This window comes from Erythranthe guttata, chromosome 4 (assembly GCF_056151865.1).
Source record: "Erythranthe guttata isolate IM_541 chromosome 4, IM_541, whole genome shotgun sequence".
Taxonomy (NCBI): domain Eukaryota; kingdom Viridiplantae; phylum Streptophyta; class Magnoliopsida; order Lamiales; family Phrymaceae; genus Erythranthe; species Erythranthe guttata.
Window position 1 is genome coordinate 15,134,317 of NC_142536.1, and position 52,118 is coordinate 15,186,434.

The 52,118-nt window shown below is 32.1% G+C and overlaps 6 protein-coding genes, 1 long non-coding RNA gene, 3 other non-coding genes and 1 pseudogene across 10 annotated transcripts; 4 read left to right on the forward strand and 7 right to left on the reverse strand.

Moving 5' to 3' along the window:
- Positions 1-3,205: 3,205 nt before the first annotated feature.
- Positions 3,206-7,115, forward strand: LOC105972478 (putative late blight resistance protein homolog R1A-3). Its single transcript, XM_012997440.2, has one exon. The coding sequence runs from the start codon at positions 4,037-4,039 to the stop codon at positions 7,019-7,021; it is 2,985 nt and encodes a 994-aa protein (XP_012852894.2). The 5' UTR covers positions 3,206-4,036; the 3' UTR covers positions 7,022-7,115.
- Positions 7,116-7,755: 640 nt separating this feature from the next.
- LOC105972506 (putative late blight resistance protein homolog R1B-16) lies at positions 7,756-10,406 on the reverse strand (annotated as a pseudogene).
- Positions 10,407-11,854: 1,448 nt separating this feature from the next.
- LOC105972537 (NAC domain-containing protein 100) lies at positions 11,855-13,806 on the reverse strand. The gene is made up of 3 exons (XM_012997497.2): positions 13,369-13,806; positions 12,983-13,260; positions 11,855-12,821 (listed from the first exon to the last, which is right to left on the reverse strand). The coding sequence occupies exons 1-3, from the start codon at positions 13,526-13,528 to the stop codon at positions 12,357-12,359; spliced, it is 903 nt and encodes a 300-aa protein (XP_012852951.2). The 5' UTR covers positions 13,529-13,806; the 3' UTR covers positions 11,855-12,356.
- Positions 13,807-17,436: 3,630 nt separating this feature from the next.
- TRNAI-AAU (transfer RNA isoleucine (anticodon AAU)) lies at positions 17,437-17,510 on the reverse strand. The gene has a single exon. It is a non-coding gene; the product is annotated as a tRNA-Ile (tRNA).
- A 315-nt stretch (positions 17,511-17,825) lies between these two features.
- Positions 17,826-21,078, forward strand: PNSB4 (NDH dependent flow 6). The gene is made up of 6 exons (XM_012997553.2): positions 17,826-18,057; positions 18,163-18,207; positions 18,991-19,150; positions 19,835-19,890; positions 20,005-20,076; positions 20,803-21,078. The coding sequence occupies exons 1-6, from the start codon at positions 17,956-17,958 to the stop codon at positions 20,932-20,934; spliced, it is 567 nt and encodes a 188-aa protein (XP_012853007.2). The 5' UTR covers positions 17,826-17,955; the 3' UTR covers positions 20,935-21,078.
- Positions 21,079-28,991: 7,913 nt separating this feature from the next.
- LOC105972597 (thioredoxin-like 1-2, chloroplastic) lies at positions 28,992-30,629 on the forward strand. Its single transcript, XM_012997561.2, has 4 exons — positions 28,992-29,508; positions 29,622-29,804; positions 29,909-30,073; positions 30,163-30,629. Exons 1-4 carry the CDS (start codon positions 29,311-29,313, stop codon positions 30,415-30,417), a joined length of 801 nt encoding a protein of 266 aa, XP_012853015.2. The 5' UTR covers positions 28,992-29,310; the 3' UTR covers positions 30,418-30,629.
- Positions 30,630-38,428: 7,799 nt separating this feature from the next.
- On the reverse strand, positions 38,429-39,704 carry LOC148771236 (uncharacterized). The gene is made up of 2 exons (XR_016030880.1): positions 39,451-39,704; positions 38,429-39,171 (listed from the first exon to the last, which is right to left on the reverse strand). It is a non-coding gene; the product is annotated as an uncharacterized LOC148771236 (long non-coding RNA).
- LOC148771237 (small nucleolar RNA R44/J54/Z268 family) lies at positions 39,087-39,178 on the reverse strand. Its single transcript, XR_016031085.1, has one exon. It is a non-coding gene; the product is annotated as a small nucleolar RNA R44/J54/Z268 family (small nucleolar RNA).
- Positions 39,258-39,326, reverse strand: LOC148771238 (small nucleolar RNA Z267). Its single transcript, XR_016031078.1, has one exon. It is a non-coding gene; the product is annotated as a small nucleolar RNA Z267 (small nucleolar RNA).
- Positions 39,705-41,765: 2,061 nt separating the features above from the next.
- LHCA4 (light-harvesting chlorophyll-protein complex I subunit A4) lies at positions 41,766-44,232 on the forward strand. Its single transcript, XM_012997519.2, has 4 exons — positions 41,766-42,215; positions 42,784-43,199; positions 43,530-43,967; positions 44,192-44,232. The coding sequence occupies exons 1-3, from the start codon at positions 42,010-42,012 to the stop codon at positions 43,661-43,663; spliced, it is 756 nt and encodes a 251-aa protein (XP_012852973.2). The 5' UTR covers positions 41,766-42,009; the 3' UTR covers positions 43,664-43,967; positions 44,192-44,232.
- Positions 44,233-44,945: 713 nt separating this feature from the next.
- Positions 44,946-45,521, reverse strand: LOC148771239 (Calcium-binding EF-hand family protein). The gene has a single exon (XM_088817553.1). It carries the CDS (start codon positions 45,519-45,521, stop codon positions 44,946-44,948), a length of 576 nt encoding a protein of 191 aa, XP_088673679.1.
- Positions 45,522-52,118: the final 6,597 nt, after the last annotated feature.

Consider the following 52,118-nt stretch of genomic DNA (forward strand, 5'->3'; position numbering starts at 1 on the left):
TGTAGGGTACATTTGTATCCGAACCACATTAAATTGTTGTGTTCTTTATTCTGCTTTTCGTAGATTTATTACTGTGACAACACAACAATTCTGTTACGTCACCTAATGTCGTAACATGTAGTCTGTCTCAACATATGAGTGGACTTTGATAGGCATTCAAAATTCAACAATTGGCATCAGAGCGGGTCACTAGATATACTTAGTGTCTGATTTTGGGTTTTGATTTGTTTGCTTTGCTTATTGGATGACGTGTGTTCACAAGGAAGGTTGAGACGGAAGTCTGTCACGGCATTCACCCAATTCCGCTGCGTTGTAACGTGCCCCGTGATGGGACACTCTGATAGAAGACCAAGACGGGTGAAGAAAAGTGATATATTTGTTGTAGGGGGAGTAAATCTCATATGCAGGGGGAGTTCTTGTTAAACATGGATTCTAACCAATCTATGCCAAAGGGGGAGATTGTTGGCACCAAATTTCCGTTAGTGAAGATTGAAGAAATCCGCCATACGTGGAAATTAAAGATTGGCAAAGATTTGTTTTCCATGTTTATTTTGGAATTAATTAGAGTCCTATTCTTATAATATTTTTATTAGGACTTAGATTTATTTCCATGTATTGTATTCTAGTTAGGTATCTTTTGTATTTATCTAGAATAGAAGTAGAAATCGACTAGGATTCTATTACCTAGTTAATCGATTTCTTAGGGCTCAAGTTAGGTTTAGGGTGGTGGATTTCGTGCCTATATAAGGCCCTCAACCTCATATGAGTCCCATGGAGCTTTAATAAGAAAAATCTCAGCATAAAGGCTTTGAAGGGTGCAGCCCGTGCTGCAGCCCTGTCTGCACGGCAGGTGTGGCAACAGAACAGGTTTCTTCTACCAGGCCATAAAGAAGATCGGCGTTTCGGGAGAAGTGCTTAAAAGATCTCGGGAGAGGTCGATCCGCCGTTTGAAGGAAGTTCAACATTGGAGGAAGTCCAAGAGTGCGGAGGAGGAATTACTTTGATTATCAACAAGTTCGAGTCGTGTGCAAGAACGGCGTATCACATAAAGAGGGAGTCTTTAGTGTTTTATTAAGTCCTATTAATGTACACTTAAATCTGAACTAGTTTTGCAAGTCCTCGTGGATGTAGGGTACATTTGTATCCGAACCACATTAAATTGTTGTGTTCTTTATTCTGTTTTTCGTAGATTTATTACTGTGACAACACAACAATTCTGTTACGTCACCTAATGTCGTAACATGTAGTCTGTCTCAACAGATGAGTGGACTTTGATAGGCATTCAAAATTCAACAAGTTTAAATCTTTTGCAATATTTTTCCAGTATTTTTGCGTCATATGAGACGTTCCAAGAAGTCCACCAATCACACTAATCGAAAGAGGAAGTCCTTTGCATTTTTGAACAATCTCCTTTCCAACGTCCTCTAGTTCAAGAGGGCAACCGGCCTCACCAAATGTTTTTTTGCAAAATAGGTCCCAACTTTTATCTTCATCTAGAAAACTCAACTCAAACAACAAGAAGTCGAAGTGAGCTCCGATATACAAAATGTAATTTAATGAATATATACAAAGTGAACTCCGGCGGCAGCCAAAATCTCTACTTTGTATGGATGGATCTGGGTAGGAGAACTATTCATCAATTAAGAATAGCAAAATTAAAATTTAAAAAAAAAAGAAAAAAAACAAAACAAGAGAAATGGACTATTCAGTCAAAGTCTTATCGGCATGTTCAGCGAAACCATCCTGCAAGTGGCAGATGAGCTGTCTAACCTAACCCATCATGAATTATCAAAACAAATTATCTTTTCTCGTAGTTATAATTTTCTTTACCGTATTAGAAAAATGGTTTTTTTACTACGATCATTAACCGTAGCCTATGCATTTGCTACGAATTTACCCCGTAGCATATACGGGCGTGACAAAAGTTTTGCTACGGTAAATGGCCGTACCAAATATTTTTTTGCTACGGTAAATTCTAGTATTTACTACAACTTTAAAATTGTTCCGTAGTAAAAAATATATTTTATTACGGTTTTTCACCGTAGCAAACAAATTTGTACTTTTGTAGTAATAAGTAAGTTTTCTACTAGTGGTTGTCGGAATAAAGCGTAGCCACTGGTGGAATACTCTTGTCGAGTTCTATCTTTTGGTGGTAATTTCGTATGATTTAGATATCTAGAACTATTTATCTTATTATTTTATTGTGTTCGTATATTTGGAATCTTATTTTACCCTTTTAGGTTTAATTTTGATAAGAATAAACCATCGGCTAACTATATAAAATTTAAATTTCACAATTTTATTGTGTAAAATTAGATGAAGTGCTCTGTTGCATTAACACAAGTTCGATAATATGTAGGTTATCTAATATGAAAGTTTAAATATCTTGTAATTGAAAAAAAAGACTTAGAACAAACGAGGATTAAACGAATACAAGGAAATGATGGTGGATTATAAATTTGAAGGGTATTTATGATATTTTATATAAATTCGATAGTTATTTGAGATAATTTGGAAGTGGAAATAACACCACTCTTTTCAAACGGCTTAATCGCACTTTGCACCCCTGAAATGTGGCATTTTGGCACATTGCACCCTTTAAAAAATTAATAGCATTTTGCATTTTCGAAACACAAGAAATCATTTATAATGCAGCCTAAATTGAATATTTAGACTTAACGAGGAAAATTTCATTTTTATTGATTTTTTATTTTCGAAATGCAAAATAACAAATTAAATTATTATTTATTCCAACCCAACATAATTTGAATCATACAAAATGAGAAGAGAAAAAAAAAAAAAAAAAGCATAACGAATTATTTTTTGTAAGTAGTGAAAATATTTGATAAAATCTTTGAAACAAAGTTTAGTTTTCAAATACTTGATACCTAAATAACTGAAGGATATTTTATGTACAATATTTTTTTGTGAATTTTTTTTTTTTTAATATGTTGACGAGATGTATTTTTATTTCTGCACTTCGTAGTTTCGAAAGGATTGATGAATAAAAAAAATTGATTTCACATTTGGCATCCTAAAAAATACCACTAAAAATATGAAATTATTTTCATTTGCTTTAAGAATTCATTTGAGTGCATTATGCATGATTCATTGTATTTCGATGATGCAAAGTGCTATTTATTTTTTTCGAGGGTGCAATGTGCTAAAACGCTATATTTCCATGGCGCAAAGTGCGATTAAGGCCTTTTTCAAAACTCTGTTTTTCGTAGAGCTTCCTCGAAGACTCTGTTTTACGAAATCCAAAAACACTTGATGCATTAATACATTTCCTGAAAAATATTTTGTGGGCTAGGGCTTTCAAATCTCGCGTCTCGAGGGCTCAAACTCAGTGCAAGCCTGCTGCCCCCTCTTCCGGTGGCGCCGCCTCGCCGGTCCTCCGATCACCATACGACTCCAAAACAGAGTATTTTTGTCCTTTTTTTGTTTATTTTTTTTTTGGTTTTGTTGCGTCTGCCCGAATAGCATCAAATATTTAATAAAGAACAAAACGAGAATGTACTATTCATCAAAAAAATTAAGTCAAAGGAGCTGTCGTAGTTTAAAACCTAACCCATGAATTAACAAAACAAATTAGCTGTCAAGTTGAAGGAAAGTTGTTCTAAATACAAATATTAAATTCTAAAAATGCAGACAATTTGTCGAAGCTGAATGTATTATATTTCCGGAAATTTACAATATTCATCCCTCAACTCTGCACGATTTCACATTTGATCCCTCATGTTTCAATAATTTAATGTTTTTGGTCATTTCTGTCAATTTACCGTTAGTCTGTTAGTTAAGACATTGATGGACACACGCTTGATTCCGTTAGTTGTAACGGAAGTGTTGAATTTTTGAAACACGAGGGACCAAATGTAAAATTGGTGAAAACGTGAGGGCCCGAAAATTGTATTTTTCCCATTATATTTCATAGTAGTTAACGAAAGTCTTCTAATTGAGATTTTGTCAAAACAAATAGTCTACACATCTCATAATATTCCTCATACATTTTCCATACTTGAAGCAAATACTAGAAATGGCAGCTTATGCAGCTCTAGTTTCTCTTACGAATATCATGGATCAGATTCATGATCATCCTCGTCTTCCAATTTCTCTTGACCGTATCCAGTCCGAATCTCTTCTCGAAAAAGTCGGTTTCTTGCTAGATTTCATTGAAACCGATTCGCATGGAGTTATAACCGAAGAAGCACAAGTTTTGGAGAGACAAATTGCATCTGTAGCCTATGCGGCTGAAGATGTAATTGAATCTCATATAGCCTACCAAATTCGAGCTCGTTCGATGTTCTTGCTCGACCTCGGGAAGGTTAGAGAAGACATGGATTCCATCAATAAAAAGATTACGGAGTTTAAAGATGCTCCACGTTATCTTAAGAGTCTCATGGAAATGGATCAAATTTATGAGTATCCTCGTTTTTTGTTGTCCCTTGACAAGAAACAGGCCGAATCTATCATTGAAAAGATCAATTTGATGATAGATGATTCAGACAATGATACCGAGGGAGGTATAAGCAAACGAGTAGAAGTTTTGGAGACACAAATTGCATCTGCAGCATATGTAGCTGAAAATATAATCGAATCTCACGTAGTTGACCAAATTCACGCTCATTTGACTTTCTTTCTCGATCTCGTGACCGTAATAGAAGACATGGATTCCATCAAGAAAAAGGTTATGGAGTTTAAAGAGGAGAGTCGATCCAAAGATCTAAAGCCCACATACTCGATGCCTACTTCTACATCAAGACCTATTACCACCGCCAAGAATACTATGGTTGGATTTGATAAACAGTTGATTCAACTATTGGACTGGCTCACGGGACAGCCATCTAATCGGCGAATCATTCCAGTAGTTGGCATGGGCGGTATTGGTAAGACTACGCTCGCAAAACATACTTATGAACGTTCGCTTATTACACAACATTTCGACGTTTGTGCTTGGGCTACAATATCTCAAACATACAATGCCAAAAAGATTCTTACGCAACTTCTTTCTTGGCAAAGTAAATCTGATAATAATGAAATTGATAGAGAAACGGAGGATGAAATAGGAAGAGGGTTATACCAGCAATTATGGGGTCGGAGATATTTGATTGTAGTTGATGACATATGGAGCATCGAAGCTTGGGATAATATACAACGTTTCTTGCCAGATAACAACAATGGAAGTCGAATTATTATAACTACAAGGATATCAAATTTGTGTGTTCACTTTGACTCTCCCCATCTTGAGTTGACATTTTTGGATGAAGATCAGAGTTGGAAACTTTTTTGTGAAGCGGCATTTGGTCAAGAAGGTAACGTTCCTGAACTAGAGGATATCGGAAAGGAGATTGCTAAAAAATGCAAAGGGCTCCCCCTTTCGATTGTTGTGATTGGTGGACTCCTTCGAAGATCCAATAGAACACGAGAATATTGGAAAGGTATTGCTAAAGATTTAATCTCGATTCTAAATTCAGGAGAGGACGATGATTGCTTGAATATATTATCTTTGAGTTATACTCATTTGCCTGTCCATCTTAAACCATGTCTTCTTTACATGGGATTTTTTGTAGAAGACACGGAGACTCATGTCAACGAAGTGATCAAACTTTGGGTTGCTGAGGGATTTATAAAACTGAATGCAATCCAAAGTTTGGAAGAGACCGCACGAGGTTACTTAAATGATCTCGTTGACAGGAATCTCATTTTAAGACTTAGGTTGGGATCGAATGGAAAAATCAGAAGTTTTAAGATCCACGATCTTATGAGAGACTTATGTCTGAAGTTAGCTCAAAAAGAGAAGTTTGTCTATATGTTGAAAGACGTTCCACGAGACATAGATAGGGCGCGTCGCATTATATTTACTGAAGAAAACTTGGAAGAGGGGTATTACTCTCGAGTCCTTCCTACTTTGCAATCAGCATCACTTGCTCGTACTTTGTTCATAATCGCAGTTGGTCCATTGATGTTTAAACACAGATTGTTGAGAGTACTTAATGTGCTTGACCAATCTATGGAAAAGGAAATCGACTTACCCAAAGATATTTTTGATCAAGTTAACTTGCGGTTTCTTTCTTATGGCGGGTACCCAGGATCAATGGTGAATGATGATCTTCCTTCGTCAATATCTTTACTTTGGAGTTTGCAAACACTAAGTATTCAGGGGGGACTCTTTGCTCCGTCTCAAATTTGGAAGTTGCGACAACTTAGGCATTTGAATATTGTTTCTCTAGACCTTTCGGATCCTTCTCCGGGTGGCCAACAAGACGACTTTGTTTTGCGAAATCTACAGACACTTGGGACTGTAGTAGACTTCGCACTCACCGATGAGGTATGTAAGAGAATCCCCAACATCAGGAAACTGAGCATGTGGTTTTTTGATCGTGAGAAAAGCTCAAATGACTATTGTCTCTACAATCTTTGCTATTTACTTAAACTTGAATCGTTTACCTGCTCAACGCGTTATCTTGATAATTTGTTGCACAACATCATATTCCCGAATTCGCTCAAGAAGTTGTCTTTGGAAAATTGTGGGCTCCATTGGGATGATTTGACAATGATTGGTTCGTTGCCCTATCTTGAAGTTTTGAAGTTGAAACGGGGTTCGGTTAAAGGACGCGAGTGGAATCCAGTCGAGGGGGAATTCCTACGTTTGAAATTCTTGTTGATATACAAATGTGGTATCGTTTATTGGAATGCGGATAGCTCCCATTTTCCGGTCTTGGAGAGCCTTGTTCTTGTAGGATTGGTCGATTTGGATGAGATCCCTTCAGATATTGGAGAAATAACAACGCTTGGAGTCATTAGTTTGTACGGCTGCAGTGAGTCCGCAACCCTTTCTGCAATGAAAATAGCAGAGGAGCAAGAGTGTAATGATAACGAGGGACTTCAAATTCGATTCGAGTTCAAGAATAAGTCACAAGTAGAGAGCTTCCGGGAAAATTTGGAACAATTAGAGGGATTCACAGGCAACAATATTCAAGTCAAGATGAAGTTTTCCAGGAGAAGTACGAACCAACAATGAATCACTATTTTCGTGTAACGTGGTTGATGAATATGGGCCTATTTTGTACTTTCATGAGGTAATTTTTTTTTAATTTATTATCATTATTTGGCTAAATAGCACTTAAACCCCCTGTCGTTACGAACTTTTGCAGATGACCATCTTGTACTCGTATGCACGCGCCGTTAATTTTCACGGAAAAACTAACGGACGATGTTCCTATCAACCACAAGAGGGTTATGTGTTGATACGAGGGGTTTATCAGCAAAAACTTGTAACAACAGGGGTTTAAGTGCTATTTACCCTTATTATATTTTTTGAATTTTTTGCATGTACTGGATCTTTTGTGTTTGTTTTTTTATTCAGTTGGATAGTCAGGAGATCATGTATATTTTGTCTGCAATAATTGATCTTTCGTTGATTGTATAGTTGGACTTGTAATAAAAGAACATGTAATTTTACAATTGAACGTGCCAGCAAAATAACAAACACACACATCTATACATAAGAAAAATAAAAAATATGCCTTAAATTCTTGTCAAGAAGTTTCAGTAACTCCAAATGTAAAAAATGTTCTTGAAATGGTTGGTTTCTTTTCAATTTCAAGATTTAACAAAGCAGAAGAACTTCCATTTTCGAAGCCCTGAAAATTGAGGGATCCCGTTGAGATTCATGGAAGTTGCCTGTAAAATAATCGAAAAATGGGATTAATTTGAATTGATGATCGAATCATGCAATCAATTATCGAATCAACATAATCCCAAGAAAATTAGAGTACTAATTCATTGTTGCTCCAAAGACTTGGCCTGGAAACTAGGAAAACATTGCATTGACTTGAAAATTGTTTACTGTGGACCTTTCTCCACCTGATTGTGCCACCTCTTCCCAGAAGCTATCTACTTGTTCCTTTCTCTCGAAGTCAACTCGAACTCGAAGTCCCTCATTCCCAACATTCTCTTGTTCCTCCGCGATTTTGAAAGCCGAAACAGCTAAAGATTCGCTGCAGCAATTCACATGAACAAATCCAAGCGTTGGTATTTCTCCGATATCTAAAGGGATCTCCTCCAGTTTCTCCATTCCTTTAAGAACAAGTTTCTCCAAAACCGGAAAATTTGAGCTGTCCGCATTTCAATAAACCAGATCACTATAGTGTATTAAGAGGAATTTCAGGCGAAGAAATTCCCCCTCAATAGGATTCCACACGGCTCCTCTAACCGAATCATATTTCAGTTTCAAAACTTCAAGATTCTGTAACGAACCAATCAATGTTAAATCTTCCCAATTAACTCTGCAAAATATTAAAGACAACTTCTTGATCGAACTCGGAAATGTCAGTTTCTGCAACAAATTATTCGATATCGAATACGAGCACGTAAGTGATTCGAGTTTACACAACAGAGAAAGATTGTGGAGACAGTAGTGAATTGTGGGTCCCTCGATATGGAACATTATGTTCAATTTCTTGACATTCGGGATTCTCTTACAAACCTCCTCGCTCCAGGTGAAGTTCATTACAGTCTTGAGCGTCTGTAGATTTCGCAAAATGGGCCCACTTGACGGAGGATCGGGAAGGTATAGCCGATAGATATCCATGTGCCTAAGTTGTCGCATCTCCCAAATTTCAGATGGTGCGAAAATATTCCCTTCGATAATTAGTGTTTGCATATTCCAAAGTAGAGAAATCGATGAAGGAAGTTCACCGTAAATATTTAATTGTGTATTGTAGCCGAGATACCGCAGGTTAACTTGATCGAAAATACATTTCGACAAATATATTTTCTTGGATAAGGAGTTGTCGTAGACATTAAGCACCCTTAACAATTTATTGTTAGACGGCAATGGACCCATATCTTTTCGTATTACCAACGTACGGCCGATTGCAAACCAGATAAGCTTCGAGAGTGATACTCCTCTTCCATAATTCTTTCATTAAATACAATGTGACGCTCCCTTTCTATGTCTCGCGGAGTAGTGTCTTTCATCACACGGATAAACTTGTCTTTCTGAGTTACCTTTAGACACAAGTCTCGCAAAAGATCGTGGATCTTACAAAGTCTAATTCTCACGTTAGATCCCAATTTATATTCCGAAACGAGATTCATGTCAATGAGATCGTTCAAGTAACCTCGTGCCACTTCTTCCAAGTCTTGGAATTTATTTGGTTTTATAAATCCTTCTACTACCCAAAGTTTGATTAGTCGTGAGACACGAATCTCGTGGTCTTCTGGAAAAATTACCATATAAAGAAAACATGGTTTTAGATGGGCGGGCAAATGGGTGTAACTCAAAGATAGTATATTCAAGCAATCTTCGTCCTTTCCCGAATTCAACATTGAGATTATTTTTTTTCCAACACTTTCCCAATATTCTCGCGTTCTGTTGGATCTTCCGAGAAGTCCACCGATCATAACAATCGAAAGGGGAAGTCCTTTGCATTTTCTAACAATCTCCTTTCCGATATCCTCTAGTTCAAGAGGGCAAACTTCTCGACCAAATGCCTTTTCACAAAATAGTTTCCAACTTTTATCCTCATCTAGAAAACTCAACTCAAAGCATGGAGAGTCGAAGTAAATAGCCACGTTTGATATCCTTGTAGTCACAACAATTCGACTTCCATTGTTGTTGTCTGGAAAGAAACGACTTACTTCCTCCCAAGCTTCGACACTCCAAATATCATCAATTACAATCAAATATCTCCGACCCCATAGTATTTTGTGTAACTTTTGTCCTAATAATTGCTCATCAATTTCACCATTGATTTCACTACTTATTAGCCTTGAAAGAAGTTGAACAAAAAGTTCTCTCACATTGTATTCTTGAGATATAGTAACCCAAGTACGAATATCGAAACGGTGGACAATAAGTGAATGCTCGTAAGCATTTTTGGCGAGAGTAGTCTTACCAATGCCGCCCATGCCTACAATTGGAATGACTTGCCGGTCACATCGTTGACCGGTGAGCTTGTCCAAAAGTCGAAGCAACTGCTCGTCAAATCCGACCATAGTATTCTTCTCCGGTGTCGATGTAGTAGTCACCGCCGAACACGTGGGCTGCGTATAATGATCGTCTTTCAATCCTTGATCGAATCAATTTCTTCGAATACCATTTGGAGATCGAGCAATGAAATCGAAGCGGAGTGGATTTGGTCGACTACATGAGATTCGATTACGTCTTCAGCGTCATGAAATGCAGACGCAGTTTGGATCTCCAAAAGTTCTGCTTCTTTGCTTATAACTCCATGAGAGTAATCGGTCTGCATGAAATGTAGGAAGAATCCAATCTTGTGGCTGACAGATTCGATCTGGTTATTGTGGAAAGAAATCGAAAAGAGAGGATGATTTTGGATCTGTTCGATGATAGTTGTGAGAGAGAGTGCAGCTGCATAAGCTACCATTACTTAATTTTGGTACTCCCACTAAAAGATGGAGTAGAAGACTGAGTGTGAGTCAGGGGATAAGAGTTAATATTACTAGGACAAAATGCATTTCGCCCCCTAGAAAATTTTAATTTTTGCACTGTACTCCCTATAAATTAATAAAATAGACTCTCCCCCTTCAAAATTTTGTTGTAGTTGTACTTTGCCCTAAATCACAATTTCCGGCATATTTTTCATCGGGATTCCATTTATCCGTCTATGTCAAGGTCATTTGAGTCATTTTATTATCCCATCCAAATCTTAATATCCTTATTTACAACTCATTTCACTAATTTCAAAAAAAACAAATCAGGGTTGTTTTGTATCCCAAAATGAATTGTTCCTTCTGAGGTCTCAAAATTGTGAGAATTCTCAATTTCTTCCTCAGTTAGCAGCTGTTACGGTGATTCGTCCCTCAAATGACACAAATGCCCTTCAATTGGACAAATTCATGTCAATTCCGATGAAAAAATACGTCGACAATTGTAATTTTAGGGCAAAGTGCAACTGCAATAAAATTTTAAAAGGGAATAATCTATTTTTTTCAATTTGTAAGTGGAAAAGTGCAAAGTTTGAAAATTTCTAGAGGACGAAGTGCATTTTGTCCTTATTACTACAACTGATTGGAGCATTATTTTCTTTCCAAATTCTAAAATTTTTTATTTTCGATTTTTTTTTTGCTCGAAGTTGGAATTTATATGAGATTTTAATTTAAATATGCAAAAATAATTCCCAAAGATCCGATTTTTTTTCTTTTCCAAAAGTGACATTTTGATATAAATATTATTATGTGTTTACATTTTAGGTGCCTAAAAATTTGAAAATTTTCGAATTCGGCCGATTTCAATTTGGAAAGTTTCCAATTATGGAACAAGTTTTTCATTTCAATTTCCAATTTCGGATTTGTTCGAACGGAATTGTAATTAGTTTTTGACTTCAGAAATAAATTCTCAAATGCGCGCCCTTAATTCCCCTCCTTAAATCCTCATACTTCCATACAAAATCTTTTTTTCTCATCTACCCCATTCATTTGATTTCGCCCGTAAGAGGAAAAAATACAGAATTCATCCCTCAAGTTGGCACCAATTTCACATTTGGTTCATCATGTTCAAGAAAACACATGTAGTCCCTCAAGTTTAAAAAGTTCAACACTTTTAGTCATTTCCGTCAATTTTTCGTTAGCACTGATAGAATCAAGCGTGTGCAAGTGACTTCCTTAATAGACGAACATCGAACTAACGGTGAATCGACGGAAATGACCAAAAGTGTTGAATTATTAAAACATGAGGGAGCATATGTGTTTATTGTTAACATAGGGAACCAAATGTGAAATCGGTGCAAACTTGAGGGGTGAAATATGTAATTTTCCGCCCATAATATCAGTTAGTAGCAACTAACTAATTATGGTGAATTCCAAATGCTGCCACAAAAATCACAAATACTGAAATACATATATACATACATACGCAAAGAACTAATAATTACTGTTAACTTTACACAAGTTTCAATCATATATTTACATAATAAAAGACAATAATAAAAATGGGGAAAATTACAATCCCTTAAATTTGCACTGATTTCACATTTGGTCCCATATGTTCACAAAAAAATATTTAGCCCTTTATATTTAAAAAAATCAACACTTTTGGTCCTTTCAAGTTTCAGCCAATTTTCCGTTAGTACCTAACTGAATTAAGCATGTATTCATCACTATCTCACCTGACGAACTAGCGATAAATCGACGAAAATGACCAAAAGTATTAAATTGTTGAAACATAAAAGACCAAATGTATTTTTTTATGAACATGGGGCCAAATGTGAAATTTGTGCAAACTTAAGGGATGCAAACTGGAAGTTTCCCAATAATAAAATGTCTAGATTTTCTACAAATTTTGTTTTCCTTCACAACTTTCAACTATTACTTCCTATCAAGAATTATAATCAACTCCAAGTGTAGTAATATTCTTGAAATGGTTTCTTTTCTATTTCAAGATTTGAAAGAGCAGAAGAACTTTCACTTTGATGGGAACACACACTCACCATTTCTCTCTCTTGATTCATCTTCTCCCCATAACTCGTCATCAAAGCCCGGAAAATCGAGGGATCCTGGAACCTGAAATCCATTCCTGGAAACTGTCCCCTGGAAAATGCGTCGCCTGGAAAATAGTCTACCGGATTCGAAGCGAACGGAAAAACAGGGTTGCTACTCAAACTCCCCTGGAATTTTACAGGATCGACAATGGAACTGGAGAAGCAGGGCACGTTGCCTGGAAAACGATCCGTAAATTGTGTAGTTGTTGAAGTAACCATTTCGTTTCCCGAAGTATCCATTCTTGTTAGCCCCGAAATATGTACTTTTTTACCCCCACAAGTCTTGTGAAATACCCTGCTTATCACCCAGTCATTCTGCACGAGAAAAATTAATTAGGCCCTCGTTTCAATTCCAAGATCATAAAATTAAATTGATCCAGTAGATTAGAATAAGTGCTCATTTTTCGCATAGTTCCAGGTCGGCCCGAAAAGTCGTTGGACTAAATTATTTAATTAATCATATAGATTATTTTAACCTTTGATGAATTTGTGACTTTTTGGAGAGAGAATTTGCCTTCCAATCTGTACTCATGGTTGACCCAATTGGATTTTTCACCTTTTGGAGCTCTACCTTTGTAGAAAACTAGGGTTTTCTTCATCCCGACGATGTTTTTTCCCCGGAAAATCGCTCTGTCTTTTCCGGTTGCTTTCCAATACCCTGCGGCCGTCGCCCTGTTTGTTCGCAGCCCGTTCGGGTATTTCTTGTCCCTAACGCAGAAAAAGTACCACTCTTTTTCCCCTTGTTTTGCTTTCCCTTCATCATTAAACACAAAAAAAAAAAAAAAAAAAAAAAAAAAAAAAAGATAATGAAAAAATTGGATCTTGAAAGTGAAGAAATTAAATATTTGAGCAAATTACTTACAAGGCAATTCCCATGGCTCAACTTTGTTCATGTCAACATCTCCAATGGGTGCAGAAGAGAAATTACAATCAAGAACCTTCTTCAATAAATAATGAGTTATCAGTTCTTCGTCGGTCGGGTGGAATCGGAATCCCGGCGGAAGTGTGATATGTTCATCCATGAATTTCGAAACCAATCACTATTTTCTTTTGATAAAAAAAAATCTGAGTTTTCAAGAAAGTTGTGATCTATGACTTTATGAACTATGAAATAAAAGTGTATGAATGGAAGTAGGAGAAAAACTAAATGAAGATGAGAAACAAAATGGGAACTATGAAGAAAAATTGGGAATGGTATTTGAAAAGGAAAAAATTGCATGTTTTGGGTAAAAGGCCAATAAATACTTGGTTTTTTTGGGGGTGAAAGAAACGTGATACATAAGCTATTGTGGGAGTAGTTACTTGACCAAGTAAGTGCATATATCATTTTCATAAGGATTAGTTTTTGTTGTAAATTCACATTAAAGTCAACTTCAAGACTTGGAAGAAGTTGTAAGTCATTCCCTTATTGGAGTTGTTTGTATAGATGTAAACATCAAGTCTACATACAATATGTGGTAATGGATCAACCATCAAATAATCTAACCATAGTTACCGACTGGAAATAATTGTTTTTTTTCCGCCAGAAACTTAGGACCCGTTTGGCTAAACTTATTTTAAACAGCTGATAAGTTGTTTTGCGAGTTGGTAAGCTGTTACGTCTTATTTTTAGAATTAATTTTTGAAATGTTTGGATAATGATGTTAAAGCTAGTTTTACACGCTATTTAAATAAAAATGTGAGGTAGATGTATTTTTTTAAAAGATCTTATTTACACTCGAGCAGCTTATGTTTTGAATTGTACAAAATTATCAAACACTTTGGAATAGCTTATAAGCTCTTAAACTTCTTATAAGATATTTTTAACATCTTATAAGCTTAATCAAACAACCTCTTGGCTAAGCTTATTTTAAACAGCTGATAAACTCTTATGTCTGATAAGATGTTTTTAGAGCTGATAAGCTGTTACATCTTATTTTTATGATTAATTTTTAGAGTGTTTGGATAATTAGCTTATTTCCTATTTTTACTCATTATAAGATCTTAAATAAAAATGTGGGGTGAACGGTAGTTATTTAAAAAGATCTTATTTGGTCTCCAACAGCTTATTTAAAAAAAAAATTAAGATCTTTTTTTTTTAAATTTACCAAACACTTTGGAAGAGCTTATAAGCTCTAAAACATCTTATAAGCTCCTTTTAACATCTTATAAGCTTAGCCAAACACCCGTTGAACACTTTCGGTCCGTCATATTCACTAGATGACTAAAAGATAACACCATAAACTTCGTATTTAGAAACATATTTAGTTGACGCTATTTAAGAATTGTTAGCAACTAACTTCAAATTCATTTGAATTGCATGTGACAGCATTTTGGATGAAATTAGGGCAAAAATACTCATCCCCGCCCATATACTACGCCGTTTTGTAATATATTTGGCTCAATATTTTTATTTTCTCTATTGTCAGTTTCTTCAAAAAGCTACGCTATTGATTCTTCTATTGGACCTTCAATATACTTCAACATGTGAAGTTTAGAGTTTATTTTGCCATCCTCAGGGACTAAAAATATTGTAAATCGGCTATGTTTGGTAAGCTTTTGGGCTTCTATTTCCATTATATTTTGGAGAAGATGTTTTGGGAGAAGAATTTTAAAATAAAATAAAGTTTGTTTGTGTATTTAGTAGAGACAATTTGTATGGTAGCAAGTCAAATCATGTCTAAAATGTGTTGGAAAAATGTATTTTGAAAGAAGAATTTGAAGCATAAAGTGATTTTAGTTTGTATTTTAGTGAAGACAATTTTCACTCAAATCATGTTTATTATAGAGAGAAACATTTAAATTTTTTATTTGAAAAGTTTTTGAAAACATTTCAGGAAGATAATTTTATTTTGGGGAAATAATGAAAATAATTTGAAAACCTAAACAATCATAGCTTACTTGCGACTAAGTTTAAGTACGAAAAAATTAATTCCTCTCTTATTAATGCATGAATTGTACCTATTTTTGTAAATCACACTTGATAATTATGAAACTGATGCGGGATCACTCGAGATAGTTAATTCAAAGGTCGAACTGGATAATTGTTTAGGAATACGGGTTCGAATGCCACGGATTTTGCGTTGATCTAAGTGTACGATCCTTGTTCGTCTTTTCTGCGAAACTATGTAACACACTTTGTAACACTCCGACACTTAAGTCAAATAATGCCGCGTATTGATAAATATTCAATACTAAAAAGCGATTAAGTCAATAAGGGATCATGCACCTTAAAATGTTAATTATGCTGAAGATTAAATAGATGAAAGCTCACGAAATCCTCTTACTATTAAATCAATGTGGGATGGAATAAAAAAAAACTATTTAATTAAGGAATAAGCTACATAAGAAACCATATTGCATTGTAGATGCTACACGTCACAGAAGACAATTGGCATATATTATCGTCACAATCCATTGCTAATAGTGAGTAGAATGTCTCGCAACGGATGACCTAGTGGTTGGAGCATGTGTCAATTGACTCGGGCTCGAATTCCTTTGTCAACGGTCGTTAGGTGGAGCTTGTCACACATGGTTAGCCTAGTGTAGTTCACGTCTCTCGTATGATTTGCAAGCTATTATACGAAAGTGCATGTTTATCCAGTGAACCTATATGGTTGATTGCAGGTTCCTTCGTTACCAAAAAAAATAAAAAATAATAGTGAGTAGAATCAATATATACATTGCTCATAGTGAGTTGAACTAATATATATTCATTGCTAGCAAGGTCAAATCTATTGATGCAAATTATTTAACTCGTCGGACGAGAACTAGATGTCAACTCGTTTTTGTTCAAAAAGTTGGTTACGGGAATATATAGTTGAATTGGTTAAACTAACTTTTATTTAATTTTATTGTAAATATTGAAGATATTAATATTAAATAATATATTTTAACAACAGCTTAAACTTTTGGATAACATGGTCGTTTAATATGGTATCAGAGTCAGGTCAAATGAAAATGACGATACATTTTACTAACTTGTGAGAGTTTGGTTCCGACGAAAATTACGTGATGTTCGAGTAATCTCTACTCTAATTACCCGAATATTCTGAACGTGGTCTATGATTGTTTCATAAAACCAAACATTTGTACTTCAGATATTTCCCCAAAAAAAAAACATTTGTGATTAAACTTCGGACACGTGTTAGATTTTGCTACGTTAATCAAGTAATTGAATATAATTTCTGGCCAATTAAATACAGTTAATTCTAAGTAGTCAATGTTATAATTTTTCTATTTCTATTTGTTTATGGAGAACTAAGTAGCAGTTATCTTATTTACCAAACAAAATTCAGAACCAAAAGAAGTATAATCACTTGTCAAATGCTTATCCATTCATAAATACAAAAGTAAACCATGGTTACAGTTAATTAACCCAAGCGTTTACCAACTAATTGTGGATTAACCAATATAATAAATAGTAGGGTGGACACGTGGCACCAACAAATGACTATAGTATTCTGAAAAGGATGATTAAGATTAGAATAGTACTCCTTCGTTTCTTTTTAATTGACGTCTTACTAAGAAATAATATTTTATATTATGTGTCGTTTTATAATTTTAATGAAGAATATATTTATGTTGTCCAGTTTTATTCTAATACTAGTGGTACATTATTGAGGTGATAACGAAAAAATAAATAATTATTAAAGAGTTAAATAAATGTCACTGAGAAAAAGACTATTTCATAGATTTTTTTTAATTTGTGTACATTTAAAAATAATAATGCACTTGAGAAAAAGACAATTAATATTGTAAGCAAAATATTATTAATTAATTACTGCTAAATATAGGGATGTTAATGAAAATTTCATATTTAATACAAAAATTTTAATTATTTTCTTACTAGAATAATACAAATAATCCAAAACATCTTATGTAAACAAACATTGCCTAATTTGTGGGCTAATGAAAAATGAAAAATAAAAAATAAAAATAAATAAAAAAATGGCCCATGCAGGTCTCGAACCTGCGACCTTCGCGTTATTAGCACGACGCTCTAACCAACTGAGCTAATGGGCCTTTTGGTATATAAATTTACATAAACTATAAATGGACCATTCCTGACTATTTTGTAGCTTTACTGGTTTAAATTCTACATTTAAAACCTGATTATAATTTCTCTGTTCTGAATTTATATAAATCCTATGAAATATATTAAGAACTAACTTTTTAATACATAGATACATTTATGACAAATCAATGTAAATTTCATTAAAAAAAAAAATGATTCAATTACTAAGCTTCAAGGACAATACAGTCAATTGCACATTAAAAAAAAAAAAAAAAAGATCCCATATCCAATAAAACACAATTTTGTGTGTACAAATTCAAGGGTGGATACAAATGGTTGTCTTATCCATTTCCCTCTTACAACCAAACAAAAAATAAAATAAATAAAATAAAAAATAATTGCAAGAATCATGTTAATTAAAATAACAGCATTTGAACATTCATCTTTCCAACAATGGCTGAAACTATCACCACCTTCACACTTCTCAAGCCTTGCAGTATCAAATATAATTCCCCACGAGCAACAAAAGCCGAATTCGGTTCATTTTCAAGATCAGTAAGCATGTATAAATAATTAATTAAATAAATATATATATTTATTCAGATTATTTGATTTGATGATTTAACTAGTTTTTGTTTTCTGTATGAATTCTTGATTCAGCTGAGGCAAAATTCATGTTCAAGATTTAACAATGGCAGGCATCAGGTAAACGAACCAGTTTTAGTTCTATGATTATTTTCATACTTATTACACTGTATCATTGGACATATAGTTTTATTACATTTCTCAACTGTTAAATATTGGTAAAAAGAAATTGAATTATGGGCTCCAATTATAGTGAGATTCCTCGTCGAGTATCATCGACAAGGCTTCGTTTTTCGACGATATAATCAAGGTTTGTCGAATATTTGGCGTTTAAGTTTCAAACTCATGATGATTATCGGACCCGGATTTTAATAAGGCATATGTGAGATACATATTTAGTCCAAACTCAAATACAATGATTGTTTCGGAGTATATTACATTATATTCCGTAACGAGGTATAATTTATATAAGGAAATAAATGAAATTAAAATATTTGTGCCAGAGTCGGGAAATCCTGGTTCCGCCCCTCGGCTCCATTTGTCTTAATACTTGAAATAGTGTACTTTTAGAGCGTGTGTTTTAAATTACTTCTTGGTATATAGCCAAAGATAAAGTATATGATCAATTCATCCATTCATTCATTCAAATCCCTTCAGATATACTTAACCATTCTTTCTTTTTTTTAATATATATACTTAACCATTCTTGATTCATCCTAGCTTAAGTTTATTTTTAGGTAACTTTTAGTAAATATTTACTTATGTTTTTTTTTTTTTATACTTATTATGAATACCTCTAAAAACAATCTGGCGCATTATTTCGAAAAACAAAAGTCGTCCCCTTATAAAATGCATGGGTCCGCCTCCGTTCATGCCGCGCTGATTTCTTATTATAATTAATAGATTGAAGATCGGAAAAATCGAAGGGTGTCGGGAGTAAGAGTCGAGGCGCTACCGGATTTGCAGTTGATGGCAGTTATGGTTGAACACTTGGATGGACAAAGAGATATCATAACCCACAAGTCAATTTGGCACCTTAGTGATCAAGCTATGAAGAATGTTTGTGAGTCAATCTTGATTTTTGTATATTAATTTTCTATACAGTAGAACCTCGATAAATTAATATTCAATAAATTAACAACCTCGCTTAAATAATAATTTCTTTCAGTCCCGAGTTGGTAAAAATGTATTAAATTATTAACTCGATAATTTAGTATTTCGCTAAATTAATAGATTTTTCCTAGTCCCGACTGTACTAATTTATAAAGATTTAACTGTACTACACCCGGTGAATGTAACATCGGGTTACCGTTGATCTGCACACCAATGTGAGTATGCAGTGGCGGAACATAAGAAATTAAGAGGGACAGCGAGGGTTGTGGACCCCCAAGATTTAAAAAAAAAATTAGTAATTTGAGTAATATTTTAAAAATATAGGTTTTGGCCCCCAATCTTTTGTAAATATGAGTTTTGACCCTCCAGTTTTTTAATTTTACTCTTTTCTTTCAAGTAAATTTATATAATTTTTCATATTTGCCATTACAATATAAAATATTATTTTTAAAATCATACCATTTACATAAAATATTACTTATTTTTGCTTCCTTTTTAATGAATTACTCTAAAAGAAATCCGGAGCGATATCATTTATGTTTGTGTGCTTATGAAATGGTATAGATCTACCCGGTGTATTAATCCATCGATCAATATGTAAATATTTGTGACAATGTTTTTTTTTTCCTTTTAGACACGTTTTACGTAATGTTCACCTGTTGGGGATGCTGTTTCTTTGGCTCCACAAAGGTAATATACATTATTTTATTATATATGTGGGAATTTATTTATTTTTTTCTTTTTCTTTTTTTAATTATTATTTGAGTTCATTAGTAATATTTTGGTGTTTTATGGAATTATTAGGATCCATTCTATGATTCAGAAACATACAGAAAAGATGGAGGAGATGGCACTGGGCATTGGATATATGAGAAGGTATATAATGAAATGTTTTTTGTAAGCTTATATTATGAAATTTTCTGTTAATTATTTTAGTAAAAAGTATTTAAGATGGTAAAATAAGATCATTGAACTTATCAGCTATTAATTATAAAAATAATTACGATAAAATTAATGTAGCTCCTTTTCTCTAGAAAAAGTAAATAAAATAACTTCTAACATAAATATATAGAGGGTAAATTACGACTACCCTGCGAGATAGAGTCAAATTACGAAATAACTCTCATGTTTGGGTAATTACAATCGCCCATCAACTATAAATCTTCTTAAACGTCTATCCTTATGATGTCCATTCAACAGAATCTTCTAGATTATGTGGAATGCTCTCTAGTTTGTATTCGTTTGGTGCAAAGATGCAGTTTTTGATGTACCACAATTTAATATTTACAAGCTAAGAGACGCATCTTATGATCATCTTGTTTCAAAATGTGGAGCTCGAATGGGGTAAAACGGGTACAAACTGAAGAATATTCCACATTATTTAGAAGACTCCACTAAATTTAAAACCGCAAGTGTGAGTGAACCTGTAACAAGATTCATAGTTGATGGGTGATTGTAATTAACCAAACATGAGAGATTTTTTCGTATTTTAACCTTACCTCAGGGGTTGTTGTAATTTACCATATATAATACATATATAGTAAATTAAAAATGAAAGTTGGGAATTTTTAAGAGAGGGAATTAAATGAAAAATAATAACAGCAAGAAGACATAGAGGAATCAGCAAGAGCAGAGCTGTGGAGAGAGGAGTTGATTGAAGAGATTGAACAAAAGGTTGGGAGCCTAAGAGAGTTGGAAGAAGCTGGCAAGAAGGAAGATCAGTTTGTTAGCTGATTTTTTATTATTTTAATTTCTTTTTATTTTTAATTTCATCTTTTTTTACTATATAAACTTTGTTTATAAAAATATAATATTGTTACACGTTCAAATTTGTAAAATTCCATCTCCATTGGAAATAATTTCAATGACAATAACAAAGAGGGATGGATCTAGAGTAGCCACTCCGTAAGGGGCCGATTTTTGCGATTTTTTTGGAAATAAAACATGTAAAGCGAATAGAGAACGGGAAAAAAAAAAAGATGAAGCAAAATCGGCGGGCAAAACACATATTTATACAATATTATGCAAAAAACAAATACTTAGAAATAAGCTAATAGTAACTCATTTTCATAATAACAAGGTATTTTGGCTAAACTTATTTTAAACATCTGATAAATTCTTACATATGATAATCGGCTTTACGAGCTGATAATTGGTTAAGTCTTTTTAAAATATTTTTTAAACATTTTAGAAAATAAGCTTATAAGTTGTTTTTATTGATTTTTTATAAGATTTCAAATAAAAAGATGTAGTATAGGTATTTCTTTAGAAATTTTATAAGCTCTTTAACAATTTATTATTTGAATTTTTAATTTTTTTAAATAGAACACCTTATACTTTGAAGAGCTTATAAGCTCTTAAGCATCATATAAGCCCAATTTATAAGCAACTTTCAAACTCCACATTCCAACTTCTTGTTTGTAGCTTATAAGTTCTTAAGCATTTTGATTATGCTAAGTAGAAAATTACTCAAAAGTTATTTATTTGACTTATTATACTAGCACATTCTGCATTTGTTGAACCTGATAAAGTGAAATAATTATTTCATCACGGTTCAAAATAAAACTATGTTGTTTTTTTGTTATCAATAAATTATTTACTCTTGTAATTCATATCTATTTAAGGTACACATTTAAGTAGTCCATTTTACTCTGATTCACAATGAATAATATTTCAATATTTGGGTATTTTGACTTGAAAAGACAAGTAAATTGCTTAAAAAAAAGCCATGTGCAATGCACATGTTATGAAATCCGACCAACATTGCCTGAAAACAGGTTAGATACGGCAATGTGCCGTAACAAATCGACTTAGGGTGGGCATCGTGCAAGTGTTTTTTTTTTTTTTTTTGTTCATGTGACAAAATGCAAAACAGACAAAAGTTCACGAGGCAAAATGTTATTCACCCAAAATAAAATATGCAAAAATTCGGTTTTTTTTTTCAAGTATTCATAAAATAAAATGGAGAGAGTATATATAATATGACCATCTTCATACTTCATCCACTTCTTTTTTTTCTAATTTTTTTCCTTATCCAAACAAGAACTAAAGTTTTAACCACAAAACAAGATTTTCCAACATACCCCACAAGAAAAAATAAATTAAATTAAATGTAACTTCTAGAAACACCAATGAATTTCACCTAAAAAAATAATTCAAATCACAGTTCCGAAAACCATGGGTGTGTTCCAAAACCATTGACACAACTGCAAAAAATTTGGTCCCCATCAATTTTATCCACAACAGATCAATTAATATTCACATGTTTATACTGAAAAAATGAGCCAACTTTTATCCTTCATAAACAGCTTCATTGATCATGTTCGTGCACACACCTTTACACTCTTTCAAAAACAATCTTGCAAATATAATACAGTTGATAATTTTTCTAGGATTTTAATCTTGTATAAGATGACGACAATATACATCAACCGTTTTCGTAATTACACAACTTTGGGATTTTTTGTAATTTAACTTTACTTCAGGGGTACTCGTAATCTACCCTTTATTTTTTCCAAATAATAGAAGGGTAAAACGGAAAAAATCACATTTTCTGTGATTTAAACGATTTAAACGGTAAAACACTGATCCAAAGAGGGATTTTCGTAATTACGCAAACATGAGAGAAATTTCCGTAATTAAGCCTTCCCTTAGGGGGGTTTCGTAATTCACCATTATGGGATGTGGGGCTTGTATGTAATTAGAGATGTAATTTGCTCAAACAAGAAAGTTGTGTTTTTGAGCTAAATAGTTTTTTTTTTCTTTTATATATTTTAGCTACTCACACCAATAATAATTTTAAATACTAATTAACTATCAGATTGCATAAAATGTTTAATATATAGTTCTAATATAATATTGTGAAGTGTATTTTACGGTTGTGTCGCTGTAATTTGAATATCCATATATTCAAGTTTTCAGCCAGTTTATTCGAATAATAAATAAAAATAAAATACAAGGAGAACATACATTGGGAGAAATGGTGTGATTGGGGAGGAATACCGTTGTGTACGTATAGGATAAAAGAAAATGTATAATATGTTTGTAAAATAATTAAGAAAAAAAAAAGTCTGGATCATGTCCAACATGTTAGTAAAAATGTATTTTTGAAGAATATTTCAAAATAAAATGATGTCTTTTTGTATCTTATTCAAAAGAAATTAAGAACAATTTGGAGATTTTCTTTTTAAATTTAACAAACATAATTTTATTTCGAATAAAATTGAAAACGTTACCAAGACATGTGCCATGTTAGGCGTTTTATGGTGTTTATTGACTATATTGTTTCTAACAATTAATGTGTGCCATGTTTGATGATAGTTGGTGCTTCATTAAAGAATATATATATATTGTGTGTGTGTGAGTGTGTGTGGGTGTGTGTGGATGTGTGTGTGTGAGAGAGATATTAACGTGGTCTAGCTAGTTAGATATAGACCACGGGGCAAGTTGGACCCGGAATCGGCCCGACCGCACTATTGATCGATCTGATTCAATTAAGGGTTGTAGTTATTCGCCCCGTAACCTTGCGGGTTCGGATCCATCGCATATCTAGCTAACCATTTGATATAACTCGATTTCTAGATTATTTTTTAGAAGTTATTCATATTTTTTTTAAAGAGAACGACACTCGATGAGGGTGGGCTTAAGCTTGATTACCTACCTGTTTATAAAACAAAATTTAAGAAGTACATAATGAGTTTCGTTCAAATTGCTAATGTCAAATAGATGGCTAATTATAGCAATTGACAAACAAAAGACAATAGCTAACTAACAAAACGTTAAGAATACGGGCAAAACAGGTAGCCTAAATAATAAAAAGGACAGGGGTGGGAATGATCCGGTTCACCTCACCACAACAGCCGAGACCACTTACACTTTCACAAAAAATGAACGAAACAGGTATAACAGCTGCGAAATGTGTGGCACCATTCGGCAAACAGTCTAGTCTTGATAGACCCAGACAATCCATAATCATCCCAACCCTACCTAACATGTAAAGTTCACGAAAATGCCTAAATTACATAAAAACTGAAAGTACAAGCTGCCAATAATATAAAAAAACATGGAATACATGGCACCTATGTGCGAGACTGTCATCGAAAGGATGGATATCCAAGCTGGTCCATCCGAATCATCTGCTGAATAGGTCGGGGAAGCTCCGCTATTGTGAAGGTACGAGCCAACTCGATCTGACATCCCAAGTTAACTAATGCATCAGCGACTGTATTGCCTAGATACGTGTAATCTTGTACTCCAAAGTAGAGAGAGTTCCGGATCAACGTGAGCGAACTCTGACGACTCCAATGACCTTTGTTCGTGTGCGAAAGAAGTCGAACAACGACTTCTGCGTCAAGCTCGATCCAAACTCTATTGAATTGCCTCTGAATAATAAATCTCAACCCCGAGGCAAGGGCAGCAAACTCGGCTGCAATACTGTTCGAGGCAGAGATCCTCTCGTGAAATGCAAGTATGGCCTCAACGTCTGAACCTCTGATAATCTCACCAATAGCTGCAATCTGGGTGGATGCTCTACGGGCTCTGTCTGTGTTTAGCTTCACCCAACCTGGATCCGGTGGAAGCCAAACAACTCAATGAGGTGTGAGAGTTGGTGTTCTGGCTCGGTAATATAGGCAAGAGACTCAGCCACGTGGAGAATACCAGTCCAGCTGTCCGCCGAAAGTAATTTGGTCTGATGAAGAATTTTGATGTGTTGGATAACCTGTAAATGATAGAAGAAATGCGAACCGTGATATCCTTGTGCTTGCTGTCAATCATATTTTCATGTACTACAACTCTATATCAACAATTGTCAAATTCGGTGGTGCTTATGGCGTCGCTCGGCCGCGTCGGGTTGCCGTTCTACCCGGTCGTGGAGGAGACTGAAGGACGGAATGGGTGGTTCAACAACAATCCGACGGCAACTTTGATGAACCCAACAGCTACGCGAAGGATCGATTTTCTTGGAGCAAGAATCTGACTGCAACCTTGATGATTTTGGGGAGTATTTCGCTACCAACCCCTTCATATTGACAGTAGGTTATATAGCACAGTGCTCCGAGTCACCCTGGTGATTAAGAGTGTTGCGCTGGTGGCGGCTGATTAATGAAACCGACTATAATCGTAGTTGATTAATGAAATCGAATACTAAAAATCATAGTTGATTAATTTACCTGACATAATTTTGTTTTTAATATAAACGATTTTTATAAATAAAAAATCCAAATGAGATGAGATGTTGTGTATCCGAAAGAAGATAGTGCAAGAGCAATTTTTAAGATGAAAAAGTATCCTGAATTGATCTCAAATGAAAATATGAATTGATCTCTCTATTAATATAAAGTTTTGAAGAGTTTTATCTAGGATCCTCAATTAAACAATGGGAAGTACCTAAATAGATTTCTAAAATGAATTTAATTACTTGTTGACCAAATTAAAGACTCGGTTAAATTCTTTAGATTGAAGGCCCTAGTTTCTAAGTTATTTAGCAATTAATGCATAGAACAATTCATAACCATGTTTGTTACGGATATTCAACTGTATTTTGTCCTTAATTTTCAAGGATTAAGAAACTCAATAAATGTGTCTTGATTTTAGGTAAAATATATTAGAAAGACTAAAATAACCTTAATTATTTAATGATGTGATAAGAGAGAGTTAATACTTATAGTTGAATTAATAAGGTTAAAACAGGAAAAAATGCATTTAATGCAGTATTGGAAATTTAAAGTGACAGATAATATGGAACAAAAATATTTTAAAAAAGAGACAGTTATTGTGGAACAGAGGGAGTATTTTGTAGTTTATTAAACAAAATGTTAGGCGAAATTGGACCGGGTAGAGTTTAGTGAGTAAACATCACATGGTTCAATAGTCAATAAATCAGCTGTTCAACGACTGATTTTTAATGAAAACCTAATATTCTTTTGTTTGATCAAATTGCAACTAAATAAAATTATCGTCATGCATCAAATTTTAATTTCAACACAAACTATTGAATCGAATATTCTTTTGTTTGATCAAATTGCAACTAAATAAAATTATTGTCATGCATCAAATTTTAATTTCAACACAAACTATATGTAACACATACATAAAATAATATATCCGAAGAATAATACAAAAATTGACATATTGAATTGATTTTATTTAATTTGAGATTATTTAGTAACTAGCAAACTGGACGTGCCGCCAATTTTGAAGTGAACTAGTCGGCTCTCAACTTCAATAAGAATGGATTATATGTTGAAGGTATATGCGATGCTATATTTGATGTAACATACGTGGCCGTGTTTATATTATGTGTGGATTAATGGTTCAACACCGCTTGGATTATTTCACAGGGTATAGCATCTATAAAATTATATTCTGAACGAGTCAAAATATTCAAAAGGTCGTGGCTACTTGTAATACTAGTTTCATTAAGTGTAAGACCAAAAAAAATATTAATGTACAAATACTATAATACCCGTATTTCTTAAAAAATAAACCATGTATGACACCTCAGTAGTATTGTACAGGTAGTATCAAGGTAGAGAGCTAAGATAGTGTCAGGTCAATGGTTCTATTAGAAAATAACGCATTATGTATAACAAACTCAACTTAACAAGAGTTAACAAAAGATCGACTCGATAGAAATCTGGTCATTTGAATATGTGTTGTGTTACTCCACCAAATATGCTACTTTATAGCCATTTAAAAGTAACATCCAAAAAAGAAAGAAAGAATAAAAAATAGCCGACATGGCATACATGATTAAACTATATTGAATCTCTTATTCATCCAATCTGAATACCGACATGGTATAAATTAATTCATGAGGAATTTAATTAATAAATTTGAGAGATTATACTATTTAGAATATTTGTGTGACACAAATAAAAATGTAAATGATCGACATCCCTCGAGTCGAACCTCTAAATTTTGTGTGACAGAAAATTGTCAAGTTAGGCTAAGGTAAGTATGTGTATGGAGAAGGTTTCGTATCGTGGTATATACCATTGAAAATGATGGGTCAATTAATTAACGTCACAACTTTGTCCATTTTATAACATTGATTATTCTTTTATTTTATCTTTTTATTTTTTATGCATATTTTGTCTAATCTAATCTTGTTTTTTTTACTTTTTATGCATATTTTGTCTAATCTAATCTTGAGGGAAGATAGAGATTTTGTAGATGTTACATGTGGTGAAATACATCAGGTGATCTTGAATATGACTTTTTGCCTCCTAATTTGTAGGTAATATAGATACGAAGACATTTTCGGTTATCTCTTGATATTATTTGAAATTTATAAATCAAATTTATTGTGTCTTTGACTCTTTATAAACCCCATATTTAGGTTAGGAGTATAATGAAACATAAAACTATGTTATGGATTGTAAGGTATTTAGAGGGTGTTAGGCTAAGTTTATATGATGTTGAAAAGAGTTTATAAGTTATTTCAAAATATTTGGTATTTCTTTTTTGAAAAATATCTTAAAATTCAAAAAATAAGTATTCAGAAAACAAATAAGAATTTTTTTTAAAAAAGTAATATGCTTCACATTTTTACTTATGATCTCATAATAAGTAAAAATACTTTATAATAAGTAAATACTTTAAAAAATAATTCTAAAAATAAGATGTAACGGTTTATCAATTATTGAAACAATTATTTAAAACAAGCTTAGTCAAACGGATACATAAACTTGAACAAAAGTTCACAATGATGTTTCCTTTGTAACTACGTACTTAATTTGATTACCAATTACTCAGTTAATTTTTTATTTCACCTTATAGGTAATTGGAGACTAAAACAAATATCGCAATTAATAATTTATATTTTGGATCTTAATCAACGTAGAAAAAATATTATTATTTCATTGCTACTTTTAATGCTGCATTTCGTCAAATGTCCTTTTATGACTCGACAGACTCCAATAAAAATCAATAGTTTCCGGTTTCTAAAAAAAAAAACAGAAAAAAAAGGAGGAATCTTCTATAATTCAAAATTATACATATCACTCAATTAATAATTATGGTAAATTACGGCCACTCATAAGGTAAAATTAAATTACGAAAAAACTCATAATGTTCTCGGTTATGAATCTTCTTACACAACCACCCATTATATTATTAAATTCAATATAATTTTCTAGATTTCATGGAATATTTTCTAGTTTGTATTCGGTTTGCAAAAAAAAAAGTTCCTGATGCACCGCAACCCTATATTTATAAGTCAAAACACGCATTTTATGATCATCTTGTTTCAAAATGTGAAGCTCGAATTACATAAAAATGGTACAAATTGGAGAATATTCCTCATTATCTAGAAAATTCCACTAAAAATCCGATACCGTAAGACGGACGGGTATAAAAAAAAATTTATAGTTAAAAGTAGATTGTAATTATTCAAAACAATTTTTTTTTATTTTATAATTTAATATTTTCTTAGGGGTGATAGTAATTTAAACCTGAAAATTGAACTAAATCTAGTGTTACCATATCTTAACACGTGTCTTTCGGTAGGCAGGGGTTCTGCAACAGTCTCTGTAATTTGTGGGTTCTTATCCACAATAAATAAATGTAACTAATTATTTATTATTATCCTTTTTATAGGTATTTATATCCACAATAAAACCGCCACGAATTACATTTTCCTTTTATCCGTGCTCAGATTACATCTCAACAATATGACAAAAATGAAGGAACAAAAAATAATAAATAAAAATAAAAAACATTTGGATAAAGCAAAATCTTTTGACCCCACCTTCTTCTCTTTATATTTTCCTTTTAGACGCGGCCTCGATACTCTTCTTCTTCATTCTCTCTCACTCTACATTTTCTCTCTCCTCTCTTTCTCTCTCTTCTTTCTCCAAACTCTTCTTCAACGGCCAATCTCAAGAAACTAAAAAGAAAAAAATATTATTTTTTTCTTTTTTTTATCTCCTGGTTTGGATTCAATTTCTTTCTCGATTCAGGACTGGAGCGAAATAGGGGTTTTGGTTTCGATTTAATTTTTCCAGAAACAACAAAAAAAAACATTTATTAGGTTGAATTCAAAAAAAGAAAAAATATATATATATATATATATATATATATATATAAGGTTGCCTGAATCTTGAAGACATGTCTCAATCTCTGAAGGCTGGATTCTCTGTTTCTGGTTCGTGTAATATAATTATGAACCGTAGGGGCGAAGGTTCTTTTAGGGTTTGTTCTTCATTTGGCTCTCTTCAATTTAAGGAATCCCCCAAATCGAGACATTTCTTCGGCAAAACCCTTGATTTTTCAGATCAGAATTCGCCCAATTTGGGCCCTGTCCATGTGAGTAAATCTGTTATCTTTTTTTTTTTTTTTTTACCATTTTTGCCCTTCAGAAATCATCATATTTTCCTCTATTTTTTTTAATTTAATTTCTGTTTTTTAATTAATTATAGGCACAAGGGTTAGTAAGCTTTGTAAAAACACAGAAATGGTGGGAGAAATCACTACATCCAAACATGGTGGAAATCAATTCAGCACAAGAATTGGTTGATTCTTTATTGAACGCCGGTGATAGATTGGTCATCGTTGACTTTTATTCCCCTGGTTGTGGTGGCTGCAAATCCTTGCATCCTAAGGTAATTTTTTGTTAATTGTGTTGCTGTAATAAATTTGATGAGGGATTTTCAGACAGGGATTAATAATAATTTCATCCCATGTTTAAAAAAAAAAAAAAAAACAGATCTGCCAGCTGGCTGAATCAAACCCTAGTGCACTATTCCTAAAGGTGAATTATGAAGAACACAAGGCAATGTGTTATGCCCTACATGTGCATGTATTGCCCTTCTTCAGATTCTATAGAGGTTCTCAGGGCAAAGCTTGTAGCTTCAGCTGCACTAATGCAACCGTAAGCATCATTCCTTATAAATCAATTAAAAATCGAGACTTTATCGATGATGTTTACGAGTTTTGGGTTTTTTTTAAAATTATATGCAGATAAAGAAATTTAGGGATGCATTGGCTAAACACGGGACGGAAAGATGTAGTCTTGGACCGGCGAAGGGTTTGGACGAATCGGAGCTTTTGGCATTGGCTTCGATCGGTCAGATATCGACGGATTTGGTACCGAATACGTCGGGAGAAGAGAGAGTTCATAAAGAATTTGTCTTTGCGGAAAGTAGTACTGCGAAATCGAGTAATGTATCGAGCAAAGTTGAGAGGAAGATGGGTAATGCTATGGTGACTGCTTAGAGTTGAGATTGAAACTGAAACAATCTCAAGAAGGGATGAATATTATTTTCTCTGTTGTGTTTTTTTTTTCCTTTTTTATTTAAAAGAAAATTAAATGGAGATTTATGTAAATATATTGGTATCTGTGTGGATGTAGTTATGGAAGCAGGGCTATGGGGTTTTTTAGATATAAGCCCTGTTTAGTTAATTTTTAATGGTTTTCATTGTTGGAATTTCTTTGCTTGTGTTTTGCATTTTTTTCTTTTGTATTTATGAAGATATATATATATATATATATATATATATATATATATATATATATATATATATATATATATATATAGATCAATGCAATGATTTGCAGATTTAGCACCATGTTACTCTCTCTCTCTCTCATACATGTTCGTTTTAGACTTAATTACGCAATAAATTTCGTTTGGGAGAGATTTGAAACCTCTCTACTTTTCTTACTATGTACCCCCTCCGTGCCGGGAAAATTACACTTTTCACCATCAAGTTTGTATCAATTTCATATTTGGTTCCTATGTTAAAAAAAAATTACATTTGGACTCTCATGTTTAATAATTTAACATTTTTGGTCATTTCGATCATTTTACCATTAACCGGTAGTAATGGGCACACGCTTGATTCCGTTAGTAATAATGGAAAATTGACGAAAATAACTAAAAATCTTGAATTTTTGAAACATGAGGGATCAAATGTGTTTTTTGTGAACATGGGGGGGCCAAATGTGAAATTTATCCAAATTTAAGGGTTAAAAAAGTATTTTCTCCCAAAAATTGTATGTTGATTTTGGTTGTTGGACACGTATGAAAATTAATAAATATGCATGGATTATAGTAAATAATATAAAAAATACTAAAATATTCATGTAATTAATTACTTTTCAATTAATTAATTAAGAACAATAAATAATAAAATTGAAAATAATGCAATTAAAATCATTAAATTACAAATAATTTGAGAAATAATATTAGCCGGAGAAAGTACTACATAATGACTGTCATCATTAAATTCAAGTAACTTTACTTTATTTTTAAATTATTCATAAATGTGTTTCTCCCAACAATTTTAAAGATGATGATTTGACGCTTACAATGAAAATTATTATTCTTTTAAGTATAAACAAAACATTAGTTGAAATATTCTAAATCTGCATAAATCATTTTTTTTAAAATTGAAATAATGCGTTTTTGTTGTTTTTCTTATACTTTATGTTGGAAGCTTTTGAGATGGGGTCTATGGTTTTGCAAAAAGATCAAGCAAGTTGTTGAGCTCAATTTGAATTTCCCCTGCCACGTCATTTTTTCCCCCTTTTTTTCTAAAAATAAAATAGTTTAGAAAAAGCGAAATTAAGAGAACCACGGAGTGAGACGTGGCAATATAATAGCTCATTATTTATGTTCCACGAATTATTGGATAAGTGGTTGTACAAAGTAAAATACAAAAAATAATAAATTAAAATAGATACATACAGATGGCCTTTTGAGCTGGAAAAATAATGCCACAAATAAATAATAAATAAAATATCGTAAAAGAAGCATTTTAAAGTGAAGTTGTCGGTTCGTAGAGGCCAAATATTCAATTGAATTTATTTGTTTGATAATTCAAATATTGAATTGAATTGAAACAAATAAAGAGCTGGTTTCTTTGAGAATTATTCTCTTTCGAATATGAAAGATGCTTATGTTTGTATTTTAGAAATATGTAATAACAAATATTATTTATTTTAATTTATAACTTCGGTTTTCTAAGTACAATTCTAAAATCTTTATTATCTATAAACGAATGAAAACAACCTAAAAAATTCTAGTGACATTTTTATATAGTTTTATTTTTTTCTTTTCATTTTCTATTTTTCAGTCTCTTCTTTGCTCCAAAAGGCGAAATTCCTCGCCTACAGGGTCCTCATCCCTTGGCCCGACAAGTATTTGATGGAGGAATGTAAATCATGGTGACTCAACGGTCCGTTAGGATAGTGGACCCCGACCTGGTGCCCACAAGGAACCAACCCTCATTGTAGTTGAAATTCTCAGACTACGGTTGCGAGATTCGATCCTAGGTATTTGCTTCAACTTACCACTTCGAAACCAGTTGAGCTATACTCATGGAGTTTTTTCATGGGGTTTTTTCAGTCTTTTATTACTATCATGGAAAATGGGTAGCAAATCGGTTAGCAACTTAATCCATCAGATAGTATTTTGGTTTTTCTTTTGTTGTAATTTTTTTTGTAAATCTCTCTCTTTTACACACACTAATGTATAATTTGTTTATTTTAAGTATCAGAAGAGTAAGACAAATCTTTCTAGCATATATACCAAAGTGCCTAATTTAACATTTTTTTAATATTATTTTGGTATTTTTTTAAATTTCACAACTAGTTATTTTAATATTGTGTAATTTATGCTTTTAATACAATTAAGTTATTATATATTTAATTTTTTCTTCCTTACCCACTGCATCGCACGGGAAGAATTGCTAGTAATTTGAATAATTCAGTCGGTTTTTAACCCCAAAAGTATTAATTGAAAGACGAAAATTGCTTTATTCATTCAACAAATTCGTGTTATACATACTACATATTAAGACATCGCTCGATTAAATGTATCATATTACTTTGAATTATATTGAGGTGGGTAAGTTTGAATAACTAATCAATTAGTAAAATGTTGTGGTTCCTTCATTCATTGTATTAGATCTAGAATGCATGAAAAAATTAGGGTCGACGAAGACAAAGCTAATGATCAGAATGTGCAGAAAAGAGTGAGCATAAGAACTCACGTTTCAATTTATGTTTGAAAGTTTTTTTTTTTATTTTAATTATATACAAGGAACATATAAAAAAAATTAATAATAAAAATTGAATCTTTTTTGTCCTTTTATTAAATATAAATAATATATAGAAATGAAAACAATTATTATGACTATTCAAATCAGGAAAAGAAAAATGAAAATTGTTGGTTCAAGTCCCACGAGATGAAAAAAATAATTTCTCGGATAAAAATTGCCTCCAACATTAAAATTTATATGTACTTTTATTGAATATAATAATTTGTCTTCATGTGAGAAAACAAAATCAAAAAATTTGGGCAAACCAAGAGTTCCTTTGTCAAGTCATTGCATAATGTTGTCCTGATTTGCGTCATTAGTATATTAAATCAAATGAAGTGGCCTAATCAAAGAGAATCATATATATATATATATGCGCAAGAATAGAGACAAGATTGCTTTGAATCAACTAATACCATAATTTTTTTCAAGGTCGAAAATTTATCCTTTCACTCAAAGGCATGTCGACTGCATTTAAACTAGTGGATTATATTCAATTGTTTAACCAACATTTTTTTATGAAATGCTATTTACGGTTACAAAATTGTTATTTGTGGTTTTTCACAAAACCCCCTAAAACTTTTCAAAAAAATCAAAAAACCTCCCAAACTGCAAATAGCAAAAAAAAAAAAAAAAAAATCGAAAATTCAAAATCAAGCTTGAAGAAGGGTTGGCCTTCGATTTTTTTGATGTAATTTCGACTCTTTTATGTGTAATATAGATTGGGTAGGTCGATTACGGAACCAATTTCATGTTAAAAAGGCCTACAAATCGATTTGTAGGGCTTTTTTTTTCGCAAAAAAATGTTCGAACGCCCAAGATGGGCGCCCAAGGCGTGTACGAACGCCCGTTCCGGGCGTTCGTACACGCCTTGGGCGCCCATCTTGGGCGTTCGAACATTTAAAAAAAAAAAAAAAAAAATTCGCACTAGACGCCCAACTCGGGCGCCCAAATGCAGCTTGCACGCCCAACTTGGGCGTGCACTGCATGAATGGGCGCCTAAGTTGGGCTTTTACGCATTTTGGGGGGGTTTTTGAATTTTTTTGGGAAGTTTTGGGGTTTTAGTGAAATAAAGTGTTTTTTTGGGGGGTTTTGTTATAAACCGCAAATAGCAATTCCCATTTTTTTTTATTCATAACCTATTTTTTTATTTATACAAAAGGGGAAAAAGAAAATAAACATCAATCGATTTTATTTAGGGTAAATAACACTTAATTTCTATGTGGTTACAAGTTTTTGCAGATACCTCCTTGTACTCGTAATATCAGCACATAACTCCTTGTGGTTTATTGGTAGCTTCCGTTAGTTTTTTCGTCAAACTTAAGGGAAAAATGAAAGGGAAAATGAGAGCATAAGGGAATCAACTGCAAAAAATTACTTTAATGTTTGACCTAGGCATTTAAATTTGATAGAAAAACTAACAAAAGTTACCTCATCAATCGCAATGGAGTTACGTGCTAATATTACAAGAAAAAAAATATTACGTGTAAAATACAGGATTGAGCTGGAGGAGAATTACACAATCAACACGTAAATCAAATACGGCAAAATAGAAGTGGTAGTTGATAGGATATCGTGGAGCTGACGAGGATGACCCAATTAATTATACACAACTACTCTCTGTCCCACAACAATCAATGGTCATGATTACGTGGATCATCTCATCTTTTGCTTTAATCTTTTCTTTAAGCCTTGTTCTTTTTCGCAAAACTATTTATTCATTTATTCGTTTTTTTTTTCCATATATACTATTTACCAATTCGATGTCGGCCGAAGAACATTGTTATATTGAAATACAATTGAAAGCCAACAAGAATAAAGGGAGCTCTCCGACGAGTACTTGAATATCTAAAAGTCCTCCGACTAGCTGAGCTCTTTGATGACCTGACGACCTAAAAGCTCTCCGACCAGCTGATCGAAGATTTAAGAGCACTCGGATGGGCTGAGATATACGGACGAGCTAAAGGCCTAAGATATCTCCGACGACCTAAGCTCATACGAGCTGAAGACATAAGAGCTCTCTGACAAGTTGGAGACCTAAGAGTTCTCTGACGAGCTAAGCTCTTCGATGACCTGAAGACATAAGAGATGTCCAACGAGTTATGATGCACGGAAACTTCAACCCACACACATGTTTCCACGTTTCGGGAATCGAAACTCCATGACACCTGTCGGAAACGTTTCGAAGCTATTTCCATAAATATTAAAAGCTTCGGGAACGCTTCGGATAATAATGAATAATTGGAAACGCGTTTCCACACAAAATAAATTCAAGTTTCATTTAAAAAACCACTCCGAATTGCATGCGCTTAAAAAATCTTAAATATTATGCCTCACTTTCACTCCTAGTGGTGTTTTAATGTTTTTGTAAATTTTAATTTACTAAGTAAATTTATATGCCCCGTATGTAATTTATGGAATGATGGAATTATATTAAACATTATAATATTTTTAAAAAATTATGAATGGACCCCTATAGTTTTATTATTTACGCGTTTCCCCATGTCGCCGTATCCAACTTTTTGGAAAACAAAATTTCTCCGTATCGGCGTTCCCGCGTCCATGCTAAATAGACAACGAGTTGAGCTCTTCCATAACCTGAAGACCACTTTGATCTCAGGGATTCTTTCATCTCCCTCTTGCATATTTGTTTTCTTAATTTTGGAGGTATTCTAACTTGAGAGTCGTAGTGCTAAAGCCTCTGGCCCATTTTGAGGTCCATGTTTTACACGAAGGAACGACTTCTACATTCTTGGGCATCCGATTCAACAGCATCAATGTAAATCGTCGATTAAACAAATAACTGAACTCGTCAATTTTTGATTGTTTCGGTAGATAGTACTCCCTCTGTTCCACAATAATTGTCTCTTTTTAAAAATATGTTTGTTCCATATTATCTGTCACTTTAGATTTCCAATACTGCATTACATGCATTTTTCTTATTTTAACCTTATTAATGAAACTCGAATCATTAATTTTCTCTTATAAATCATTAAATAATAAAGATTGTTTTAGTCATTTTCACATGATTTTTCTAAAATCAAGATGTATTTATTGAGTTTCTTAATCTTTGAGAGTGAAAATAGACACTTATTTAGGAACGGAGGAAGTATAATAGAAAATAGTCAAAATACACACAAAAAAACGCATCAATTTTATTACGAAAACGTTCAATTTTCTTCCAGTTAATTACGTAGCTGTTGGGCTAACATTAACCCACAAAATTAAAATTTGGGAAAATGAGGGATACCCCCTCATTAGGTAAAATAATGTAGTACGAGTCCAATTTATAATTGACTCTTTGTAGACAAATTCATTTAATATTTTCTGAATTGTGTGACCCCCCTAAGCTTATGTTAATGCCCATTATGCCCTTTTTTGTCCATATTTTTCTCCAACTTTCTCTTTCTTCTCCTTATTTCTCTCATATCCGTCATTTTATATTCTCCATTAATTTATCTCTCTTCCTTATTTTCCTCAATATTTGACGTGTTATTTTATTCTTCTTATTTTTCTCTCTCCTCTCTCATATCTTCTCTCTCTTCTCTCCATTCTCTCTCTTCTCTCTCATTCCTAATTTTCTCTTTTCTCGTATCTTTTTCGTTTCTTCTTTTTCTTCCTCTTCTCACTACTGTACCTTTTTTTTCTATATCTCATTTACTGTACCTTTTCTTCTATATCTCATTTTTTGATCGTTGAAATCAATTTATTTTCTACTCTATGAAATTCGTGTTTTCATGAAGATGAGATTTTTATCGTGACTATTTAATTTTATAACACTATAGTATCTTAAATTGAAAAATAATATGGTGAATTAATAGAAAATTTATAGTTGACTACCAATTTTTTTATAGTTGACATTTGAACAATTATAGTTGACTATCTAATTTTTGTAGTTGACATTAGCAACAATATAGTTAACTACCATTTTTTTGTAGTTGACATCGCAAAAATTATAGTTGACTATCTACTTTTTATAGTTGACTTTGGGAAAAATATAGTGAACTACCCGATTTTATAGTTGACTCTGAGTGTAGATGACTACAAAGTTTACTACAAGTTACTATTATAGTTCACTATAATCTTTGAAGGTTGCTGCAAATATTCATCCATAGTTGCCTGTAAAATTGAAGTTGACTAAAAACTTCGTAGTTCACTATAATATTCGTAGTTCACTTCAACCCTTGCTCAAAGTTTTGTCAGGGACCTCAATGGTCTCCAGAGCCACTAAAATTGAAAACAAAAAAATGGGAATATGTCGTATTATCACATAAAACAGAGAAATCTAATTATATGTTGTAGGAAAAACAAATTTCATAGAAGCCTACCTTTATTCGAATTTTTTGATTTCACTATGTTTTTGCGTCTGCTTCTCCTCGATTCACACGATTGTGAATTTTTTTCCAACAAATGTAGAAAATTAGGGTTCCATCGAAGGCCGTAGACCATGGGCAGATTTTAGCGAATTATTGGGATGATATTCTGCATATTGCCCTGATTTAGGGGGGAAATATTTTTTTTCCTATGAATATTTGATATGAATCCCGTAGTTCAGATAGATGGCAGGGGGCTGATTTCTAATATAAAATGTGAGGGTAGTATTGGTATGACACTAATTGAGGAAATTATTAAAAATAATGAAAGGTGGTTAGTTCTAATATTTTTCATAATAAGGGTGTTATGTCTCATTAACCCTTAAAATTTAGACTTAGAGAATGCTATTCGCTCTGCTCGACGATTTTATTTAGCTTATTTAGGCCTCGTTAGCTTACTTCTATTGTATTATACTGGATTAATTCCCTACAAATTAATTAACTATATGATCAATAATATTTGCCTCATCAGACTAAAATTGTATTTTTTTTCCATTTTAGTACTCCTTTAAAATTAATCCCTTGAAATTAACCACAAGGATGGACAAATTTTACTAATTCAAGTAATTTTAAATCTTGGCATCCAAACATCTTATTAGCACCTACTATTTAATCAATCCAACCTAACTTCACAAAACAAACTACTCAGTCCTAAGTCACTTTTTCTTTACATGAATCATATTAAGCCATTTTAACAGATCAACACAACTCATGTAATAACAAATTAAAATTAAAATTAAAATTAGACAACAAAAATGATATATTTAGAATTGAAAATTATGATATATAAATATACCTTTAGAGACAACTTTATTAGAGAAATGCCTTCATTTAGACAGAAAAAGTTGTTAATTACATGGATGCAATTTAGAGCCAAGGTTAGTAATAAATATTACCAGGCTTCAACAAATTGCAAAATTCAAATCTCCGTTCTTTACAAGTAATCATCAGGCATACCCAAAAGTGCCAAATTAGTGTGTGTGATTATTTGTAAATCAACGATTAATAATAAATTAATAAATAAATAACAGTAAGTTTATTGTTAAAAATAAAATTTAATTATTCCAGCATCGACAATTAGCCTCAGAGGTAGTGACAATAACATGTATCATCAACATATATTTTATTTCTGATAATAATGAAATAGCTAATACATCACTGGCACCAAAATCGATGCTAGAATTCAATCGAAATGAATAAACAAAATCAAAGAAAACAATTTATTATATAAAATTTTCAAATTCGAGTGAATTTAAATAAAAAATAAATTAAATAAACAGAAAAATAAAGTGTTTTGCTGCCTCAGCTGCGATGATTCATATTCGTAATTAATCATATAATTAAATCATATTTACACGATTTATGCATCACTGGCGAATTTATTCAAAAAGACAAAAAAAAAATTAAAATAAAATAAAAAACCGTATTACAAAAAAATAAAAATTAAAGAAAATAAATAAATTGAGAATAGCATCTGAGAGATTCCCATTAGACTAAGTCATCATTTACACCATTAAAGGAGTTCTGATGTCCCTGTCTGTTTTATCATCATCTGCTAATATTCCAACAATTAAATTAAAAAATAATAATTAACTAATTAATTAAACTTTAAAAAAAAAAAAAAAATGAATTTCATGGAAGCCTCAGCTGAATATTCTTTTCATAGTTTATCACTCAAAGTATATTTAACACCATCACCGGCAGAAATAAATCACTAATTGCTCAAAAACAAACCCAAATTTGCAGAAATAAATCAGATCGCAGATACATATAAGAATTTTTTTTTTTAATAAAACTGAAATTGAAACCTACGAGTATCGAAGTGATCTACCAAATGGAAGAATACGAGGTTAGGGTTTCATCTCAGACTGTAAGCTTCGTTGTTGTTTGTGGCTGCAAGATGGGGAGTGATATGCTGTATATATATGTGTGTGTATGCGGCAGCTTTCGAGCGGGGGCTGTATCTAGGGTTTGAGATTTGCAAATATGTCCCTGTAGAAATTTGCATGTATGTCCCTATAGAATATTGAATTACTTATTTTGACTTTTTATTTGCAAAAATTTAGTTATTTATAGAATGGGCCGGTTCTCTTATTTTATAACACTTGAATACACAAAACCTAATTTTCGTTGGTCTGTTAGAAAAGATGATTGAATGTAGTTGCTTGTTGGACCGACTTTCGGCAATTACTTTGGGCCTAGCCCAATCAATATTTTTTCTTTTTTCTTTTACTTTTTTTCTTACGAATAAAATAAAGTGAACTACCTATTTCAAGGAATTAAATAAATTTTATGTTGATTTTAATTCATCAATAACAAAATAATGATAAAAAAAAGTATGTTGATGTGTAAATAATTGGGAGATAAAAAATTCAAAATTAGATAACAAATATCTTATAAATTAAAAGCCCTATTATTTCAAGGGAGAATTATCTTATGTTGGCTAATCTTATCTTGACAACCAAACGAGCCATATACCTATTATTTTATAGGGGTAATATGTCATGAGCCCCTCCAACAAAACTTAATTTGAACTAAATGACAAGTTCTAATCCAATCTTTTATTTTCGTCCTTAGTTTGAAATAATATATTAGCCACATCCCTAATTTTTTTTTATCTCTATCTTGCCATTATACCCTAAATCATATAACCTATACATTCACGTTTCTTCAATTTAGATTTATTTTTCTTCCTTTTGTTTTCTCTCTCTCACGTTCTCTCTTTCTCGCCGACGTTCTCTCTCACCGTACTCTTTCTCACGTTTGCTCCTATCTCCCTTTCTCTCTCTTCTCTCTTTCTCTCTCCTTTTTCTCCAGTAGCAGCATGAAGGCCGCCGCCGCCAGCGACGGAAAGAGAAAGAGCATGGGCGGCAGAGGGCATCGTGGTGGAGGAGGCGGCGGCGGCAGGACCCGTGGTGAAGGCAGCGGCATGAGGTGTGGTGTAGGCGGCGGGTGGAGGCGTGGTGGAAGAGGCGACGAGATGGGGTTGTGTAGTGGGGGCTTGTGGTTGGTTGAGGTGTTATTGAAAGCATATTTTGACTAATTCATTGCATCTAATTTTCTTATCTTTTAAGAGATTTTGCTTGATTTGGGTTCATATGGCGGATCTAAGTTTTTCCAAAGTCGGTAGGTGACTGCAGTCGCGGCGACTGCGAACGCTAACTGCTAGGGTTGACGGCAGCTGAAAATGTTGGCGACTAGAGTTTTGTCGTAAAGCATAGTGCACCATGGTATATTATAGTATAGTACACCCTAGTATAATATAATACATCGTAGTATACTACAGTGTACTACAGACAAATTGAAAAATATGTAAATTGAAAAAAAAAATAGCATGCCTTTTTTTTTTGTAATTTCCAATATTATGTAGAAAAAAAGAAGTTTTTATAATAGTATATAAAATGATAAAATGAAGAAAGAAAAAAAAAAGATAAACGGATATTTTGTAAAAAAAATGTTATGGAAATTTGAAAATATTAAATGCGTAATAAATAAAATGAAAAATACAGTTTGGAATTTACTTAATGCATATTTCGAATTTGTGAGTAGAGGGGCATTTTTTGAATGAATTTTATGAAGGATATGAAGCATAAGTTTAGTTGGACTTGTCATTTAGTTCTAATAAGTTTTGTCACAAATGACCTATATCTAAGGTCCCTATTTTATAAGACATTTGTTATGAAATTTTAAATTTTTTATTTCCCCATTATTTAATAGTTATGATTATCCATTTGATATTAAAGTTAACTAAAAAAAATGTATCTCCGAATTCCGTCGATTAGGATTCAACAATTTTCGATTTTGCAATAACTTTTTCTAATTCCAATATCTAAATTCCGATTGACAAATTTTTATTATAACATAATTGGAATCAACTTTTGGCTTACAAAACAATAGGTTTCTTTCATAAATCCTAATTTCGATTGGTACAATCTCATCACGTACTAATAGTAGAAGTATAGAACCAATGCAAGAATTGATAAAATTATCCACATAAGCTTCAAACTGAACAGGTGTCAAGAACCTATTGGTCCAATAAATACTCCACACAGGCAACATCTTTGCCAGATGAAAATTGAAAAAATGGGTCCCACAATGATCTGAAAACGCCAACAGCAGCAAAGAAATAGATTTATGGATATGCCAACACAGATTAAAGATAAGAGCACTGGATTCCCATTGGCCACGCCAAAATTCACAATCAAACAACAGCCGTCGGATCCCAAAATCTCACAATCCAACGGCCAGATTTCAAGCTCCAACCAGCGCCACAAATGCACCATTAAAATCAAATAGAAATGCACACACTATAGATTCATTTCTACCCCGGAAAATCAAACCAATCCACCACCCACCGGCAAATTATTCCAGTCTCAATCGGAGAAAAAAAATGGCCGCCGTCACTACACAGGCCTCCGTCACCGTTTTCCGGCCGTGCGCGACGAAAACCCAATTTTTGGCGGGATCGTCTGTCGGAAAATTGAACAGAGAAGTGTTCGTTAGACAGGCGGCTTCGTCCTACAAATCGTTCAAAGTCGAAGCCAAGAAAGGCGAATGGCTACCTGGTTTGGCCTCTCCCAACTATCTCGCTGGCAGGTTTGTCACATTATTCTATACATACATTTACTGTTAAACTTCTATAAATTAATATAGCTGACACCAACACAATTCTATTAATTTAGCGAAGCATTAAATTATCGAACTTATAATTTAATACGTTACCTTCGACAGTTGAATCTAATAATTTTAAAAAAAATTATAGGGGTATTTTAGTAATTTACATGCATACTTCACATAATGTACCAAAAATTCATAATATTTAATAGTTTAAAGTATACTTGATCACTATTTTAAAATTGTATAGGGGTATTTTAGTAATTTCTCTAATAAAAAACTATGATTCTTCCTAGTTCGAAGTAATGTGTAGATAATAGTTGTCATGTGGGTAGCTTCTTACACTTGTGTGTCCACCCTTTTGTGTACTTGCAAAATGTAACAAAAATTGCACGGATTTTCGAATTTTACTAATTACTTGACATTAATTAAAAAGAAGAAAAATATTTAAACCACAATATAATTAGAGATGATATTCTAAAAATTCGAAGCATTTGAATAATTTTAAGACGTGCTAATTTGTGATTATTGCGCACGTGTTCTTGATCAGTCTACCAGGAGACAATGGATTCGACCCATTGGGTCTAGCCGAGGACCCGGAGAACCTGAAATGGTTCGTCCAGGCCGAGCTAGTCAACGGCCGGTGGGCAATGTTGGGAGTCGCCGGAATGTTGCTACCGGAGGTTCTGACATCCATCGGCCTAATCAACGTTCCCAAATGGTACGACGCAGGAAAATCCGAGTACTTCGCCTCGTCATCGACTCTGTTCGTGATCGAGTTCATTCTTTTCCACTACGTCGAGATCCGAAGGTGGCAAGACATCAAAAACCCTGGAAGCGTCAACCAAGACCCCATTTTCAAGAGCTATAGCTTGCCTCCCAACGAGGTCGGCTACCCCGGTGGCATCTTCAACCCCCTCAACTTCGCCCCCACTCAGGAGGCCAAGGAGAAAGAAATCGCTAACGGTAAAGATTTTACCTTCGAAACTATCTGTTTTATTTAGAGTTTATTGCATTAAGCACCCCTGTATTATACCGAATTGTTTTTAAAAAAATGTTTGTGTCATAAATATTAGCAAAAACTCCCCTATGATCAAATTTTACCAGCAAACGGCCACCTAAAAAAATCCGTTATATATATATATATCCGTTATATATATATATAATATAGGGGTACTGAATGCGATGCAGTAAAATTTATTTTTATTTATGTTTTATATAATGTGAAATATATGGTAATTTAATTTTACAAGATACGTGAAATCTTACGATTTTACGATTCGATTGTGATTGCAGGAAGACTGGCGATGTTGGCGTTCTTGGGATTCGTTGTGCAGCACAATGTGACCGGAAAGGGTGCATTCGATAACCTGTTGCAGCATCTTTCTGACCCATGGCACAACACTATTATCCAGACATTCAAGAATTAATTAATTTAAGTTCAAAATCTATATAAATATATATATTAATGGTGTTCTTTTTTCATGTAATGTGTTTTGGACTGAGATTTGATGGGGCTGGATTTTGTAAACATGGCAAGTTCTTTTAATGTACAGGAAAATCGAATGCGTTTAATTAAATCGATTCGCAGCAACTATTGCTGTCTTAAGAAAAAACGCTTAAAACTTTTTTTAACCAGCAATCTTTCATTCCGATTTTCGGACAGTATGTTAGTACCTTTTAATGTTACGTTCTCCTCGTGTTTTTAGATTTTTTTTTCGTGTTTTATAAACTGTATAGGAAGAATAGAATAGGAGAAAGAGAGAAATAATAATACGTAATATAATAGAAACCCCCATTGTGTTATGGGTTGATTACATAGAATATATATAGAGAAATATTGCAAGGTAATAGAGTTTGACTAGGTAACTAAATCCTAACTAATCTAGGTAACTGAATCATACTAGAATCCTAATATTACAAGAGTTCTATAATATAATATTCTCTAACAAACTAAGAAATTATAAATTCAAATAATAAATTTGTTCGATTCTTTGAATAACATCATATCATTATACAATGTATTTTACAATCTCTATTCTGAGTCATCCGAAAAAAATATATAATCTCTGTATTTTCGAAGATAATTTCTATAATTTAGCATTAGTTTATAATCTTGATTTGCAACGTCTTCGACCGGTAACCAAAATAATGTAGCGAATTTATTTAGGAAAATAGTAATGGAGACATACATTAATTAAGTGATCAATGTATCCTCTGATCACCATGAAACTAATAATATAGTTTAAGTTCCATTGCAACCTCGTAGCAAACTCGCATTTGAAATAGATATTTTGCAGATATCGCTAAAATAATTTGGAATAACGTTTTCCTTTTTTTTTTTTTTGGAGAATATTAATTATTGTGATAATTGATTGTTAGTTTGTTATTTATGTATTCTTATTGCCACAAGAACAACTTAGTTGGTGGTATAAGAGATTGAGGCGTCTAACTATTCGAATTTGGTTCTCCTTGCTGACATTATATTTTCTAGATCATTTATCTTTAGTACGTCAATTTTCATTCCCATCCCTTTACGAAACCGGTTATTTGATTATATTTTAAAAAATAGCTAAATAAAAACATGATCCTAAAAATTTATACGTACACTTAAAAATAAGCCAAAAAGAACACCAAAATCAAAATAAAAATAAAAAGATGACACTTGATTATTGCAATATCAATATCATAATGGAGAATATTCCATATTGATTAGCAAGAACATTCCTCCAAAATCTTCACAAACTCTCCAAAATCAATCCTTCCATCACAATTGTCATCAAAAGCCATTATCATACTCTTGCAGTCTCTTTGAGAAAATCCCGTCAAACCTATCGAACTAATCACTCTGTTCAACTCGTCCGCGTCGATGTACCCGTCGTTGTTCTCGTCAAACAACCCAAACGCTTCTCTCACTTCATCCAAACTCGCTTCTCTCTCATCGAACATATTAATTGCAATCTCGCCAAATGTCGTCGAACCCTCCAATCCCAAATTCTCCATCACTATTTGAACATCTTCTCTACTCAAGGCGACACACGGTGGTTGTACCGTCGAAACAACGAGTTTTTCATCCCCGGCCGTCTTGCCGGGAAAACGACACGTGGCGCTCTTCCACGCGCCGAGGAAGACATAGGAAAATAATTGGAATATTCGACGGAAAAAATAGTACAAATCAAGGAATGTGATTATCCAGCTGTGAAATATGCACCACAAGATTAAAGAAACAAGATTTGCTGCCTTGTTACCTATGTTGATGAGCCCAGCTGATGATATCTTTGAATCCATTTATATGTATATATGGGTTTTTTTGGCTTTCTTGATTTTTTTGAGGGGTTTTATAGTAAAACAAGTGAATTTATAAGTGTGACTATAATTATATAAAGATAATTTTTTTTATGAAGTAAGATGGATTGTGTTACGGTTTTATATAGGGAGAAGTCTTGTCGAAAACGACACTGGAGGAAGTTTCTGTGGGAATTATAAGAAAAGTGTAATTAAAGTGACAGTGACTTGTTTAATTTTTTTCTACCGGGGAAATTGTCATGGAAATTTCCCAGTAGTAGCTGCTTGGTTTAATTTTTATTTTTAAATTCATATTTGTGCTTTAACTATTTTTAAATTGAAAATAATTTTGTTAGATTCTAAATATTTTAATAAAAAAATATTTAAATTTGATCAGAGCATAATTTTGTTTTTTAAAATAATAGTAGGTTTGGTTTGGAAAGAAAATTTTGAGGTAAAATAATTTGTATATTATAATGAAACTAGTACCTCACCCGTGCGATGCACGGTGATCAATTCTATGATCAAAATGAATTAAATCAACGAACTAAAACATATCGATGATGTAAATCGAATACCTCTATAAATTTTTAGAGTAATTGGCACTTTGCACCCTCGAATTACATGCCTTTGGCACTTTGCACCCTTAGATTAACAAAATTGCACTTTGCACCCTTTAATTAGTATTTTCTTGGCACTTTGCACCCTACTGCAACTTTTGGCTGGAAAATGGATCTACAACCCGTTTATGGGTTTGAAGAGGGGCATATTTGTCTTTATAATTTCTTACAAACTTAAAAATCGTTCTTTTACTTTTCTTTCTTCATTCTCAATTGGAAATCTGCAAAGTTTATGAATTCTAAGCTATTTGTTCCATTTTTTCAGTTCTAATCTTTATAATGAATTGCTACTGATTGTGATATAGTAGCCAAGTGTATCAAAATATTTTTTGAATCAATACTTGTTTGCAGATTACATACATGACTTGTATTATGATACACAAAGAACTCATAATTGAAAAAACAGAGTAAATAAAGGGATGATGGCAAACATGACATAATTCATCCACAAATAATAAAACCGGCAACTTTAAGAAGTGTCTATTTACGAAGCCTCGAATCAAATAATTTGACCTTATTTGGGACCGAACATTTTCCATAGAAATCCCCGTAGCCTCTCATTAATATTCATAGTAGAGTTACTGTCAAAATTTCTAAAAACGAATAGATAAAGAGAAGAAGAGCCCTTTTTTATTGATAATGAGTACATAAAAGAGAAGAGGAGGAAAATCATAAAATCCCATTGTATCCAGATTCTGTGAAACTCGACGAAATCCCCCTCCATGACCGGGCACAAAGAAGAATAACCAATGTATATCGGTATACACAAGTCATAAAATTTTAGATAATCTTTTTATCTAAAAGCATCTCAGTGTTGATTTTCTCCAACTATTCTTGAGTTATAGCTAATAAAATAGCATGTTAGGGCAAAATAAGATTTATTTTGGAAGGATTGAAGAAAAAAAATATTAGAGCTTCTTTTTAGGGATTCTTTGAATTTGTTGTTTTCTTCCCGTATACCCAGTTGCAGTAAAAGGCCAAAGTTTCTTCTCTTGAAACCCATATAACCGGTTGTAGGTCAAATTTTCAGCCAAAAGATGTAGTAGGGTGCAAAGTGCCAAGCAAATACTAATTAAAGGGTGCAAAGTGCTATTTTTTTAATTTAAGGGTGCAAAGTGCCAAAAGCATATAATTCGAGGGTGCAAAATGCCAATTACCCTAAATTTTTATATGAATTAAAAAAGATGTTAATTAATTTTAACTGAAATGCTAAATCCCACACTATTTTTACCAAATCTTGCACATAACTTCTCTCTAAAATTTTATTTTCTCCTTTCCCGCACTTTTTATTTTTCCCTAACTTTTTCATAAAATCACACACTAAAAACATCCCTACCATTCCAAGTTCGAATTTAACAAAAATCTTCACACGTTCAAACTAAAATAATGATGGAATTTGAGAAAAAAAATTCGAATTCATGTGAATTTGAATAATTAAAAAAGTTTAATGAAATTGAATAAATATTAAATAAAACGGAACTCATTTTTTATGATTATTCAGGTAAAAAAATAATGAATTTTGAGTGACTTGGATAAAATCATTTTAGAGAGAATTTGAGTAGAGAGAATTTTTTTTATAATTTATGTGTGGGATTTACCACGCCCCTAATTTTAATGTTAATGCTAATGCAAATACTAATATGCATATGTTTTAATGCTAAATATAATATTAAGGCTAATATTGATACTAATATGTTAATGATAATTCTAATATTAACGCTATTAATGATACTAATACTAATGTTAATTAATACTAATGTTAATTAATATTAATGTTAATATGTTAATACTAATACTAATACTAATAATATTGATACTAATACTAATAATATTAATACGAATACTAATACTAATAATATTACTAATACTAAAAACTAAGACTAATACTAATACTAATATTAATACTAATACTAATACTAATATTAATACTAATACTAATACTAATATCTTTATATATATATATATATATATATATATAAGAAAGAAACGCTATGGCAACTTAAGAAATCCTAATGACATTTTTACAATTATTAATTTTTAATATTTTTCTTTAACTTTCGAACTATATTTTTCAATCATCATCAAAATTGAAACATAATCGGGTAGAATCCCTCCAACATCAATCTCCTATTTTTTATCCATATATCGTAAATCTTAAGAGATTAAGATACTACATTGCATTTATTTTTGGTACATCTCAACTTATTTGTTTGGAAAATAAATTTTACTACGTAATACTATAAAAAGAACAAAAACAAATAGTTTTATAAAATCTGAGTATTACATGAATACATTTATTTGGAAGATGAAAGACTTATTTGTTATATTTGTTTGAAACTTAAAAGATGAATATATGAAACAAAAATTATATATGAATATCGGTAATTATGTTTTGTTTTTATTAATTTTTGCTTTATTAATTGCTCATTTATATAACTACTAATTTCATATTATGACCATTAAGTTCATATAATATTTTGAGTGGTTTTCCATTATCAAATTTGTATAAATATTGATGTTTTCCTAAATTTTTCTGTATTAGTATAATATATTTCTTTATTTAATTGTTAATGTCGTGTAATAAATAAATCATTTTTTCACTTTTGAAATGTTATCTCGTGCATTGCACGGGGGACATGCTAGTTAATACTAATACTAATACTAATATTAATACTCATGTTAATACATATACTAATACTAATATATATACTAATACAAATACTATAATATACTAATACTAATGGTGATACTAATATACTAATTATAATCTTAATCATAATACTAATACTAATACTAATACTAATACTAATATTAATTGCATACCATATGATTGCCCCACATGATTCACATACATAATTATTTAGTATCTAAAATCATGATTATAATACAATAACTAATTTAGTCGTAACATGCACATAGTTAATTTAGTTGTAATCGTGATGATAATACAACACATGATGTAATAATTGACAAATACCATAAAATAATATATTTGAATATCTAAATATATTTGAATTTATTACTTATATGGTGTATTGACTATTTAGTATCCTTTTTTGACTGTGTATCCAACAACTAATAAGACAATAATACACAAAATAACATTAATTAGTTTAATATAAAATAATTGTAATATGTTTAACCATCTATTTGTATCATATGATTGTATTGATCATTTTTTGTAATGCTACTAAATATTGCATGTCAAATACAAAGTTTACGTTTTATTTGATTCATAGTACAAATTTGAAGACATGCTTGGAACTCTTTGGAGACCATGTTATCCATCATAAGCATACGGAATATAATCAATTTTACATATGAGATACATATTTGTATGAAGCACGATCATCATAGTCAAACTAACCCTCAATATCTGTTGTATTGCCGATAAATGTCATACACCTAATTCATAGATTTTTTTTCCTCAATGGAAATGGATATACCCCCTTCAGGATACATTGACATTTCCCTTTATTCTTTATAATTTTCTTTTCACTGACAATGTATTCAACATCGGTATAAATAAATTACAATTAACTATACTTCAAAAAATAATATACTGAAATGAGAAGATATAAATCGTATTATAGCTGTATGTCGTTACACATAAAAAGGTGTGATATCATATGTCTAATGCTATATATTAATAGCGATTACAACGAATATTACAGTACGTTAATATTTAAAGAAAATATTTACTCCACTTAATATGATTAAAATTTAATGTTGTAAATACTTATTTTTTGAAAATCTTTTCCAACGCTTTTATCAGGTAAGACAACAGTAGGCACTGGAACACAAATATAATAATTAAATATATAAAAAATAGTATAACAAAAAATAGCAATAATTGATATATAATAAAATGTATATGAGATACCGACAACCAACGTCCATCAATTTTATGTATATATTGACCAATTCAATATAATTGATCACGTGTGTATATATATATATATATATATATATATATATATATATATATATATATATATAAATTTGTAACATTATCTCAAATATTATTGCATATAAAATAAAATTATTATTACCAAAATAAATAACGTGATATGCAAATACAATATATCATCCACTCCGAACTAAGGAAGTTTTTCCTCTAGTGATCCATATAAAGATACATAATCCGCATAGGATTCTTCTTTCTTGAAATGTAGTAAAATAATTATACAAAAAACACTTCATATTAAACATGTGAATAAAAATAAATAAATTAAAATATTAAAATATCAGAAATCTTCGTGTAAAAATATATTAATGTAAAATATTAATACACAAATAATATATTCAAATTAATATATTGAAGTCATAATTAAATTACGATTTTAAGTTGAAAAAATATTTACAATGCATAATATATTCAAATTAATGATAGTATATTTAAGTAATTATTACATCACAATTTTATGAGAGAAATAAGTGAGGAATCCTCTTTTCGACTCTGACTCTCCCACTCCAGTCGTTGCTTTTCTTTCTGTTACTTCGAAAGTAGCTGCTTCAGCTTCAGCCACTCGAATTTTCGATATTCCTTTTTATTTCTCATCAAACGAATGGCCTCTTCATCTGGAAATCCTAGCTATTCTTAGCATGATATTGGGAAATATCATTGCTATTACTCAAACAAGCATGAAACGTATGCTTGCATATTCGTCCAGGAGGATAAATCATGGTGATTCAACTGGCTCGCTAGGTTAGCATATTCAACTGACTCGCTAGGATATTGTAACAATTTACCACCCCAAAACCAGTTGAGTTACCCATGTAGGGCTAACTGACACATTTACTTATGCTCATATATAGTTGAGTATATACATAATTACTTTCTCAGGATATATATCACAATAATATTAAATAAATTTTTGCATAATAAAATTTAGAAATAAATTACTTTAATTCGAGACTCGAGAGATTTATCAAATTACTATGATTGAAATATATAAACAAAGTAATTACTAGCATTTCATAACAATAACATGCATTAATAATGTTAATTTTAGAAATCTTGGACAATACAACATATGGCACTCAGGTGGTGCTTGCAAAAAAAATTTCTCCTTAAAAGTAAATAAAAATTGTTGATTGTGAGTAAAGTTTGAAATAATTATTTATTTCTAAAAGTTCGGTGTTTATAAATGTACTAAAGTTTTTGACTTTAAGTCTTTAATCACCTAATAAAAAAGTTGTAGTGTTCACATACAACCTTTAATTGTCCTAATAAAATAAATTTAGATAAAATGAGAATAAAAATACTTATATATAAGAAATATTTTTATTAGAGAAACAAAAGTCATCTTAGCAAACACTCAAAAATAAATACTAACATTAGAAGTTTGGTAAAATAGAGATGCTTCACGAGAAGCTCGAAATCATGTGAAAACACGTTTTTTCAAGTCGTACTATTAGGCTGCATTTGTTTGTTTTCAATTTTTTTTTTTCTCATATATACATATTAATTTAGAAAATAAATACAAGTCACTTGGAATTTTAAAGCCTTGAATTGGAAGCAATGATTGGAGACTGAGGAAGTCATTAATTATATAATCTTTAGAGCTGAGACAAAAATAAGAGGACATTTTTGTTTCTATTTTCAAAATGAATTTCCAGTTTAATACTATACATAAAACTAGTAACTCACCCGTGCGATGCACGGGGATATATTTACTGAACATTTTTTTTAGAAAAGGTACACAAATTAAAAAAGGTAAACATCGAATTGAAATACGAAATACAAATTAAACAAAAATCACATTCTGTTTGGTATAAATAATAAATTACAAAAATAAGTGATAAAAAAATATGGAAATAATAAAAGTGGCATATACAAAAAGACAATACATCATTTAAATCACAGAAATACTGAGCTAACCTAGTATCGAATAACAAAAATATCCTATACAAAAAAGTTCGAATAACCAAGGTTGTAAAAAGCGGAAATTGTGTTGGAGGAGGTTAGACACCGCCT

What these genes read in the sequence shown, in the direction of transcription:
- LOC105972478 (XM_012997440.2), top strand. Translation starts at nt 4,037, where the DNA reads ATGGCAGCTTATGCAGCTCTAGTTTCTCTTACGAATATCATGGATCAG.
- LOC148771239 (XM_088817553.1), bottom strand. Translation starts at nt 45,521, where the DNA reads ATGGATTCAAAGATATCATCAGCTGGGCTCATCAACATAGGTAACAAG.
- LOC105972537 (XM_012997497.2), bottom strand. Translation starts at nt 13,528, where the DNA reads ATGGATGAACATATCACACTTCCGCCGGGATTCCGATTCCACCCGACC. An exon ending in TGAGCCATGGGAATTGCCTT is followed by an intron (nt 13,261 to 13,368) that starts GTAAGTAATTTG and finishes TTAATGATGAAG; the next exon opens with GGAAAGCAAAACAAGGGGAA. An exon ending in AAGTCACAAATTCATCAAAG is followed by an intron (nt 12,822 to 12,982) that starts GTTAAAATAATC and finishes TTTCTCGTGCAG; the next exon opens with AATGACTGGGTGATAAGCAG.
- LHCA4 (XM_012997519.2), top strand. Translation starts at nt 42,010, where the DNA reads ATGGCCGCCGTCACTACACAGGCCTCCGTCACCGTTTTCCGGCCGTGC. An exon ending in CCCAACTATCTCGCTGGCAG is followed by an intron (nt 42,216 to 42,783) that starts GTTTGTCACATT and finishes GTTCTTGATCAG; the next exon opens with TCTACCAGGAGACAATGGAT. An exon ending in GGAGAAAGAAATCGCTAACG is followed by an intron (nt 43,200 to 43,529) that starts GTAAAGATTTTA and finishes TTGTGATTGCAG; the next exon opens with GAAGACTGGCGATGTTGGCG.
- LOC105972597 (XM_012997561.2), top strand. Translation starts at nt 29,311, where the DNA reads ATGTCTCAATCTCTGAAGGCTGGATTCTCTGTTTCTGGTTCGTGTAAT. An exon ending in CCAATTTGGGCCCTGTCCAT is followed by an intron (nt 29,509 to 29,621) that starts GTGAGTAAATCT and finishes AATTAATTATAG; the next exon opens with GCACAAGGGTTAGTAAGCTT. An exon ending in GCAAATCCTTGCATCCTAAG is followed by an intron (nt 29,805 to 29,908) that starts GTAATTTTTTGT and finishes AAAAAAAAACAG; the next exon opens with ATCTGCCAGCTGGCTGAATC.
- PNSB4 (XM_012997553.2), top strand. Translation starts at nt 17,956, where the DNA reads ATGGCTGAAACTATCACCACCTTCACACTTCTCAAGCCTTGCAGTATC. An exon ending in GTTTCTTTGGCTCCACAAAG is followed by an intron (nt 19,891 to 20,004) that starts GTAATATACATT and finishes TGGAATTATTAG; the next exon opens with GATCCATTCTATGATTCAGA. An exon ending in GGCATTGGATATATGAGAAG is followed by an intron (nt 20,077 to 20,802) that starts GTATATAATGAA and finishes AAATAATAACAG; the next exon opens with CAAGAAGACATAGAGGAATC.